At 35.9% G+C, this 60,115-nt stretch overlaps 6 protein-coding genes and 1 non-coding gene across 10 annotated transcripts in view; 4 read left to right on the top strand and 3 right to left on the bottom strand.

Annotated features, from left to right (window-relative positions):
• LOC132032192 (ARF guanine-nucleotide exchange factor GNL1-like) overlaps window positions 1-1,236 on the top strand; it is a 13,721-nt gene extending 12,485 nt beyond the window's left edge. Inside the window, exon 3 of the mRNA XM_059421961.1 lies at window positions 1-1,236. Within this exon, the coding sequence (XP_059277944.1) occupies window positions 1-750 (750 nt within the window). The 3' untranslated portion in view covers window positions 751-1,236.
• An 834-nt stretch (window positions 1,237-2,070) lies between these two features.
• TRNAA-UGC (transfer RNA alanine (anticodon UGC)) lies at window positions 2,071-2,143 on the top strand. Its single transcript has one exon. It is a non-coding gene; the product is annotated as a tRNA-Ala (tRNA).
• Window positions 2,144-2,187: 44 nt separating this feature from the next.
• Window positions 2,188-5,436, bottom strand: LOC132037292 (uncharacterized). Of its 4 annotated transcripts, none has more exons than XM_059427786.1 (5): window positions 5,051-5,436; window positions 4,660-4,746; window positions 3,094-3,243; window positions 2,812-3,009; window positions 2,188-2,539 (listed from the first exon to the last, which is right to left on the bottom strand). In XM_059427786.1, exons 1-5 carry the CDS (start codon window positions 5,258-5,260, stop codon window positions 2,438-2,440), a joined length of 747 nt encoding a protein of 248 aa, XP_059283769.1. In that variant the 5' UTR covers window positions 5,261-5,436; the 3' UTR covers window positions 2,188-2,437. The 4 variants fall into 4 exon arrangements, with proteins under 4 accessions (XP_059283769.1, XP_059283777.1, XP_059283785.1 ...); XM_059427794.1 differs by having other exon boundaries at window positions 5,057-5,435; XM_059427802.1 differs by lacking the exon at window positions 4,660-4,746 and having other exon boundaries at window positions 5,051-5,435.
• Window positions 5,437-12,165: 6,729 nt separating this feature from the next.
• Window positions 12,166-13,518, top strand: LOC132037282 (uncharacterized protein At5g39570-like). The gene is made up of 2 exons (XM_059427779.1): window positions 12,166-12,980; window positions 13,140-13,518. Exons 1-2 carry the CDS (start codon window positions 12,291-12,293, stop codon window positions 13,224-13,226), a joined length of 777 nt encoding a protein of 258 aa, XP_059283762.1. The 5' UTR covers window positions 12,166-12,290; the 3' UTR covers window positions 13,227-13,518.
• A 5,805-nt stretch (window positions 13,519-19,323) lies between these two features.
• On the top strand, window positions 19,324-23,388 carry LOC132037273 (microtubule-destabilizing protein 60-like). The gene is made up of 9 exons (XM_059427772.1): window positions 19,324-19,921; window positions 20,000-20,380; window positions 20,556-20,607; window positions 20,694-20,786; window positions 21,210-21,329; window positions 21,631-21,729; window positions 22,624-22,683; window positions 22,781-22,875; window positions 22,993-23,388. Exons 1-9 carry the CDS (start codon window positions 19,506-19,508, stop codon window positions 23,120-23,122), a joined length of 1,446 nt encoding a protein of 481 aa, XP_059283755.1. The 5' UTR covers window positions 19,324-19,505; the 3' UTR covers window positions 23,123-23,388.
• Window positions 23,389-36,680: 13,292 nt separating this feature from the next.
• Window positions 36,681-38,846, bottom strand: LOC132048042 (UDP-glycosyltransferase 83A1-like). The gene is made up of 2 exons (XM_059438990.1): window positions 38,338-38,846; window positions 36,681-37,899 (listed from the first exon to the last, which is right to left on the bottom strand). Exons 1-2 carry the CDS (start codon window positions 38,816-38,818, stop codon window positions 36,950-36,952), a joined length of 1,431 nt encoding a protein of 476 aa, XP_059294973.1. The 5' UTR covers window positions 38,819-38,846; the 3' UTR covers window positions 36,681-36,949.
• A 1,668-nt stretch (window positions 38,847-40,514) lies between these two features.
• Window positions 40,515-58,872, bottom strand: LOC132037321 (uncharacterized). Its single transcript, XM_059427816.1, has 15 exons — window positions 58,693-58,872; window positions 57,556-57,707; window positions 57,414-57,474; window positions 55,800-57,312; window positions 55,669-55,700; window positions 53,137-53,269; window positions 52,572-52,669; window positions 52,150-52,194; window positions 51,522-51,627; window positions 50,614-50,740; window positions 49,839-49,954; window positions 49,442-49,518; window positions 47,636-47,770; window positions 46,963-47,031; window positions 40,515-40,989 (listed from the first exon to the last, which is right to left on the bottom strand). Exons 2-15 carry the CDS (start codon window positions 57,699-57,701, stop codon window positions 40,717-40,719), a joined length of 2,931 nt encoding a protein of 976 aa, XP_059283799.1. The 5' UTR covers window positions 57,702-57,707; window positions 58,693-58,872; the 3' UTR covers window positions 40,515-40,716.
• Between the last annotated feature and the right edge of the window lie 1,243 nt (window positions 58,873-60,115).

The following is a 60,115-nucleotide window of genomic DNA, read 5'->3' as shown; positions in this document are numbered from 1 at the left end:
ATGGCTGGATCACTTGTTTCTCTCATTAGATGGTCTCACAAGGCAAAGGAAGCACTTGGGCAGGAGGCTGCTATAAAAATGACCCAGGATATAACAGAAATGTGGCTCAGGCTGGTACAGGGACTCCGAAAATTTTGTTTGGACCGGAGAGAAGAGGTAAGGGATCATGCCATCTTGATGCTGCAGAGGTGCTTGACTGGAGTTGATGGGATCTATTTTCCTGAAGATTTGTGGTTGCAATGTTTTGATCAGGTGATATTTACATTGCTGGATGAATTACTCAATGTTGCCCAGCCGAGCTCGGTGAAGGGTTATAGGAGCACTGAAGGAGCAATAGTTTTGGTACTGAAGCTCATGTTCAAAGTGTTTTTACAGTCTTTGCATCATCTCTCCCAGTCGACATCCTTCTGCAAACTGTGGTTAGGGGTATTGAGTCTAACAGAGAGATGCATGAAGGTGAAATTCAAAGGGAAACGGAGTGAGAAGATCCCTGAACTCATTTCCGAGATCCTAAAGAACACTCTACTTGTCATGAAAACAAGTGGAATTCTGGGGCCAAGTAATCCTGTAGGAGGGGACAGTTTCTGGAAGTTAACATGGGTGCATGTCCACAATATATGCCCATCCCTTCAGTCAGAAGTGTTCCCCACAAATGAATTAGAGCAGTTGGAAAACCAGCATATCCAAGCAGGTTGTAGTCCTCTTTCAGAGGGAAATGTTATTGTCTCACCTGGTAATAGCACAGCTTGAAGAGAAAGTTCCCATCAGGGAGGCCTTTGTACAGTTAAAGCGACATATTTTTTGTCGACACCATCATTAGCGTAAGCAGATGGTGAATTTTGCAGCTGAGAACCAGTTAAGCTTAACTGATTTATTGAAGTGCCTTTGCATGCTGCAGGAGCAAATCTGAAATCAGCTTCTTCGCGGTTTGCTTTGGTTTACAGGTTGTGATATCTTCATCTGAAATATTTATAGTGTTTTTTTAATTTATTTTTTCACTCTATAAAAGGCATATGCAGCTCTGTTGGCTGTCGAGAGAAGATTAAGAAAGGGGGTTTCTTTGATGAAATTTTGTGACGCCATCGCGGTTGCTGTACTTAAGTCTGGTAGTTATTTACCATTTTGACTGTACAATACTAGCATGCTAGTGCAAAATAGTGATTGATAGTATGAAATGTTACGATAACGGTTTATACATAGTTTTCTTGAAATAGCATGTTTCGATTGACTGAAAAAGTTTCATCTCAAATGTTGAATAGTTTACTCAATTTTATCAGTGTTTTAGCTGTTTTATGCTATAAGGTGCTGTTGGAGAATGGATGGTAAATTCATATGCTTGAAATATAAAATATATGCGAAGTAGAATAAAATATTTGATCATTTGGCCAAGAATGGAGCAAGGTTATCTTCCATCAGATTATAAAATTGTAGTAAATGTCAACCGGTGGTGTATTTTTGGAGAATCCGACATGGGCACCCATCGAAAGTGAAGAGTCCGCGCAACTTAGGTATCATCATAATCTTTCTTGAACTGTTGACTCTTTAATTTACAGAAATGAGGTGCACTCATTCTTACTTGGAATTTTTTAGACTGTTTCGTCTATCTTCGACTGAAAAGAAAAATCAACATAAGGATCATATATTATCAATGATAACATTAGCAGATCGAAGTGTTTTAAATGAGTATTTTGAGTACTAAAGATTAATAATATAACTAAATGTTAGTCGGAGCAAGTAATATGAAGTTAAAAATTAAGATAATCGTAAGAAAAATTACTTCCATCCATATATCAATGAAGTCACTTCCGCCATTTTGACGGAAAACGTTTTTCTCCCATTTGATGAAAATATTTTCTGATAATTTAGCACTACAAAATGACTTAGGTTATACCCAGCACCGCATTGCTTTGAGTTGCTGATGGAATATTAACTGGGCGCCCTATCTCAATAGGGATGGTCATTATGCACTATACTTAAAATAGATAGAGAGAATTTATAAGGTCCATTATTGAATCGCAAGTTACTGTATCTATAATTTATATAGATTAACCTCCCTTAAACTCAACAAAAGGGGATGTAGCTCAAATGGTAGAGCGCTCGCTTTGCATGCGAGAGGCACGGGGTTCGATCCCCCGCATCTCCATTTTCTTTTATTCCTCTAAAGATATATTTCAACTAGCAAAGACAAGACACAAATCTCAAATTGTAATGTATAAAACTCGCTTGTCACTTGCACATAACTTCGACATTCATCTTCAGAAAGATTCTTTTATTTTTTCAACTCAGAAAGAATTAACTTTCAAAATTTTGGGAATACTTATCCTGTATTGTATGTATCTATGTGCAATTCCCATGAATAAAATTACAGAAGTTCCTCATTCTTAGATACCATTGAATACTAATGTCAATTTGAAAGATTTCTGTTCGATTAAAGTGTTCAGACTGAGTTCTTCTGCGTTTCCCTCTTGAATTCAGCATAGTCAGAGAGTAAGCTACCATTTACTTTACTCTTCATGTTCTGCAGTAGCCCACTTAGCACCTGTTCAAAAAGGCATAAGATTGTTTGTCAAATAGGTTCCTCTGTGCATGCCTAACATTCTTTCAAACTCCAATTTATACCGTCAACAATGGGAGTATGAATATACTTGCCAAAATGTAACTAACTTATATATACTGTTTTACAGGTAACTAACTGCACTTATTATGGACGTTGGACATTTACCTGTATTTTATCTTTTTATGTGATCTTATGTTTACAGTCAGTGCATACAAGTTAAACTCATGAGAAAGAGATCAGGTTTAGTATCTCACCGACTCAGCAACATCTCTACGAACATCTTCGGGAACCAAAGCTAGCAAGGGTGGAAGAACAAAGCTAATGCTCATCTGTAGTTGACCTTTCAGCCTGCTCCGTTGTCCATTCCTATCGGGGTAAAGAGAGCCTTTTACACCAAGTGAGAACTGAGATGGCTTCAGCGCATCATCCAGCCCCTGAAGCTCCCATCTTATCTGCATAACCGCGGCTTCTGCTCCACATCATTCTATTATAAACAAAATAAAATGAATGCGCTAAAAAAATTCTTTGACACTTACTATGTCGAGTTCAAGAACCTTAGAAACATCATGCGAGATCCCAGGTGGGTACTCGACTCCTTTGAATTTACATCTCAATCTCATATCAATAACTGGCCACACTGTTATAAATAGGAACTCTATGGGTAGCATGTGAATTCTCCACTCTTCCTGCATGGAATTACTAGTCAAGCATAACAATATATGCGGAAATGCTGAAACACAACAACAGACTGCAAAGAGAAAACCAGCCATTCATCCACTCTCTTGATATTTTGAAAGAGGAAAAATCTCTTCGTCTTTTTTTTTTTGGAATGGATATCAAAAAAAGACATTTACGCTCGTTCATTTCCACTCCTTTTGTTGTCAAAATTCAAGAGTGCTCGAGGCATTCATCATTGTCCAAATAGATAGCTTCTTAGATATAACTCAATTTTATTCCATGCATCAACTAAACTTTTGTTTAATCAGACTGTAATGTAGCATGAAATTGAAAGCTTTTAGTCAAATGAATTTTAACGCATTGGTAAAAGTTAGCCCAACAAAGGAGTAGGCATGAGCCTTTTTCTAAATGCCAAGGATGGTAAAAAGTTTCACTTGCATATAAACTTAACCACCTCCTGCATGTTGTTGGTAATAAAAATCACAAGAACCGAGGACATGAAATCTGTGCTCGTGCCCTAACTAGGTAGCAAAGAGTTCTAAATGAATTTGTGCAGGGCAAAAACAGAGTTTTAAGTTAACACCTAGATAGCCAACACACTTTGAAGGTCATTACCATCGAAAGTAGTAGTACCTAAATAGTATAGTAAGAGAAATAGAATGTCTACCAAATTTGATTGCCTTAAAGATGCAAGGAAACAGGACTACCTCAACAATTGAATTGCAGAAATCACTACGGAAGTAGAACTAACGTGAGACCTAGCTATTACCCCTATAGTTTTGTTTGTTGAACTACATTGTTAGCTTTATTTTTGCACCAAATATTGTGTTCGTCGACAAGAAATTCGGGTTTATCACTTTAACTACTGAGGTTAGGAAGAATATACAGCAAGGGTCTAAGGCTCATCATCGTAATACCAGCAGACGAGCTAAACAAGGTGACTTTTATTGGACAATGGCCTTATGAAAAGAAACAACAAAGGCCTATCCTTGTGTTGAAGGCCTTAAAACTGAAGAGCAGAAATTCAGACAAGTGATGTGTTGGTGCTCAATTAGCATTGCATAGCCTCAAGCAAGCAAACAAACAAACACAAGTACAAAAGGGATTAAAAATATGAAAGGAGAGTTCCTATTAAGAAAATCGACCTTGGGGCCTAACCCGACCCGGAAAGCTAGTTTATGAGATGTGAGGATTATCTAAGACTACATAAGAAGCCAACAACCGGTTTCCTCATACAACGTTGGGCATTTAACACCCCTAACATTGGGTTTGATCTGTCTGGCTCAGCTACAATATTAAGAAAATGGGTTGTCGGCCTAATTCAATTCCAAAAATTAGCTCATGAATGAGAATTGTCCAAGACCATATAAGGAGACAACAGACTATTCCCGGATACTTAACAGTTCAAGATCCAGGATGAATACCTCATTGAGCTGTTGGCTCCTTCTTTTGTCAGGAAAAATGGCCTTGAAAACTCGAGGCTTGTTCTCCAGATACCGATCAAATGAAACCTGCCAATTCAATTATTCAACTTAAAATTCTGACTCTCTGAACCCAACACATGTATGCAGGATTTTATGTCAATACATTAGATATATATACTTATAACTTCGCTTATGAGAGCTTCTCAAAGCATATAATCGATTCCAAACCGGATCTTTAGAAAAAAAAGAGTTGCAGAAGGTTGACGGACTAAGTAAATATATGTATAACTTTAATACAATTGATTTATAAAACTGACTGAATTTAAGACTGAGGTAAAGTTAATTGATTTACATGTACAGAATGCTAATGGAAGAGAAATTGAAACTGTACTAGTACCCCTGGGATTTCATGGAGAGGAATATCAGTGCTAATTTTGGAAGTATAAGTTGTTGCATTAGTATTTATCATCTGGGACTTGACAATCATTGGCTTTTGCTTTGCCTGCAAGAACAAGAATCCTCCTCCCTTCAATTTGGGCACCAAAAAGTTGTAGTGGCATGTGCAAGAACATGATGTATGAGCTGCTGCAATCTTTCCCATTCTTTAAGGTCTTTTTCTCTTCGATTACTTAATTAAATGCTCTATTTTTTGACAGGGACTCCATTGAAATTGGGCAGAGTGATGGACTGTTGGAAAAGGAAAGAGAAACAAGACAGGGACATAGCCATATCTACATGCGCCTTTTTGGTCCGATGTGGCAAACTGTCAGTGGTACGAAAGTAAGTGCGAAACAATAAGTATTTGTTGGATTATAAATTTATCTCATTGAGGTTAAATTTATAAAATTTAGAGTTATGTTATTAACTAAAAAAGTATGACATTTTTTTTGCCTATCAACTAAACACCAAAAACTATTTATATCTGAAAATATTTGTTAGGACAATTAACTTTCATGTACCAAACACACTTTTGCTAACTTCTAACTTTATTCGGTCATGAAATCGCTTACATATAGCAAGCCAAAGAATGACATATATAAAAGTAGTTTCTGTCCTGGAAAATGGCGCTTTTACTCGAGTTATCGCATTATTCCGGATTTAGTTCCAGTGATATCTGACTAGAGATTTTTGACCTTCAATTAAACAATGCATGCTATTTTGACCCAATGACTAACGAATCTCCTCAAACTAAACAGACTGTTAACAGTTAGTACGTAAGGGCACTTTAGGCATTTAAAAAAATATACTTTTTGCGATATACAATTTCTGGAAAAGAACACCACTTCTCCAAGATTGCCCTTCATATCAAGTGGCAAGGGCGGAGCTAGGTGGTGCTGAGGGGGTTCATCCGAATCTCCTTTGCCGGAAATTATATTATATATGAAAGGTCATATTTGAGTTTTACGTATATATCTTCTATAATAAAACCCCCGGTTATAATTGAGAGGCTTTGTTCAGTGGTTGAGGGATTCAAGTGTTGTCGGCGTCGCAGGCTCGAGTCTCTGTCGCTGCACTCGCCCTAGTATTTTGTCAATTTTTAGAGTTGTACTTCAGCTATACTTCGAAAGATCCAACATGGTCCTTTATATTCGGACTTCCATTCGAAATAGTCCCTATTATTTGAGGTGGAGCACTAATAATCTTTCATCTTTCAAATAATGGAGCATATTTATCCCTAACTAACTTATTCTATCTATAGAAATCTTATTGCTCTGCTAGCTCTAAGGGGTTGATTTTCTCCTCAGCACTTTGTTAATTACGTTTTAAGTTTCAACTTTTTTAAGCTCCTGCAAATAAAGGCTTCATCAACATTTAAACATCATCATTACAAAATAATAAAGGCTTTATCAACTTAAATAATTTGGGAAAATCACCTTTTGCAAATTGATTCTAACTATTAAGTTTGTAGATATACACAAATATACAAGTAATATACATAGGCAATTTCCAGGGTCTGTATATCACTTGTATAATGATGGTATAAACGGAAGTTATGGGAAGTTCATTAACTGGTCATTAGCTGTCATATTAATGCAATGATTAGTTAGTTTGTTAGAGAGTTTGTTGAGGATCACGTGTATGTGTCTAAAGTGGTTATCAATACACCTCATGTAATCATTGTTAAATATAGAAAAATATCTCACTTCATTTTCCTCTTCTCTTCTCCTCATTACTACATGATACGATTTCCATGGTCGACACACACACACACACACACGATATAGAAAATTAACATGGTACACACACACACACACACAATCACACACAGATACACACACACAACAAACAAACACAACACACACATAATCAAAGCACATAAAACAACAAAAATGGCACACACAACACACACACACACACACACACACACACACACACACACACGACACATAATCATCCACACACACACACACGAGTACACACAACACACACACACACACACACACACACACACATCCACACACACAAACTTACATGACTAGACAACACACACACACACACACACACACACACACACACACACACACACACACACACACACACACACACACACACACACACACACACACACACACACACACACACACACACACACACACACACACACACACACACACACACACACACACACACACACACACACACACACACACACACACACACACACACACACACACACACACACACACACACACACACACACACACACACACACACACACACACACACACACACACATACATGCTTTTTGGAGAGCGATCAATGAAACTAGCACTTAGAGGAAAAGGAAAGCTAGGTTTCATAGATGGAAATTGTGCAAAAAGTATGTATAAAGGTGCTCTAGAAGAACAGTGGGAGAAATGTAATGCTATAGTGGTTTCATGGATTGTTATTACTGTTGCAAGTGAGTTATTACATGGGATCATGTATGCCTCAAATGCAAAGAAGATATGGAAGGATTTTGAGGAAAGGTTTGACAGATCAGACCTAACTAGAGCCTATCATCTATGGACAGAAATTGGAAATCTCAAGCAAGGTAATGATTCTGTAGCAACTTATTACTCAAAATTGAAGGATTTATGGTCAGAAATGGATGTCATGATTCTAGCTCTAGGTTGTGAATGTCCTGAGTCAGCTGCTTATGTAACTCATTTAAAGTCTCAAAGATTGTTACAATTTCTAATGGGGTTAAATGAAAGCTATAGTGCAATTAGAAGCAACATCCTAGCTAGGAAACAAGTTGTTACAGTAAATGAGGCTTATGCTGTAGCAACACAAGAAGAGAGTCAAAGAGCCTTAGGTGTGATAGACAAACACAAGGATCCATTGACCTTATTGGCAGATAAGAACTAAAATTATAAAGCTGGATATGGAAATCAAGGTTACAAATCTGGTTATGGAGCACCTTGCTGGCATTGTGGTTATAAAGGACATCCAGAGAATAGGTGTTATAAGTGATAGGATATCCATCAGATTTCAAAAGTAAGAAGAAAGGATATGAACTACGAGGCAACAATGAATTCAAGCTTGCTGCACATTATGCAAAGGAAGCAGAAACTTCAACTAGTGAAAGACAGGCCTTTAGACCTCAGTTTTCTGAAGAACGGTATCAAGATATAGTAGGTAGAATGGAGAGGACACCAACAGAAGGTTGTGCTGCAAATATGGCAGGTATTACTGCTTTATTATTAAATGTAAGTAAGACTTATGAGTGGATAATTGACAGTGGAGCAATAGATCATATTACACCTAGTAAAGACTTGCTAGAAACTCTTAGGAAGTTAGACAGTTTGCATTCTACTGGAGTACAGATGCCAACAGGAAATAAGTGCCAAATTGAAGGAGCATGGAGCAGATCATGACCTAGGAAATGTGCTCTATGTTCTAGACTTTAAGTTCAACTTATTTTCTGTATCCAAACTAACCGGAGAACTATCATGTTTCGTGTCATTTTTTCCTGATTTTTGTGTGTTTCTGGGACTCTTCAATGGCAAGGTAATGGGGATTGGTAAGGAAAAAAATGGGTTGTACATATTAAAGGAAGTAAAGACTCAAATAAATGCAACAAATGCTGAAGTATGTAGTACTGACAATAAAACCGTGACCAGCCTATGGCATCTGAGACTTGGTCATGCTTCAATAAAGACAATGCAACACATTGAAGCTTGCAAAATGTCACCAATAAGAATATTCAGCACCACTGTGAGATTTGTCCTTTAGCTAAACAATGTAGATTAAAGTTTCCTAGCAGTGAATGTAGCACTCAGCACAGATTTGACTTGGTTCATATTGATGTATGGGGTCCATATAGGATTCCTACTTTTGATAAAAAGCACTATTTTGTTACTATAGTAGATGACTATAGTAGGTATACTTGATTGTGTTTGATTCAGTCTAAATGTGCAGTCATTGTGGTGTTGAAGAATTTTCTTGCCTTAATAAAATATCAGTTTAAGTTGTTTGTTAAGGTTGTTAGAACTGATAATGACATAAAAAAAAAATTAACTCTTCTTGTGCTGAATTGTTTAGCAGTAATGGGATTATTCATTAGAGTAGTTGTGCTTACACTCCACAGCAAAATGGAGTAGTAGAAAGGAAGCATAGACACATGTTAGAGATGGCTAGAGCCTTAAGATTCCAAAGTTCTATCCCTATATAGTTTTGGGGAGATTGTGTCAAACAACTGATTATTTGATCAACGGACTGCCCTCAGATGTCCTTAGAGGCAAGTCTCCATATGAAATGTTTCATCATAGAAAACCTAGATTGTATCATCTTAGAGTGTTTGGTTGCCTATGTTATGTTAGCAAACTACCAAAAGGGGACAAATTTGATCCTAGGATTAGAAAAACAGTCTTAGTTGGTTATTTTGAGACTCAAAAGAGATACAGATTAGTTGACTTGGTTGACAAAACACACTTTGTCAGTAGGGATGTCATCTTTAGAGAATGCACCTTCCCTTATAAAGTATCAAAATGTCCTGATCTCATAGATTCAGACATGTTTGATCATGCAAACACTCTTCACAATACTGATAATACAGTTTTGAATCCTACTCTTCTTAGAAATGATGATGCTTCCACTATACTAAATGAAAAGGATCCAAATATTACTCAATTACCACCCCTACAAAAGGCTGACATTCCTCTTGATGCTCTTACTGATCATAGTGACTCTACACTAGAAACCTCTCTTCCTACTCCTCCACAAATGCCATCATCTAGACCAACCAGATCAATCAAAACACTAGTTTGGCACAAAGATTACATCACTACTACCAAGTCTTCAGACAATTGTACTTATCCTTTGTCTGACCACCTCCCATACTCTTACTTATCCACTCATTACCAAGCCTACTTAGGTGTCTTGTCTCATGAAGTAGAGCCCAAATCCAATAAGGAAGCATCTCATGATCATAAATGGATTGCAGCAATGAAGGATGAAATCTTAGCTTTAGAAGGCAACCGTATATGGGAAGTTGTTGATTTACCAGTAGATAAACAAGCTATTGGTTCTAAATGGGTGTATAAGATCAAGTATCTAGCTGATGGTTTAGTAGACAAGTACAAGGCTAGATTGGTTGCCAAAGGATATACTCAGCAAGAAGGATTGGATTATCATGAAATTTTTTCTCCGGTTGCTAAGATGGTCACAGTTAGGACTGTCATTAGCATTACAGCATCAAAGGATTGGCCTCTTTTACAGTTGGATGTCAATAATACATTTCTTCAAGGGGTCTGTATAAAGAAGTGTACATGTCCTTGCCTAAGGATTTCATAGACGGGGAAGAACAAAGTGTGTAGACTATTGAAATCCTTGTATGGGTTGAAACAAACATCTAGGCAATGGAATGTCAAGCTCTCTAATGCCTGCTTAGAACAGGCTTTGCACAAAGTCCACATGATCATTCCATATTCATTAAAAAGTCTCAGAATGACATTATAGTAATACTGGTGTAAGTGGATGATCTCTTGATCACAGGAAGCAACCAAAGGTTGATACAACAAACACTGCACACTAACTTCAAATTCAAAGACTTGGGACAACTTAGATATTTTTTGGGCATTGAAGTGTTGAGATCAAAGATTGGTATCTTACTGAATGAAAGAAAATATACTTTAGAGCTGCTGTCAGCAATGGGTTTAAGTGGCACAAATCCTTCTTGTACACCTATAGAAATGAATTTGAAACTCAGTACAATTGAATACGATGCACTCATTCAAAATGCGGATGATCATAAGAAGGCAGATGATCCACTTCTTGAGGACTTCTTGTGAAAACAAAGCAGCATTGCAGATTGCATCCAATCTCATGTTTCATGAAAGAACCAAAAACATAGATTGCTATTTTGTGAGGGAGAAAATGAAAAGTGGTTTGATCAAGACAGATTATGTGAGCTCAAAACTACAACTTGCAGATTTGTTGACCAACGGCTTGGGCATTGCTCAACATCATTATCTTCTCTCTAAGCTGGGAGTGCTTGATGTTTTTCACCCTCTAGCTTGAGGGGGAGTATTAAGTTAGTAGATATACACTGATATACAAGTAATATACATAGGCAGTTCCCAGGGTCTGTATATCACTTGTATAATAATGGTATACACGGAAGTTATAGGAAGTATTTGCTGTCCTATTATTGCAATGATTAGTTAGTTTGTTAGAGAGTTTGTTGAGGATCATGTGTATGTGTGTAAAGTGGTAATAAATACACCACATGTAATCATTGTTGAATATAGAAAAATATCTCATTTCATTTTCCTCTTCTCTTCTCCTCATTACTGCATGATACGATTTCCATGGCTGAGCTTCTCACATGCTCAGATATAGAAAATTAACACTAACAGTGGCTACTTATACTCTATTCGTAAAATGTAATTTCTGTTCGAATTATATTGAGTATTTAATCTTATTAACTCCTTTTTCAAGCACCTTTACGATTTTCAAAGTAATGTATGATTGAAGGGACACTTATTCGAAAGAAAAAGATAAAAAGTTAAAAATAAAGTAAAACACTGCAAAATGAAGGGAATGAACACAAGAAATTTTAAGAAACGCTCCATGCAGCAGGGAAAAAGTAGAAAAGAATGTTAAATGGGGCATGGCAAGACAAGTTAAGATTTAGTGGGTTAATTGATCATTTTTTTTTCTACTAAACTTATAGTAGGTCTCAGAATTATTAAACATGAGATAGCTATTCTAAATTATTAGCATTATCATGTGGTTATTGTATCTCAAATACCAAATAATGGCCCCTTTTTATCATAATAGATGTAACAGAAGCAGATCTAAAGAAAAGGGATTGTTCTGGATTCAGATGGGTTCCCTACAAGTACCCGTCAGATTTTATAATAACTAAAATAATGATTTGTCGTTGATTATGAAACCATCTAGTTTCACAAAATAATCTAGACCGTGACTTTAAGTGATGTCAGAAGGCACACGTGTGCTGGATTGCAGCTCCTCTTCACAAAATAGGAGTAACAACCTCGTTTCCTGTTTCAACGACTTCTAACCGTCTTTCCCTCCTTATAAAATGTTTCAATTCAACTATTCATTTTCTTGTGAACCTTAATTCCATTTTCTCAGTCAAGAACAAAAGCTAGAGAAAAAACTAAAAATTAATTAACACAATCATGTCTTATGGAGAAAGTGAGTATGGTGGTAGCGGAATTGAATCTGATGAAACCGGTTATGGTAGTCGGTCTGAGTACGGGAAACCTAAAAAGGCACATGGATCTGGATATGGGCGAAAGAACGATGATGACAACGAACCCAAATCTGAATATGGATCCGGGTATAACCGTAAGAGTGAGTACGAGAAGCCTGATTCGGATGATGAATCAGGTTTTGGACGTAAGAATAAGAGTTCGGAATATGGATCCGGGTATGAAAAGAAGAGTGAATACGGGTCAAGTTATGGAAAAAACACGGACAGTACTGATGAGTACGGGTCGGGTGGATATGGCAGCAAAACCACATCCGGGTATGGAAAGGAAAGTTCGGAATACGGGTCTAGTCACGGAAATAATCAATCAGGTGGATATGGGAGCACTAAAACTGCATCAGGGTATGGATCAGGGAACATAAGAAAGAGTGGTGATGATGATGATGACGACGAGAAAAACTCAAAATACGGGTCAAGTTATGGGCGAAAGACTGATTCTGATGAGTATGGATCTAGTGGATATGGGAAAAAGAGCGAAGGGTATGGGAGTTCAACAATTGAGAGGCCTAGTTATGGAAGGTCTGAGGAAGAGGATTACAAGAAGCCTAGCTATGGGAAACGCGACGATGATGACGAAGGCTATGGTCGCAAGAAATATGTAAGTACCTGATTAGATTACTCTTCTTTATTTTTGAATCACATAACAACAACTGTATGCATCTCAATTCTATGTTTTCTTAGTAGCTTATCTTAATTCAGTCGAATGCAACCTAGAGTTTTATTCAGCTTCCGTTGATTTGATCTCATAAATTGGCAGGGTGATGATGACTCAGGCTCAGACTCTGGCTCTGACAAGGAGAAGAAGAAAAATCGTCGCAATAAAAAGTACTCCGATGACGATTAAGCAGAGTGATTTTGTCACCTGCGCCAGATTCATGCCTTATTAGGAGTTATTAGTAAATAAAAGTTGGCATGTGTTCACAGTGTTTTGTTCCATTGCAAACACTGATGATTAAGCAGAGTGCGTTCGTTAGCTGCTCCAGATTCATGCCATATTACTAGTTATTCGTAGATTGTCTACATCACACCCTTGGGGTGCGATCCATCCCCGAACCACTAACACGGGATGCTTTGTGCACTGACCAGGCTGCCCTTCTTTTTAAGTAGTAAATAAAAGTAGGCATGTCTTCATCATACGTGTTTTGTCTGTTCATAGAAGTAAATGTTGGTACTAATAAATTGTATTAGTAGGTATCTGGTTCTGAATAAAATCCCAGACTTTTCAGACGATACAATGCCATAGAAAGTCTGTGTCAATATCTCAACATCATTCAAAAGCATAAGTTGTGACCTACCAAAGTCATTTGGCTGGAAAAACATTTTCATCTTTTACTCTCTTTTCAAAGCTTCAAGAGTTCTACATTGGTTTTTTTTTGTACCATCACATGGAAAATGCGATAAAAACTTATACATCCGATTTGTTTTAAATTAATATATACTTGACAAAAATGGTAAAATAAAATAAAGGTACATTGTAAAGTTAGAAGGTTAACTGCAACTGCAATGGAGACTAATTTAATGGGAAAATTGTAGGAAAAACAGTTAGTGCCGTTATGATACTTCTTTGTTCATCAATTATCTGAAGAAGTTAGACATAGTGACATGTAATTAAATAGTAATGAGTTACGTACTTCTAACTTCATCTTCTGCTGAAGAAGACACATGATAAAGTAACAAAGATAGAATTGCCACATAGGTCCTCTCTTGTGTTCTCCCCTTGCTAGGAAGCAACAGTGGCAAACAATTTCACATGTAGAAGTGAGAGAATACAATAATTAAAATCACTAACTTCTATCTGGCCTTTCTTGGCAAACTTTGATTAAGTGGCAAAATTAGCTTATGAAAATATGATCCGTTTAAACTTGGGCCGGTCAATAATGTTGGCTCATGCCATTTTGATCCGCTTAATTTAGTTTGTTTGAAAATTGGGTTGATACGTAGCCCAAATTGGTCAATGAAAAACCTTGTCAAAATCTTTTAAAAAAAGATACTCCCTCTGTCCCATTTTAGGAGAGAATGTTTGACCGGGCACAAAGTTTAAGAAATAAAGGAAGATTTTTGAAACTTGTGGTATAAAACAAATCATATAAGTATTCTGATGGTCCAGTGGATGGATTAAGCCATTGATCATATCATAGGCCAAGGAGGAAATGAAATCTCCTGCCACTTACAATTTGAATACAAAAACATAACCTTTTCATATCTCTTATGTATTTTTTTTCAAATCTCTTATTGTAAAAACTGAACATCTCTTATCAAAAGGTTAAAAAAGTGTATAAAGGGCTGCAAAACCATTTATCCTCAAGGATTTTTGTTACACCTCGCATTTTGCACATTTGAATATTTCGAGCTAATGGCGGGAAGTTAAGGACGAAGTTATATTTTCCGGTTTCGTTTGAATGTGTAAGTCGCTTATAATATTAGTGGCATGGAATATTAAGGGCAAATTTGGAATTTGGAAATTTTTATGCATGACTTGTGGAAAAAGATTCAAGGTAGACTATGGCCCACATGGGTGTAAAATACATGTGATAAAAAAAAAAAAAGATGACTAAGTAGCATGCAATTCATCTTTTGTGCTTGAAGAAATTTCTAGAAATTTGAAGAAAATTGGAGAAAAAAAAAGAAGAGAAAAAGAAAAAGAAGGGGCCGGCCATGTGATGGCCATGTGCCAAAAAAATATGTATATATATATAAGTGTGTGTGATGACTAAGTAAGACATAAGTCATCTTCTTGCAAGTCTAGAAAATTCAAGAGAGAAGAGAAAAAAAAGAAGGAGGAGAATGGCCAAGAGGGGCTGGTTCTAAAGTTGATCAAGAAAAATCTGTTTTTCCTAGCTTTCATACTAATTAGAAGGTCCTCGTCGACGTGGAGTAGTTGTCGAAACAAGGAAACCATTCGTTCTTGAAAATGGAACCTTAGCCGAGAAAGGGAGTGGAAGAGAAGGTAAGGTCTAATCTTGTCTTTCATATGTCACGCATGGTTTATGTATGTTGTGAAGTGTGGAAATGAATGGAAGTCATGGAATTATGGTGTTGTTGTGTGTGGCCGTGTGTATACTAGATTGTGTAGGAGAGAAGAACTAATTTACTTAGTATGGTTGGATTGTGTTTTATGGATGTTTGGACGTGTTGTTGTATGAAGAAATGGGTGAGAATTTTGAAAATATGTATGTTGTTGATGAACGAATGTGTAGGGGCTGTTTGGTATGTAAGAAATGAAACAATGTTATTTAGTATTTCGATTGTCGTTGTTATGAATTCTATGGCATGAAATGAATGTTTGATGATCCAAATTGAAGGAGTAAGTGTAGCGGACTGATTTGGAACGTTATGTGATTTCAACATAGTTTCTTGTATTAATGGAAATGATAATGTAAACGTATGGAATTGTTGGAGTATGTGAATTCGGAAGAAAGAATTAAGTCGTTATCGTTCTTGTTGAAATTGGAAGGTGTTGGATGAAGTGGTATGTTGATTGAATTGTTTTGAATATTATGTGAGTTGAAATTGAATGTTATAAGTGTTGCTAGAATAATTGTTGGAATTGTTGTTGATAGTTTGGCCGGGTTAAATTCCCGGATTGTTGTTGATTAAAATTGGCCAAGTTGAACTTGGTGGGATGGAGTATTTATAGGGGAAATGCTGCCGAAATTTCGGTAGGCAAGTGTTACCTTAAGATTCAACTTCTAAATGCTCTAATCAAAGTTTGGTAAACATGACCAAATTGTAGATTTTGGCGGGTTTAACGAACTTGGACTTGGAGTACAGGAAGGAGCGGAAAAAGGTATGTAAGACTTGACTTTCCTTCCTTGGCATGTCTTAGACGTAGTAGGCTTGAATATGTGCCTCGGGGACGATTCCTTTCCTAGAAATCCGAGAGATTGAAATTAGCTACTATTCATTCGGTAGAATTGAAGTGAATGTTCGCGAATAGTTGAAAGAAATGTCTAAGCACCTAGAATTTGCGAGAATAAGGATCCGACTACCATAAAAACTCTCGCAAGTAAGTAATGTCATGAAATGTATTATACGTAAATTGTGTACGCCGCCTCATTTGATTCGAGGTGGGTCCACTATCCTTCACGAGTTTCCTTCCATAGTCCCGCTTGGTTTATTTTCGTACTATGATTACGATTTCATAAACATTATTTTAGCTTTCTTATCTCCAAAGAGTACGATGTTCGAGATCCTACGGCATGATTCGCTCTTTCCTGCGATCCATGAATGTTTCCCACGAGTGCTTTACCTTCAAGGTTAAAGTTTCCCGATTTCAAAGTTTTCCTATAACGTGAAAATGGGAATATTTTATAAGACCGAAGAGGGAATGTTTCCACCATGTCTCTTGTCCTCGAAAGTTATAGTGTGATGATAATACACCGCGCACATTGGGCCAGCGATCACATGAGAAGGCGGGCGTTCGAAGTATGAAAAAAAGAATGAAGTGTTTTCTATGAAGCGCATAATGATAATAATATGATTTTGATTTCGAAATTCTAAAACTGCGCGATTTTAGTGCCACGACGAGATTATCGAGTCTATTTTCATAATTCCATCGAATGGTTCATTGTTGTAAGTCTCGCCTCGTGAATTGTTCCTTCGGGATGAGACTATCGATGATGATTACTTGCTGCACAAATCGGAGGTTCCGACCTTATGTCACTCAGATGGGGTTATAGCTTTTCTTTGGGCTCTCGTACGTGCTTTATGATTAATTATATTTTTAGATATGACACGGGTACCTACATGGCGGGCAGCATCGTCACACGTGCGGGTCCCGATGGGCGGCGAGAGCGGTTACATTTGCGGTGGGCGAATTATACCCGGACGCGGGAGGCACAGACGCGAGCTCATTACACCGCTCTATGGACGGCGATTCCTGCACCGATCCTACGTGGTCGGGCGATTCTGTATGTTTTTCGAAGGAAATGTTTTTAAAGAAATGTTTTTCAAAAAAAGAAAGTTAGGCGTGCATGGCATCCGCCTATGAGGCATTCAGACGTACAGGTTACTCTCTTATCTCGTGACATGCTCTATATTGTTACTCTGTTATTATCCATACTTACATTCTTGATTATGTTATCATTTATGCCTTACATACTCGAGACATTGCTAAATCTTGACCCCCTCTCTTCTTCGAAGTTTGCGTTTCATGCGCGCGCAGACACCTTCCGAAGGATAGGCCATGATAGAGGATGTCCCGGCGAATGGGTTGGCAAACTCCATTTGTCTGAGTGTCGACGAGTCGGCGTGCTATGCCATGATGTCTTGTTTGAAGGAAACTGGGAGACTTTACGTGAACGATGCGTGGGTTTCGGGAGATCGGATTGTCTTGTATACAAGTTACGTACGATTCATATCTTATTTGATTTAAAAGCAACAAAGGAATATTTCGACAATCTTATTATGCATACTTGACGTAGAGATTCAAAAAAAAAAATTAGTACGTAGTAAGAGTCGGTGGGTTCGCTCGCTCCGTTGCGGTTCGGTGCCCACCACACCCTAGTGAGATCGGGGTGTGACAATTTTGTGGGGCTAGAAATTATTTTATTAAGGATATTAAAGTGAATCTAAATTTGAATTGTTACTAAATATAGAAAGGTCTCATTATTTTTGGGACTGACTTAAATGGAAAGAATTATGTAAATTGGGACAGAGGAAGTATTTTTTTATTTAATATATACCTTATATAGCCATAATAAGGGGAAAAAAAGCTTTATCAGGTACTTAAAAAATTACAAAAGAACAAACAATGAAATTAAGAATTTAGAATTTCGAGAAGATGAGTGCACTATTATGAAGAAGTGGATCCAAAATATAAATTTGACGGTTCAATTTTTAGGTTCTTACTTTTTACGCTTTTGAAATTTTATATGTAAATATATATCATCTACTGCTACTAGTTTTAATATACACATTTGATTTAATTATATAAAATTCTATGGTGACAAAGGAGAATAGAATTTTTTTTAAAGAATAAACCAAACAAACCAAAATATTTTTGGAAAAATGTACTAAATTAAAACGCAAAAAGTGATAACAGACGTGTCCCTTTCCGTGAATGCATCGTATTCTAGAAAAAATAACAAGATAGGCATGAGATTTGAATTCTTAACCTCAATTAGAGAGGTGCACTAGGATCGTATCGATCATATGATACTTTGAGCAAGCATGCACAATATATGTTTTAAGTATTTTGAAAAAATATAATATTCTTATATCTATACATGATCTAAGAAGAGAAGCATTAGTTCGCGTGAAACGAGGAACCAAAGCCCAATAGTTCTTTCCTACATTGGATGAAAACAAATTACTCCATCCCTCCATTTTTACTTAGTCCGTGCGGTAAAAGAGATAATTTATCATTTTATATTTATTTTGCCTTTATTATTAATTATTGAGTAAGAAACTTCAAGGCCAAACTTTTAAAGTATGTTTGATTGATCTCAATCATTAGATGACTTAATAATAATTAAGGATGATATATTAAAATTGTCATTCTATTTATGGCTCTGGGATGTGCCAAGTCAATACAAGACAAGTAAAAATGAACAGAGGGAGTACTCCCTCCAATCCAAAATAAATGAATTTTTGAGATGTGACGCCCCATTAAGAAAGTTAATTAAAGAGATTGATTAAAGGTTAATTTATCAATATTATCATTTTGCTTCTTCTCAAACTTTTCTTAAAACTATAGATAATCATTCAGATATGAGTAGTATTGAAGAAAATTAATGAATAAGTCTTTAAACATTGAAAAATTCATTCATTTTAGATCATAAAATAAGTGTTGTATTTTCATTTATATGAAAATGAATGAAATATTCATAAAAAATAAAAATAAAATTAAATAAATAAATAAAAATTGATCATGGCTAATTAGCCATAACGACAGCCTCGGATCACTCTCTAATTAAATTTGCAAAAATGATTTAGAAAAACAAATTGAACGCTCCAAAAAAAAAACTAGCCGTTACAAAATGTAGAAGCGTAAAAAGCTCAACTTTCTTCCTTTTCCCTCGTTGATCAATGAATTCAAGAACCAGAAAACCCTAACCAAACAATCAGCAATACACAAAACGCTAACTCTAATCAACTTTCACGTTGCTTTACAGTGACTTTGATGGATTCAAACTGCAAATCCACTAGGCTAATTACGCCTAAAAAATGCTCCAAGAATTTCGAAAATTCAAACCCCAATGTGGAACACAGTCCAGTTTTATCAAAATCTTCTAAATCACCATCAATGGCAAAATCAGCAACGAAAACACAGAAATCAGTTTCCAGAAATACTAACACAAATCAATTGGCTTCACCTTTGCCCAAAAACAAGATTCGTCAGAGGAAGTTTGTAATCGCGAAGAAGAAGAAGTCGAATACAGATAATGTGAACCCTTCAATGGTTTGTAAGTGTAATAATAAGGCTGGTGCTGAGAAAAAGAAGTGTCTTTGTGTTGCTTATGAGACTCTCAGGGCTTCTCAAGAAGAATTCTTTAAGAATCGTGGTGGAAATGAACAGGGAGAGTATGAAATTGATAAGTTGGATGAAACAAATGGAGATGAAAATGGCAATGGGGAGCAAAAGAGCAATGAATTGTTGATTCAAAACATTCACAGTGATTTAGTTGAATTGGGTGATTTTTCGGGTGAATTGAGTGGCGGAACTATAAAGAGGAGGAGGGAGAGGGCGTTGGAAGAAGCAAGACAAAGTGTACCTGAAGCTGGTGCTGGAAAAGTGAAGCATTTAGTTAAGGCTTTTGAGAAGCTTCTTTCAATACCCAAAACAAATGAGTGTGAAGCGAAAGTGGAAAAAGACGAAAAAGAAGTAGAAGATTTTAGCAAGGGACATAAATGGGCATTGCCTGGTTTACAGCCTCCCAATATTCCTGAGACACAGGTATCTTCTTCTTCGTTTTGTCCATCTGATTTTTTCCTCACCTCCGAGAGTTTAGGCTTGGATTCGCGTCGTGCCTCCTCATTCGATAGCAGCCATGGATGGTTAGTATTCAAACTTCATTTATTCTGTTATTTTTAATATTATAAGGATTCATCATCATAAATTGACTGTTGGTTGTCAACCAACTATCATTCATATAGCAGATTCCTATTTAGGATAGAGATGTAATTTTTGTTTTTGAGTGCTGAAAATATACTATCTTTTTGCTATTGCAAGCTTCAGTATTTCAAGCAGGACTTCAGGTGGTGGTCGAAGGAGCAGACGCAATGTAAGAATCTTCTTATTATCATCCACCACAGATAGATGTAGAAGAATTCTGTTGATCTCTAAGCTCTTATTTTCTTAATTCTGCAGAGTGCTGGATCATCAAGAACATTTGCTCAAAGAAACTGGAAGAGAAGGCAGCTCAAAGCGACCTCCCAAAAGCCCTTCAAACTTAGAACTGAGGTTTGTGAATTGTGTGTTTGGTTGCTCTAACCTTGTCTAATTGGTTGCTTCTTGGGCAAATATGACCAAATTTTCAGTTGCATGTATCTAGTTGACATGCACTGGCTGCTGCCACAAACTGGACACTGAAAGATGGGGACTGAATTTAGTTGGCTACAAGAAAATCAGAATATTGGTCTAAATTCCCTTTGTTGATATTCGTAATGGTCATTGGTCCCTATCGCTAGTAGGGTGGTATTTGATCCAACAGTTAATTGTCTCCTTTCATTGTTGAACTGCATATATATATATATATATATATATATATATATATATATATATATATATATATATCTGCTTTCTCAGTCTAGGATGTCATGTGGAATCCAATTAATCATTTATCAATTTACTTAAGGAGTTGCTCAGAATTGGCTATTGCTGCAGGAAAGGGGAAAATGTAAGGAGGAAGAATTTTTAAAGAAAATGCAACAAATGGCTGAGGAAGAGGAGAAACAGCGGATACCGATTGCACAAGGCCTTCCATGGACAACAGACGAGCCAGAGGTAGCATAAGATTTTCACCATAGTCATTTCTAACCATTAAGGACTTTATATGTGAATGCATTGATCTACAAAATTATCTTGTTTAACTATGCCTGTAACTTAAAAGGGAATGCTTCGTGTTGATCCCGTATTTTGGAAACTGAATTTTTTTGAACCAAAATCAAACAGAATTTAAAGTAAATGTTATAGGAAGTTCTATGTTATTATTACCTCTCTCAAAATGCAAAACTCTTTTGTACTTGGGTTATACTTCAGCCTGTTACGACAAGAAAACTGAATTACTCTGATTTCAACTGTTCAGTGTTTGGCAAAGCCCCCAGTAAAAGAGATAACAAGGCCAGTTGATCTGGTACTGCACAGTGACATTAGGGCTGCTGAACGTGCTGAGTTTGACCATCAGGTAGACTATGCTTATTCTTTAATAGAATTTGGTTATTCATCTGCCTAAATTAATTTTTTAGTGAACGGGTAGCTTTATTTTCATGCAAATGATGCTAGGATATCTTGATTCTTTTTGCTGAGAATATTTTACATGAAGCATGTAAAAATATGTCTGTGTAAAGAGATTCTCAAAGGAAGTGCACCGATAAGAGGGGGGACCCAAGCAAACTTCTTCGGGTGAAAGAGGGCTAGTTTAGATTCTTGTTCAACGTTATATTCGATTAGGAAAGCATATGAGAAATGCTTTCAATATGTAAAGAAATAACCTAAGAGACCGCATGCATAAGAGGACAGGACCTGTAAACTATGTTGTTCGGACTCTTCACTTTCGGTGCCGCACCCGTGTCGACACAACATGGGTGTGGGTTTGGGTGTGGGATCCGTACCCGATCTGGTCAACCAATTTTGGGTACTTTGACCAAAATTGAGGGAGAAATTCCGGACAAATTCAATGATTTATGTAATCAAAACAAAAAGCTATGGTGAAATTGAAGAAAATGGAATAACTTGTATATAGAAATTTCTATGTCGATCCTTTTCCTTTTATCTCCTTCCGAGATTCTCCTCTTAGATCAATATTTTCTCCTCGAAGCTTTCCACATAATATCTCAAAATTTAGGTTTTATAACTCTATTTTTAGGATTTTGAATTATTTTTTGCGAATCCCCGCACCCGTATCCGTACCAGGATCCGTACCCTCGTATCTTAAAATTTAGATCGTGACGAATCCGACCTCTAGATCCGTACCCGTATCCGACACCCGCACCCGAGTCCGAGCAACATAGCCTGTAAATGGCTGTCATTTGTGGAGGCACGGTAACTTATGTTCCTGGTTTCTCCATCCTTGGATCAGGTGGCAGAAAAAATGAGCCTTATTGAACAATACAAGACGGAAAGAGAGAGACTGCAGAAGGTAAGCCAAGCATATTTTCTGGGATGAAATACGTATATGTAGTTTTTCTGGCTCATTCTTTATCTTTTTTTTTTTACTATACTATTACTTTCTGTAGATGGCTGAGGAAGAAGAAATTAGGAGGCTGAGAAAGGAACTCGTTCCAAAAGCTCAACCAATGCCCTACTTTGACAGGCCTTTCATTCCTAGAAGGTACCAAGTTTCCAGTTTTACTTTATTTATCTTGCTAATTTTTGCTTCTTCTAATAGGAATATACTAGCTTTAATTAAGAATTGCTTCTAAATAGGAAATTTGGTGGTCTGCATTAGGTCAACAAAAGATCCTACCATTCCAAGAGAGCCAAAGTTCCATATACCGCAACATAAGAAGATAAAGTGCTGCGTGTCTTGGAATGATATGGACATACACAACAACAGCGAATGGGGGATGCAGCAATGACAAAGAATGAGGCAGTCCTGCATTTGGGCCTGCATCATCACCTGTTCATATTCTTTTATTCAATGGTATATATATGAAGCAATAGTTTTTCATAATCGTATCAATTTTTGGGAAAGGGAAAAGAAAACAGTTAGTTTGGCACAATGGTATGCTATCTGAATCAACAACTCTCTATTTGCACAACCCAGAGTACTTCTGTGATTATGCTTATGAATGAGAACATTTTGATCCTCTCCAATTGAAATGAATGTTGAACTTACTATTCCTGTAAGCTTGTCATTTAATCGCCTACCTTTTTTTTACATGTAACTAGACATCAACTATATATGCAGCAACTATGATCAGCGTTGATCACAACTATTAAGGCAATGAGCTTGTTAGTTTCTTAGAGATGATACTAGATTACCATGTTGCAGACTGCAGTGAAAAACATGGACACAAATAACTCCTGGGCAAGAAGAGTGGCAAAAGGTTCTTGGCGCTGTTCATATCAGATAAAGAAACAAATTCTTGATTCTAATCTTGCTTCTCTTTTATTTGGCTGCTTCAGCTTCCCTAATTTTTGTTGGAAATTTGTGCTTCTCATCCCTGAAATATTGACAAATTTAGACTATGATTTTTATCTGGATCGTATTTTTAAAATATTCACTTGTGATGCTTTTGCTTGTGAATCTCGCCAGTTTAACGAACTATCAACTGTTAAACTATTTAATTACTTATGTTTAATTTGTACTGTAGAGTGTAATATATTTTCTTTGTAAACAGACCAAAAATACACATCTTGATTAATTTAATTTTAAATATATTTAGTGAAATATCACAGGGAGAATTCACCAACAAATGATTGATCAAAAGTGCAGTTGCCCTTTTCAATGTCAAATAATACACATGAAAAATTATTATCTCAGACTCTTTGACAGCATAAATGCGTCCAATAATGCAGTAAGAGTGATTTGTTACCTCAAAACTCCTTTTTTTCCCCTAGTAAGTACAATATCAAGATGTACTGTAGAATTATAAGGAGTCCAATGATATAGGTCTTAGGTTCAGATTCATTATGATTTGTGATCTTTAGGACGTGCATGAAGAATTTGAATAATGGCAGTCGCAATTTCAGGGGTTCTTGCCAATTGCAGTAATAAATTTTACCTGTCAGTTAGCTTATTAAGGAATACAAATATTCCAGGATGTTCGGTTGTTTGCCTTGTGGCATGTAATTTCATAATCAAATAATTAAAGACAGATGCCACTTATTTTCTTTCTAACAACTTGATTAATTAGGTCCAAATTTGTTTGCTTGTGATTTTTAAACAAGATGTTATATGGGATTGATTGCTTCCAATTTTAAATTTAAGGGAATTTTACATAAATGACTAACATTTAGGGGTTTTAAATTGGGCAAAACTACATTTTAGCTAATTACAGTAGATTGTATTCAAAAATCGGATTGTATTCAAAATTCGATTGAGTCAGATTTCGCTGTTTCAAGTCAGATATATTCAACTAAGTTGTATTCAAATCAAATGAATTCAACTCAACTGTATTCACTTTATTATATTTAAAATTGGTTGTATACAAAAAAATATTCTTCAAAATACAAGAAATAAAATACACCCAAACACAAATTTGCACTAAAATTTAACGGATACACTCAAATACTGAATACAAGAAATAAAATTCACTGTATTCATTTGTATACACTTCAATTTCATTGTATTCATTTGTATACAGAAAAGATCTTATTCGAAATACAGGCGAAAAATACAAAGAAACATGGTATTTTACACTAGAAAAAAACGAATACACTTAAATCTGAGTTACAAAAAATAAAATACAGTTCGAATTCACTATATTCATTCCGCTCAGATCTGGACAATAAAGTGTATTAAAAAATACAAAATACACTAAATCCGGCCAGATCTGACTGTTTCCGTCTAGATCTGACACCGACGCCACCAGATCTACGAAAACACCACCGTCACCGCCGGTCACCAACAGCATCAACACCGCCACACCAAACAGCAACACACCACACCGCCAGTCACCAGCAGCAACAACACCGCCACATTTTTGCTCAGATCTGAATCGTACAGTAAGCTAAAATAAAAGAGAAAATAAGAAAGGAAGAAACAAAACAAATTAAGATTTAAACCATTCAACTCTCGTGTAGATCTCCAAGATTTGTTTTTGGTGGCACATTTTCAACCAGAGGTGTTTGTGCTTCCTGATTGAGAAAATAATGGTATTTGATCTCAATCTATTCAATTTGGGAAGAGAAGATTTAGATGAGAGACAAAAGTGATAGGAAATATAGGAGAGAGAGAGACCAGATGTGAGAGAATGATTGAATTGGGGATACATTCTTCTTTTGTTGTATTTTACCTTATAGTTAATAATTGTCATTAACATATAAATATTAGCTATGGGAAGTAATTAAGTCAAACTATAACTACTAAATATAATTAACTACTAGTGTTTGTCAAGCAATGTAGATTTCCCTAAATTTAAAATGTACCATAAAAAAGTTTAACCTCAAATACACAATCAACAATTACTATTATTACGCTTCAGTTTCAAACATGTTGGCGTTGGTTATATGAATTCTTGCTATTTAGCTCTCTTCTCAATCTAATATTATAAAAACTAATTTCCCTAGTACTAGACTAAAGGACTCCAAAGTCTTAACAAACATGCATCTTTTCAAGAGCAGGTAAATCTAGAGTAATTGCTCAAAGTATCAGAATAAGTAAAAGCAAGAAACATGCTCTGATTTAACATCTTTTAAACGCACAAGAAAAAGGGATGGAAAAGGCAATATGTATGTCCTTGATGTTAATAGCAATGCATGCGAGTTGCAAACTCAACAGGAAAAGAAAAGAAAAGTCCAAAACGGCAAAGTGAGGAAATGGAAAAAGAAGAAATGCTGCTGGCATACCATTGTTGCATGCCAAACAAAACAAGTGGGTCATACCTGGTTGAACCAAAAAAAGCTCATTTAACCATGTTCCCTAGGGCCCCTGGTCCCAACAGTTCCGAATGTGTCATCCGACACTATTTTGTCAGACTTCATTAAATGTAAAAGGGGACAGTTTGATACTTCGAAGTATTTGCGTTTCATGCCCGGATCGGAAATGGGACGCACTTCAGGCAGAGGCGGATTTAAGATTTGAAAGTAGTGGGTGTTATAATTTTCTTTAATGTACATTTTGTTAAGAACGTGTATTAAGTCGGTTCCATTTCTTTTTAGTTTATTCAGGTCAATTTAATAGGTTTTTTTTATATTTGCAAATATGAAATTAAATCTCAAAAATCAAGAAATGAACATAATTAGCATCTTAAACAAGGAATCACACCCATTAACAACAGAAGTAAAATCAATATTTTTACCAAGAGACTTGCATCTCTTATGTATATTAAAAAATGAATTTGCACAGGTAAAATAACATCTTCAATAAGGGAATTACACCAATCAAAATAAGAAAAAAATAGAAAATCTCTTCAATAGGTATATACACCTCATAAGTAAATGTAGAATTAGATAAACTATAAGTTCTCAAAAATAAATCATAAATTTCATGTTTTTTCTAAGCAGTGTTTACGAAATTTCCGTCACAATTTAAGTAGTAAAGTGATTTAAATTGAATTTAACAATTATATAATAACATAAAGTTTTATAATACACTCCCTCCGTCCATTTTTATTTGTCCATTATACTAAAAATATATGTCCATTTTTACTTGTAATCTATATAGTTTGAAAAACCAAGACATAATTTACCATTTTATACCTATTTTTCTCTTATTATTAAGTACTCCAATTCATTTCACATTTTATTTATTAACTTATTAAGAGTGTCCCAAGTCAAATATAGACAAGTAAATATGGACGGAGAGAGTAATAAACAAAATAAATTATTTAAAAAAAATGAATTTTGATCTCAATTCAAAATTCTCATTGAGACCCAAGTTTTTCGATGTAAATGCTCACAGATTTGAGATTAAGAGAAATGTTTAATTTAAGGGATTTTGAAGTTTCTATTTGTGTGTTCTCACTAAAGATCACAGATAAAATAATAGAAAAGAGGAAAGGCAATATAAATAATAAAATGATAAATAGAAAATTGGGAGAGCCGAAAAGGGAATGACTGTTATAAAGGAAGTAAAAAACACAAAGAAAAATGGGAGTTGGAAAATGTTCAAGATAGATTCAAACTTGTGTCTTTTTTTTTTTTTTTTTGGTCAAAAGATTAAGATTTTCTCATTCAACCAAAAACTTGTCTGGGTCGTGTCGCTTTGTCCCAATTTACGGCGGGGTGGCGAGGATCAATATTTAACCTAATTTAAACAAATTACAACATAAGTATATAAAAAAATCTAGGGGTTGCCATGCCACCCCCACCCTAAAGGGTAGATCCGCCCCTGACTTCAAGAGGATGTGATGTAGGCTAGCATATCTAACACAAATATAAATGGCTATTCCACGGCTCGAGCTCATTACCACTAAATCTGACAAAGACAACTTTATCATTACTCCAAAGCTCCCCTCCGTGACTTCACTAAAATGTACATGCCAGTAAATAATGTTTACATAAAAGAATAATGATTATAGTATATACATGTACTAATAAGTAGCCAGCATTTGAAAGTAATAAGAATCAAATGTCTCGGGTTCGAGCTTTGGATATGTAAAAATCTGTTAATCGAGTGTTTCCCCCTTAAATGGACGCGAATCTTGATTAGTCGAGACCTCAATATAAGTATCGCATACTGGATGGAAAATAAAAAATAAAAAGGACGGGAAAGTCAATTTGAAATAAGGAAAGTTTAAGAAATTATTTCCTACATTACCAGACAAAAATTCATATGCGAATTGTGAAACTATTGCCTAAATTATTGTGCAGGCTATGGCCCGGGAGAGGGAGAGGGTTGTGCTCTTTTACAGACCAAAAAACAAAAGGAATAAAGCACACACTCAAACTGTGAGGCACATGCTGCTATTGATGGTTCCTAAAACATGCTTCTGTTCTGCTGATGGATCAGTTGCTACTTGTTGATACATTAATTTGTACATATACAGCTTATTCAAAACTACACATGAGTTATCTTCGTCAAAAAAAAAACTAAAATGGTCGGCAGTTTTTAATTTAATCTGAATGATTAATTTAGAAGTCATGGTTATTCTTCATTGGGAGACACAAAAAGAAAATTTTTCTTGTACTTATATTGAGATAAAATGTTTAATAGAAAATTAAAACTTTGAAATAAGGTTTTGAACTTTGTCATCACTTTACTAGACGTTATACATCAAGCAGATTCAAGTGTGATCTTTTAGCATTTTCCTTAAAAAGAATTCTTTGGTGAAATTTCTACCTCGCCACAGGTTTCGTTAATAAAAATCCTTAAAGTTTCTAAAAGGTAAACGAATTACCCGGTTGAAAACGAAAGTTTATTTGAGTGCGTTATACAGTGGCTTCAATTCCTTCACTTCTTTCAAACATCTTCTTATCCTTAATTAACATTAGTGGCTCACCATTCTATGAGGAGTCTTTCTGTGCTGATTAACACTACTAGAAAAAAAGGTTTTTCCCACAAACATTTAGTGAAAAATTTGTGCACCGAATAATCTCACTGGAAAAATGCATAGTGGGAAACAGGTTCTTATTGAAGCGATGAGAAACTTCATAATTTTTCATGTGAAAATTCCACTATTTATGTTTTTTCCACCGATATTCAGTGGGAAATAACCACTAAAATTTTTTTAATAGGAAAATAGTGATTTTTTAGTAGTGGAAGAAAGTGTCTAACTTTGCATCTATTAAAACTTGCATAAATAGAAAAGAACACCTGGTTATCATGAGACTGAATTACAATATTACCAAATTATTTAATCACAAGTGACACAACGTGCAAAAGTCACACGTGGCTTACAAGCCGTATATACATAGCAAAGGAAATCAATCACATGAAGACATGTGACTAAATTAAGTCTATCCATTTAGGACAATGTGATTTTCCAATATGCTATTATCGATTAGTGGGTTTGATAATCATATTTAACTCATAGTTGTAGTAGTATGAATTAATAATTGGGATTAGTATGATCTGACAAGTGGAAGTAGCAAGGAAACAGCAAATTAGATGAGAAAAGAAAGAAGGGTTGTGGACAGATGATCAGATAGCATGCAGGGAATGTGCAGAACATGCTGTTCCATTCATGTTGCTTCACTGTCCATACTTTGACACATGCCATCCTTCTCCGATTTGGTGATTAGGCATCACATTCTTATTCATATTATTAGTAGCTGACTCAAAATTTCTAAATTATGAATGTTCATATGCTTTTAATTTAAAGAATTGAATTGCTACTAGTCACAGAATACATATTTGATCAATGTATCTATATGTTAATATTAATTACTTATATTAAAATACATCGTTTGGGCCAAAATAATAAGTGCTCAAGCAGCTATTGGTATGTAATATACCTAAGTAGGTTCGCCCAAGGCTCGTACAAATTGGTGGCACTCTCGTTGCTCTCCGATATGATACTTTACTCTTAACGGTAAATACTTACTCGTACTGGTTCAGATATAATTCTATCACAGACTCATTTAACTCTAACTCTAAAAATTACCTCATGAGAAAAAAGGGTAGCAGAGCGCTTATAACGACTGTTCACTGTTCAGGCCTTTCTTTTCTGTCCAATTTAATCGAACACCACAATATATTAAATATTGTCGGATTCAGTAATAAAATCAAGAATTTTGACAAGCGGATTCAGAAAGATTTCAACTTACGATATAAATCAATATTTCTTCGTCATTATAATGGAAACTTTCCTTATGTTAAGGAATTTCAAAAGTTTATATGTATAAAATTATTAGTTTACTTATACAGTTGAGTTTTTTAATAAGGGGATATTCAATTGAACCCCTTTCTCTATCCGTTTTACGTAGCAAGACGTGTAGGTGGATCGACTCATCAAGTTCCCATTGAAATAGGATCGACACAAGGAAAAGCACTTGTCATTCGTTGGTTATTAGCGGCATCTACGAAACAGTCCGGGTCGAAATATGGCTTTCAAATTAAGTTCTGAATTAGTGGATGCTACCAAAGGGAGTTGTAGCCAGGGCGGATCTATGTGTTGTCGAGGGTGTTCACCCGAACACCCTCGGCAAAAAATTACAGTGTATATATAGGGTAAATTTTCTGTGTTTATGTGCATATATTAACTTTTGAACATTCTCGGTAAAAAATTATAGTGTATATTTAGCTTCTTCTTTTTTCCGAACACCTTGAATGAAAATCCTGGATCCGCTACTGGTTGTAGCTCTGCAACTAATTGGATCAACTACTCTTTTGAATTAACAAGTAGTCCATATATTTAGCATATGTTATATTTTCTGAAATTTTATAAACTATACGTATTAAAAGAGTAGATAGAGACACACTTTGCCACCACAGTGGAAAAGCCATGTTGGCGTTGTGCTTTCACCCGTCCATTGTGCATGTGTTTATCCCATGTGCTTTTTGCCCTTTGGCCACCGGCGTGTATAATGCATATCTCTTTTATTTTCTTACACAGTTTTTAGGCTTTGCTGGCCCCATACTCACATTCACATGCACCATTTTAGGAGTCCATGAACCCCCTCTTTCACTCCTTTTTTCCTTTCCATTGTACTGACTTTATTGCCCTTCTTATCTTCCTATTTTAGGCGACACTAATTTTCTCTCTTCTAACATTCTAATTATAGTGTGTGTTTTAATCACATTTTCTGATGGTCAAGTTCAATGTTTCTATGTACTTGTCTAATCTTTTATTGAGATTGTGTTTCTACCCTTGTCGTTATTAGTTATAGTGGATTAATGTACGAACAATATTCACGATTATAACATTTCATTTTTTTTCCATGATAAAGATCTTTAGAGCATGCATGTTGAATTGACTTTCTTTTTAATTATATGTCATGTATGACGTCTAAGAAGAAAAATCATTTGTATAAAGAGAGCATGATTGGAGTTCTTAATATTCACACCACACGTCAATTTAGCCTTTTCCCCCTTGTTCACTATTCAAAAATCATATACATTCTCTGCCAAAAAGATTTTGAAAAAAAAAAAAAAAAAAGTGTGTTCTACAATAGAATATAAACAGAAAACGAAACTGTGATGTATAAAATTACAATGTAAGCATAATATATATAAAAATGTGAGGAAGTAAAAGAGTAGAATTTGTTTGGATATTTGACGAGGGTAATTTAGGAAACAAAAGTTGAAGGTAATGTTCATTAACCTGGGGCATAGAAGATAAAAAACAGCTTTACTGTTCCCCCGGAGAATTTCGTGCTCCAAAATTGGTGTCGTTTTGTGACCAAATTATACCACTTTCCATTGTTATATTTTTATGGGTGGCAAAAAAACTACTCCTTTAGTTCACTTTTAATTGTCCAGTATTTCAAAAATAGATTTTCAATTTTACTTATCGCTTTTAACATATCAAGAGAAGACAATTTATTTTTTCCTGTTTTACTCACAATATTAATTACTCACTTCAAATCATTTTTCAAATCCAATAAAAATATGCACCAATTAATATGGGTACATTGGTAAATTTTACACTTTATTTATTATTTCTTAAATAGCGTGAAAAGTCCAAAGTGGACAAGTAAAAGTGAACGGAGGGAGTACAATTGAGGAAATAATCAAAGTGGGAAAAGAAGGAAATAATCAAACATAATCCTTAATAAATTAAATTAAAATTGGCTGAAATTTCCAATGTGTTTACTTTTAGATTTCTTCAGCGCAAAATACAGATCTCTTAGGATTTAACATAAGCTAAAAAAAATTAACGTGCCACAAAAGTTATTGATCGTGTACAGGTAGATTGAAGAGCTTACCAAATATAGCTTATATCGATGAGTGTTATAATTTTTTTAAAGCTATAAGTAAAACTTAACTTTTCTACAAATTATTAGTGTCATTTAGTATAAGTTATTATTTGTATTTATTCTCTGAAATGACCTAAAAATATTTAAAATATGTACGATTTTTGTATATAATTCAAGATCATTTATCTTTTTTTTTTTATGTTACTAATTTTATTTATCATGCTCTGTTATCATTTACGTCCCAGAAAGTTACTTTCCTTATTAATTTGTCACAAAAAGATTGTCATGTTTCTATATTTAGAAATAATTTAACTTTATGAGATGATTTGGAGTCACACAAATATCTAAGACTTATTTTAGATCACAAATTTCAAAAGTCTTTATTTATTTCTTAAATTCCGTGTCAAATCAAACTAATACAATCTTTGGGACGGCTAATCTCTAAAACATACTCCCTCCGTCCCATAATAAGTGTCACTTAGCCAAAACCACGCATATTAAGAAATCAATAATGCAATGTGAAGTTTACCAAATTACCCCTATATAATAAAAACAAAAATAGTTCTCCTCTTGATTAGAGCATGCACAAGTAGTGAACATTTTGACATTGGGAATCCAACAATACCAAGTTCTTATGTGGCTTTTCCAATCATCATTTAGATGTTACTTTAACTTGTCTTTTTGTCTAAGGGTAAAATTGGAAAAAACTAGCCAATTTATGTCTTGGTTTCCTAATGTGACACTTATTATGGGACAATTTTTTTTACTTAAAGTGACACTTAGTAGGCGTTTGGCCATCAATTTTGAAACCATGGTTTCAAACCAGCATTTGGCCATCAAAATTTAGTCGTGGTTTGAAACCATGGCTTTTTTAAATACAAAATTTAACTCATAAGTTAATATTTTGTAAAAAAAAAAAAAAAAAACTCATAAATTGATAAATATTTTTAACAATTACCCTCATCAATCATTTACCAATCTCATTAACTTCCACCAACTTTTATTTATGTCTACCAGTCTTTAATTTATGTGGGTAGATTATATTAAATACTAGTTACATTACTATTCATGTTAAATTTTTGATTTTATTGAAGTAAAGTTTGATTAATTGATGTTGCATTTTTTAGAAAAGCCTTCTAGTAGTGTACTAATTTTGTTATAAACTATGATCTGCTCATTTGGTAAGATTGTATAAGAATTGAGAATGTTTTGATAGTCTTCACAATTTGTGAATTTTTATGTCTAGAAGAGAAAATACAACTTAAAATATTCAAATTGTATGTCAAACATGATTTGAAACAAAGTTTCAAATCATGGTTTCAAATCATGTCCAAACGGGGCCTTATTGTGAGACGGAGGGAGTATTTAATAAAACACTTGTGGTGGCAGTATTGTAGTTCCTACACAAACAAGTGGCAAATGCTCAAATCTTTCCATTCATTTTGGCCCTCCAAACTCTTCATCTCTATCGTTATATAAGTACCTACTTAACACCAATTCCGTTCAACAGAAAACTCCATTCTTGATTCTTCCGTCTAACCCCTCAACTCCAAATGGGTTCAAGGCCACAAAATTCCATGAGAAGAGCAAGAAGAAAATCCACCAATCAGAAACGTCCAAAATTAGCTGATCAGGTAATTAGCAGTACCGGTGATAATAATTACAGTTCAATTTCGGAAAAATTGGAAGCTTTGAAGCAACTTCTCCCAGTCAACATTAATGGTGATATAAAAGCTGATCAGTTGTTTGAAGAAACTGCTGATTATATTGTTCTTCTCAGAACCCAAGTCTTCGTTTTACAAAAGCTGCTAGATTTTTATGATGATGGCTCTAATACTAATGGTCAGTCCCAAGATATTAATCATATTAATGTTGTATAGTACGTATTATAATTAAAGAAAGAGGCAGCCCGGGCCGAACTACGAGGTCTATTGTACCAAGTTTACCTGATATTTCTGCGAGAGGCTGTTTTCATGGCTCGAATCCGTGACTTTCTGATCACGTGGCAGTACCGTTACGCTAAGTTCCCTTCATAGTATGTATTATAATTACCAGTTCCTCATTCGTTGCTCCTTTTTTTTTCTTTTTTTTTTTTATTATTAGTTTTCAATTAATGAATGGGTAGGTAGGTTATTCAAGCCTTCAAGGTCACGTTAGTCACAGTAGGCGTTTGGACATGCAATTTGAAATCATGGTTTGAAATTATGAGATGAAATTAGCGTTTGGACATGTGATTCTATCTCATAGTTTCAAAAACCATGGAATGAAATCCCAAATCATCCAAAAAAATTATAATTTGGGGTTTCAAACCATGATTTCAAACCATGTCCAAACGGCACCATAGTATCTAAAGAATTTTAGATTCTTTTTGCAAGCAGAACTATATTGGTTCACTTTGAGATTTTTCTTTTTCGTATCTTTTTTGTTCTGTTTAGCGCTGCTGAGCGTATATTTCTGTAATGTCCCTACTGGGAAAGGATGATAATGAATACCCAAGATTTTCATTCTAGGTAAACAGATGAATTATTATGCTTAAAAAATTCCTTTCGTTGTTTCTTTTCATGCCTGGACAGTTTATTTTCCCATTTTACTGTGGAAACTGCATTAAAACCCAAAAAAAAAAAAATGTACCAGCTAGTTTTATAGTATGTGCTGACTTGTCTTCTGGTGTATTCCTAAGCTACTTTTTCAATATTCATGTGCTAGGCCTACCGATCTATCTTATTTTTATGATTATTAATCACATTTTTTTATGAATGGTTATATGGTGTAACGATTACGCAAATTCCAAACTGCAAACTACGAAACAAATGTTGGGTATCTGAGCAAGATTTTTGTGACATCGTTTCAAAGCTGTCACTAGTGGACTAGATTATTACATATGGTATAAAGCCACTTGGCATGCAATGTTAAACAATGGTGGGCATTTGCATTCATTTGGTTTGGGCAAATTTTACATCTTTGAGATGCTGGTGAATTGACAAAAGAAAAGAGACGTTGGTGAGACAAATTAACGTCATCGAGAGTGCTGCGTTCTTAAGGAGGTTGTAGGTAACACCCTAGGGATAAACCAGGTAAAGATTGTGGATATAAACAAATAGATACTAATGACGTGCTTTAAAAGTCGTGCAGGTGTAGGCCCAAAACGAATGGTGTCACTTGTGGCTTGAAATATTATTGCAACAGTAATTTTCAAAGCAACTTGATTATGTATAAATCGTTTAAACACCTAGTTAGTTTACCATAAAATCTGTACTTTCACAATTTGCTTGTTGTTTGAGGTGATGACTGAGTGCAGAGGGGGCCTGGCAATTGTTAAATTAAGAATTCTAGTAATGGGGTTAAAAAGAACAACAACAACATACCTAGTATAATCCCACCAGGTGGGGTTTAGGAAGGGTAGAGTGTACGCAGACCTTCCCCTACCTTGTGACGGGTAAAGGCTTTTTCTGATAGACCCCCAGCTCAAGGATAGATGAAAAAACATCAGTAATAATACACCGTACTAATAAGCAGTAATAACAGCAAGATAATAAAATAACAGAGTAAAGAAACAATCAAATAGTACTAGGGATCTAATAATAAGCAGACGTAACAAAAATACTACTACTCCTAGTACGGAAAAGAAATCCGTATCGCCTCCGAGCAATAGCCCCGAAAATGTTACACGGGAACATATCTCTATCTGCCATTTAAAGCAATTTTTGAGTAGTTTAACTGTTATTCTATAGAAGCTTATATTTAAAGGAGATTTAACAACTTATGCAGACACTGGATATGTTGTTATTTATACACCAAGAAAATTATTTCTAGTATGCAATTATGCACAGTAAAATTTATTTACTAAAGGAATTCAATTAAATCTGACATCATATACCTCGTTACTGGGAGCAGGGTGAGTAGAGTTGGTGAATGTTATATGTGACAATCAGAGTTTACAAGTGCAGGGGTGGGGGTGTGATTCTGAGTGATTTCACATGAGATATCAGACTGGAACAGACAGGCCTTGCCTTTCATGTTATTGTGTCACAATTCCACATGCTTTGTTATGGACGGCTGTGACAACTAGTACTACCACTACTAATTGTCACATGTGCACTATGTCCCTGTAACATGAATGAAGATAAACATAAATGACTTTTCGATTTCCCTACTCTATTTTCTCTAGCAAATAAAATATTAGTAGATCATAAGGTGTTATTTAGCGAACACAATTGAACTCTTTAATATTTGCACTGTGATGAATCTCTGCTTGATTTAATTTCAACATGTTCATTTCATCTACAGTGAGTCCATTGACTGAACCACATGAAAAGTGGGATACACTGTTGGGTCTGAAACATATCACACGTCAACGTTCAAAGATGATATGAAAAAGTATTAGGTTCAATTCTTGAAAGTGATCGGTGTTATTCAGGCAATTAATTGGACAACAATAAAGTTAACTTGTTAAGTAAATGGAGACAGAGAACTATTAGTTCTTTCATCTAACATTTGTTGCTGGGTTTCTTTCTTTGTCTGTCTTAACATAATGTCAGGCCCCAAATTAAATAGTTACACAATAAGTGAAACAGAAAGCAGAAGGATCATCTTTCCCACTATTTGACCCTATACGAGTTCACATTTTAGCTTGGGGTATTTTTATCCAAATTTTGTTTCTGCCTTAAAAATGGTTATCTCTGAAGCACATTTCAAACGATGGCTACGTATTAACAAGCAGTCCAAAAACTGAACGTCAAGACTAACTTTTACCAAATTGGGAACTGACATCGTTGGTTCTGACACCGTCTTGGACAAAGGAGTTTACAAAAGTAGAATACACTTGGTGACAAAATGATAAAACCACACAACAACATAAAAAGGCATGAATTTAAGTCCTCGAATAAAAGGCTCCATGCTTGTACTATAGAAAGCATAAACATAGAATCTTTCTTCAATAACTATGATGATTTAATCCATTGAATGACCCTTATGAAATTCTGGTGAGACCTACCACCTTCTTTGACTGATCCCATAGTCATTTCCTTGAGTTGCAAAGCTCTTTTCCTGAATGCATCATTTCCTAGCAACTGCTCCACCTTATCCTTAATTTCTCCACAACTAATGATCCCATTACCTTCTTTCTTTAGTCCTAATCCAACCTTCCATATATCACAAATATAACTCTGGTTCATATACTGGTCAGCAAAATAAGGCCAACACAATATAGGAACTCCATTGCTTATTGCTTCTATTGTGGAATTCCAACCACAATGGCTAACAAAACAACCTATACTAGGATGACTTAAAACCTTTTGCTGTGGTGCCCAACTCACAATTTTCCCTTTTTGCCTCCCTGTTCTGTCCACATAATTTTTCAAGAAAATATCAGTTTTAGCATCTAGAGCATCACTTCTCACAACCCACAAGAAAGGTTTGTTTGCTACTTCAAGCCCCAATGCTAATTCTTGAAATTGAGCTTCATTGAATATTGTGAAGCTCCCAAAGGCAACATACACAACTGAGCCTAATGGTTGTTGATCAAGCCAGTTTAAGCAAGTTGAGTCCTCAGGCCAGAACGATCCAGCCAATGAATGAGGAGATTCTTTAGAAGAAATACGAGATTGTACTACTGGAGGGGACGTCCTCGGTTCGAGACAATTGCTTGCCAAAAGAGGACCTACAGGCACAATATTAGGTGCTAAGTTGAAGGCTCCTGGTTCAAGTTCATATGTTGAGTTGCAAATCAGCCAATCTGCTGATTTCACAGCTTTGTTGTTGTGAACCATCATGTTAAAAATGATTTTCTGCATTGTCAAATTCCCCATGCGTGTCCAAACTAAATTTGATGTATTCATAATAGGCATAGTTGGTTCAAACTGAAAAGTATGATCCTTTATTGTTGGAGTCCCTGCATTATAGGTTAAAATTTTCATTTGTGGATAAAGAGTTTAAGTTTTATGCACTGATGATATGAGTAAATCTCTATGATAAGTATTATTGTCAATCTGGTAAAAATAGTAACCCCATACAGGTTATGTGGCCCCTTCCTAAAGTATCCTGAAAGGGCAAAGGAACGCAAAGCAACAGGCTTTCATGTGATTGCTTTTCACCAACCAAAAGCCACCAGTACGGCACTAGCAATCTAGTCTAGACGTACTGAACGGGCTCTCGATGGAAAAAGTAATCACATGAAAGTCGGTTGTTTTGCCTTGCATCGCCCTTCTAAGAAGCTTCAGGAAGGCATGGTATAACATATCACATGATAATTGATAATGTAAAAATTCTTTATAGTCGGTGATATGACTTAATCCGAACATAGAAACATAAATTAGTAGAAAGTATTCACCATCATTGTCAATTATGCCATCATCAATCAACTGTGGAATGTTAAAACCAAGAACCAAATTAGCAGCTGCAGCAGTTAAGAAGGCCGCTCTCTTAATTCCCAATTTGGCTGCAAGTTCCATAGCCCATCCAAGGCTCTGATCAGCAATAACACAAGTAATTTTTTCATCCTTAGATGCATTATTTTCTTGTATTAGCTTCTCAATTTTCCCAGGCATGATTTTAAAGATTGCTTCAGATAATTTACCAGGCGCATTCTTATCCTCCCCAGATTCTGATTCATCTAAAATGGAAATCAGATGAATCTGATCATGCAAAGTATTTTTTCCTGCTAAAGAATTTAGAATACACTTGTGAGTGGACTCAATGTTGGCAAAAGTGATTTTGAAGCCATATTTGGCTAAGGATTGAGCTAGCTTCATCAAGGGAATAACATGGCCTTGTACTGGATATGGTATCATCAGTATGTGCAGTTTGCCCATTCTTGTTTTCTTAATCTTTTATGTTCAAATGATAACTTGGAGGTATATGTTTTGGTGGAGAGAGTTGTAAATTTATATGGTCATAGAATTGTGGGAAAAGGTCTAAATTAGCCCTTAACCGTTGCGAAATTGTTCAAATTTGTCCTTCGTTAATAGTTGGGGTCAAATATACTCCTGTTCTTACAAGATTGATCAAATTAATGGAGGTCAAATTTGACCTCAACTATTAAGCATTACCGAAGGGCATATTTTGACCATTTTGCAAAATTCAGGATTATACTTGGACCTCTTCCCTAGAATTATTGTGAGTTCAGGTTATAAGTACCTACGTGTAAAGAATTTTTAAGCTATCAGGTCAGATATGTAGTAAATTAAAAGTAAATATTTAGTAATTACATATTAATTGATAACCTAATGAAATGGTACTTAACATATTATCATAAGCTAACCCCCACTGATAGGGAAATTCTTTACGATTTACAGTGTCATTTCATATCACTTAAATGCAATAATTATCCAATAGCTTTGGTGTTTTGTGCGACATTGAAGTTGAGGAATCTTGTAACATTTCTGTTACACCAAACGACAATTTTTTTTCCTACTATTTAATACTAGTCAAGTTCGTCCTATTTCGGTCTAATTTTGATACTGTGGTTGAAGTCCAAGCAGAGTAAAGACAGCTTTAGAATTCATAAACTAAGAGATCGGATCCAAAAAAAAATGTCCCTGCTGACATATGGAAAACGAAGTTGTGTACGAGAATTAATAAACTTATTATTCCACCTCTAGGTAGGCTCGAATAGATGGACGTCAGCACTTGATTCTCCTCTTTTAACACTTTTTTGTAATTTGGTCCCCAACCCACTATGTTTAAAGATAGACTAAAAACGACATTTGTTTTGTCATAACATCAAAGGGATAATAAATGGAATTGAGATATGAATAGAATGCAATGAAATAGAGTCACTTTGAGGTTTCCTCTAAAATGAGGCAGGTAAGAAAGTCAATATGAAGAAGTTTTGAGAGTTACGAAGGAAATTTCGAGCTCATATTCGTGATGATTTAGATCAGTACTCAAGGTATGCAAATTCAAGACCAAGAAATGGGATTTTAGAAATTTATGGATGGAGAGATGGTTAATCAAGCATTTTTTAGGAATTATGGTGGATTCCATTCACGTCAAATTACTCTTGGGAGACCATTTCTACTAGGAGGTTGCTGCATAAGATACATACTCTTTAGGGAAAGCATTTTTTAATTTACTTTTTCATTAAGGGGACCATCGTTTGGTTCGCATAGTAGATATAATATATGAGTTGTTTAAGCAATTTATTATACAATGAAATATAAATTGTTACTTACGCGAGTATAAGCAATGTGAACTCTAATGAGGATAATCTGCATCGTCTTTTTCACACGACCAACCAAACATTGTAATCCTAGCATAATTTATGCAAAAAATTTATGCTGGAATTATATTTGTTAACAGGTAAACCAAGCTACCCTAAGTGAATATAGACTCCTTAGAGAAGCCAATGTTGTGGCTGATATTTGTCTAAATATGGTTGTAATAGCATTGATCCTACGTTTTGTTTTTCCGCCTTCCTTTGTATATGACTTATGTTAATGACCTTTAAATCAGAGTTAGTATGTAAAACATGTCTTCTGCAGCCAAAAGAAAAAGTAAGACTCCTCAGAGTAATACAACCAATAAAATCAGAAATGACCTTTGTCAAACGACAAGCCCGCCCCAGCATCAGCTTTTTTTTTTATTCTCATCTCCTGATGCAGGAATTCCAAATCTCTGATATGAGGTATGATGTATTATAATTACAACATAACAGCAATAAAATGGACAGAATTCCAATAAGAATATGCAAGTCTTGTATTCTGTAGTATTATTGCCTCAGCCATACTTGATATTCTGGTCCTTTATCAACAAATTTCTGCCAGGTCCCGTCCAAATGAACTTCCTTGGAAGGATTCCAGTCCAAATGACCAAGTTTCATCACAAGGGTATCTCCAATCTGTGCAACGTAACCATCATTATTTGCATGATATATCTTTAAGGGGCTCCGGCAATGGATTCCAGCTCGTCTCCGCGCCTCAATTAACTCATTTATGACATCCCGAATTCCAAAATCATAGAAATGATCATAAAATATTACAGGCTGCAAAAAAATGCATATAAGAATTAGGATCTCTTTTAGCTTTAACTCAATATTGACGGTACATATAACCACCCATATTGGAATTATATATCGACATGCTTTCATCTTGTGAACGTGCATGCATACATCCATGCATAAAGAAACAAAAATTGGCGGGGAGGTAAGAGCCAGTAAGACTAGGTTATAGCAAGAGAGCATTAGTTAGATAGCTCTTAGTGTATGTGTGTGTGTGTGTTGTGTGTATACACGGATACATGTGTGGTGTGGCTGTGTGATGTATAACAACAGACTACAGATTGCTAGTGGCAATCTCTTATGATGTTAGTGTTGAGTAGGTCCCTCAGACATGTGGGGCCCACCAGAGTTGACTAGTAAATACGCGTGGTACTGTTCACACGTAAAAAACGCGGTTTACTGTTTGCAACTGTCCACGCGGTTTACTGTTCACGCGGTGATACTGTTCACGCGGTGTACGCACGGGGTTACTGTTCACGCGTTTTTACGAAGCTTATAAATAGAGTTCTAAGCTTCATTTGGAAAGGACACCAAAAATCTCGCATACAATACATCCGAGTGAGAGCAAAGTGAGGTATTCCATAGATCGTAAGAAAATAGTCTCGTGAAGAAAAATAGAGTGTGAGTGATATTGTACTAAGGTAGGAAAAATCAAAAGAGTGTTTTTCTTTTGTGGGTGTAGTGGTCTTAGGAGTATTTATACTCGTTACTACACAGTGTAAAATTCCTTACTATAGTGATATTAGTCGCTCCTCTGGCGTGATTTTTCCCTTATTCAAGGGTTTCCACGTAAAACCTTGGGGTCATTATAGCTGCATTTTATTCTTGCTAATTTAACCATAAATTAGTGTTCCGCGTTTATCACTAATACCGTGAATATTATTTTTGCGGGGCTATTTTATTCCCAACAAGTGGTATCAGAGCCAAAGTTCCGTCCGAGTATGCTCGTGGTTGCGAAAGACGTCCGAACTTCCACATCAGAAAAGAATTACTTTGGTCTTCGAATAAAATAGTATTTGTATTTGTGATAAACGATGGAAGCCAACACTAGTAGAATGGTTACTTTGAGTGGCGTAAATTATGCCATTTGGAAGGGCAAAATGGAAGATTTGCTCTATGTCAAGAATTTTCATGAACCTGTCTTTGCAAATAAAAAGCCTGATAATAAATCGATGAAGAGTGGAATTTGTTGCATCGGCGTGTTTGCGCTTTATTAGACAAAACAAGGGTTGACGATAATGTGTTGAACCATATTTCTGGGGAGACACATGCTCGGACCCTATGGGAGCATCTTGAAAGTTTGTATGCTCGGAAAACTGGTAACAACAAGATGTTTTTGATAAAGCAAATGCTGGGTTTAAAATACCACGATGGTTCCGCAATGACAGATCATCTGAATATTTTTCAGGGGATCATGAACCAGTTGTCCGCTATGGGCATTAATTTTGATGAAGAAATTCAAGGCTTGTTTTTACTGTTCCCTACCGCATTCTTGGGAAATTATTAGAACTTCATTATCAAATTCGCTCCGATGGTGTGATCTCTATGGATCTTGCCAAGAGCAGTCTTTTAAATGAAGAGATGAGAAGAAAATCTCAAGGTTCCTCCTCAGATGTCTTGGTGGACCGACACTAGGGGAGAGGCAAGAATCGTGGTTCTCAAAAATAGAGAGAGCATCATAGAAGCAAATCCAGAAGCAGACTTAAAGATATTGAGTGCTATCATTGCGGGAAAAAAGGGCACACAAAGAAGTTCTGCCAGATTTTGAAAAAGGAGAATAGAGATAAGGAGGAAAAGAAAGAAGATGGCAATCGTGTTGCCGCTGTCACTACAGAAGATCTTGTTACTATCCTTGATGCGGATCTGATAAATATTGCTTGTGATGAGTCAAGCTGGGTTGTGGACAGTGGTGCCGCATCTCATGTGACATCACGGAAGGAATTTTTCTCATCCTATACTCCGGTGACTTTGGAACTTTGAGCGGGTAATGAGATCGTATCTGTGGTGGCCGGTGTTGGAACGATTTGTTTGAAAACTAGTATTGGAACTAAACTAGTTTTAAACAATGTAAAGCATGCACCTGATGTTCGTTTGCACTTGATCTCTGTCGGTATTTTGGATGATGAGGGATATGTCAGTACCAATGGTGCTGGAAAGTGGAAGCTCACTAAGGGTTCCATGATTGTGGCTCGGGGCGAAAAGCGTTGTGGTCTATACTGGACTACGGCCTCTCACCGTGTTGATATAGTGAATGCACCGAGATCAATAGCTCTTCAACATTATGGCATAAGAGGCTTAGCCACATTAGTGAGAAAGGACTAAATGTTCTAGCCAAAAAGAAATTATTGTCAAATTTCGAAAGTGCTAAATTAGAAAAGTGTGAGCACTGCTTGGCTGGAAAACAAAATAGAGTTTTTTCAAGTCTCATCCTCCTTCAAGAAAGACAAGAGTTGCTTGAGTTGGTGCATTCGATTTATGTGGTCCAATGAAGACAAGGACTTTGGGTGGTGCACTTTACTTCGCTACCTTTATTGATGATTGCTCAAGGAAACTTTGGGTCTACGTCTTAAAGACTAAAGACCAAGTGTTGGTGTCTTTCGCGCTTTCGTGCCTCAAATGAAAGAGAAAGCTGGAAAGAAGCTGAAGTGTATTCGTACCGATAACGGTGGTGAATATTGTGGACCGTTTGACGAATACTGCAAGCAACAGGGTATCAGACACCAGAAGACTCCTCCTAAGACTCCTCAGCTTAATGGTTTAGCAGAGAGGATGAACAGGACCTTGATGGAAAGAGTCAGATGTTTGCTTTCTGAAGCAAAGTTGCCGAATTCCTTTTGGGGTGAGGCTTTATTGACCGCCGCACATGTTATTAATCTATCCCCTGCGGTTGCTTTGCAAAGTGATGTTCCAAACGAGTTTGGTATGGCTTTTCAACCACTTGAAAGTGTTTGGTTGCAAAGCTTTTGTACATGTGCCTAAAGATGAGAGGTCAAAATTAACTGCCAAGACAAGGCGAAGGCATCTTCATCTAATAGCCTTGATGAGTTTGGTTACGAGCTATATATCCAATTGATAATAAGCTCATAAAAGTCGTGATGTTATCTTCATGGAGGATCAAACCATTGAAGATATTAACAAACGAGAAGATAAAATCTTCAAGTTCAAGGTTTAGTTAATCTTGATCAAGTCCTCATACAAATGTTGATGACGTTGGTGGGCTCGATGACGATGGTGATGCCCAGAATCATGTCCCGCATCGGCATGTTGATGATGATAATGATGTGCTATTGATGAGGTAGATGCTCCTTACTACGTGATGAAGTCGTGGATGACTCGGATATTCCACTTAGAAGGTCTACTAGACAGATGTTCCTTCTTCCGTTATTCACCTAATGAGTATGTATTACTCGGCGATGGGGAGAACTCCGAATGTTAGGAGGAGGCCATGGAAGATGAGCACAAGGATCAATGGATTGAAGCCATGCAAGATGAGATGAAATCTCTGCATGAGAACCATACTTATGAGTTGGTGAAATTGCCTAAGGGCATGAGAGCTTTGAAGAACAAGTGGGTGTTCAAAGTTAAAGCCGAAGAACACAGCTTGAAGCCCAAATACAAAGCTAGATTGGTTGTTAAGGGATTTGGTCAAAGGAAAGGTATTGACTTTGACGAAATATTTTCTCTGTTAAAGGAAAATGTCCTCCATTCGGACAGCTCTTGGTTTGATCGCTAGTCTTGATTTGGAGATTGAGCGGATGGATGTGAAGACTGCTTTTCTTCATGGTGATTTAGAAGAGGAGATTTATATGGAACAACCTCGAGGGCTTCAAGGAAAAAGGTAAAGAAAATTTTGTATGCAAACTTAAGAAGAGTCTATATGGATTAAGCAAGCTCCCGCACGGGTACAAGAAGTTTGAGTCTGTTATGGGGGAGCAAGGCTACAAGAAGACTTCTTCAGATCACTGTGTGTTTGTACAAAGATTTTCTCATGATGACTTTATCATCCTTCTGCTATATGTGGATGATATGTTGATTGTAGGCAAGAATGCTTCCAGATCGACGAGTTGAAGAAACGATTGAGTAAGTCTTTTGCAATGAAAGACTTGGGTCATGCTAAACAGATTTTGGGCATGAGAATTACTCGTTCAAGAGATGAAAGAAAGCTTTATTTGTCACAAGAAAGGTACATAGAACGTGTACTAGAGCGCTTCAATATGAAGAATGCTAAGTGGGTTAGCACACCTCTCCCTGGTCATCTGAAACTGAGCAAAGAGATGTGTCCTACAACAACGGAGGAAAAAGAGAGAATGGCCAAGATTCCTTATTCTCTCGCCGTCGGAAGTTTGATGTATGCAATGGTATGCACTCGACCGGATATTGCTCATGCGATCGGTGTTGTTAGCAGATTTCGAAAATCCAGGGAAAAAGCATTGGGAAGTTTAAGTGGATACTCGGTATCTAAGAGGAAGCTCGGATGAATGCTTGTGTTTTGGAGGATCAAATCCAATTTTGAAGGGCTATACGGATTCGATATGGCAGGTGACCTTGATAACGAGAAAATCCACTACTGGATATTTGTTTACTTTTTCAGGGGGAGCTATATCATGGCAGTCAAAGTTGCAGAAGTGTGTCGCACTGTCTACAACGGAAGCGGAGTATATTGCGGCTACTGAAGCTGGCAAAGAAATGATATGGCTCAAGAGATTCCTTCAAGAACTTGGATTGCAGCAAATGGAGTATATTGTCTATTGCGACAGTCAGAGTGCAATAGACTTGAGCAAGAACTCGATGTACCGTGCGAGAACAAAACACGTTGATGTCGATATCACGGATTCGTGATGCTACGGAGACAAAAAGATTCCGATTGAAAGAAAATCCACACAGATGGAAATGCGGTGATATGATGACAAAGGCGGTCTCAAGGCAAAAGCTTGAAGTTTGTTCCAAGCTATCAATGAGCTTCGGTGATTCACGAGAACATTCTTCCCCGTATCGTCGGGAAGGGAGAATTGTTGAGTAGGTCCCTCGCACATGGGGGCCCACCAGGTTGAATAGTAAATACGCGTGGTATCGTTTCACACGTATAAAACGCGGTTTCCGTTTGTTTCGGCCCACGCGGTTTGCGCTTCACGCGGTGCCATATCGCTCACGCGGGTTACTTGTTCACGCGTTTTAAAAGCTTATAAATAGAGTTCTAAGCTTCATTTGGAAAGGACACCAAAAATCTCGACAATACATCGAGTGAGAGCAAAGTGAGGTATTCCATAGATCGTAAGAAAATAGTCTCGAAGAAAAATAGAGTGTGAGTGATATTGTAGTAAGGTGGGAAAAATCAAAAGAGTGTTTTTCTTTTGTGGGTGTAATGGTCTTAAAGAGTATTTATACTGCGTTACTACACTGTAAAAATTCCTTACTATAGTGATATCAGCTGCTCCTCTGCATGCGTGGTTTTTCCCTTATTCGGGAAGGGTTTCCACGTAAAACCTTGGTGTCATTATAGCGCATTTTATTCTTGCTAATTTAACCATAAATTAGTGTTCCGCGTTTATCACTAATACCGTGAATATTATTTTTGCGGGGCTATTTTATTCCCAACAGTTAGGCGACATGAGTCCATCTTCAATTTAACAAGGTAGTACGTAGTGGTAAATCCTTCCAGTATGTTTAATTACATGACACTTCTCATTTTCTCATAAAAATCTACAGTCCACGGTTCCGCTAGCTCACTAGTGTACTCAGTTTAGATCTCACGAGACCTTTTCTAGTTTAAATGCTACTAATTGAATGACAAGGGTAAAAGATAATTGAAGGTTATCTGGTAAAAGGAAAAAACAATAGAGCTTTAGCTGCTCAGTTTACTTTGGAGAACGATTTTTTCTCTTCTCCTACTTCTGAACGATTTTTTATCTTCTCCTACTTCTAGGATCTACCACAAAAATAAGAGAAAACAAAGATTACCGTTCCAGGGTGGGTTAAAATGTATGCATATCCTTGAGTAAGCTTATCCCGTGGAAATGGCCAATGGCCCTGAAAGAAAGGAATATTTTTTGTTATTACATGAAAACATATTTGTGCCAGAATCACAATAATTAGATCATCCAACTTGCAGCATTCAGTGAGCCAAATGCATGAAAGCAAATTACTTTTCAGTTCACAAAGCAGATAAAAATACTATAAATAGTGCATACAAACAACTACCACTCCTCAATACCAAGAAAGTTGAAGTCGGCTATATGAATCATCATTGTTCATGTTGCTCAATGTAAGCTCATCTCTACATAGTGCATGGCAACTAAATTTCAAGTCATTCAGAAAAAAAATTATAGCTCAGAACTATGAATTTTGCTAAAGACATTTGTTAAGCTTTATAAAATTTGGAGGGCATATTAGAGGGATCTACTTAATCTTTTGGCCAAATGTAAGGATGTTTTGAGCCAAAAACTCTGAACGAAGGTTTCTTATCGAAAAAAAAAAAAGTGAAGGTGTAATATAGGTGAATGTCAACATATTTAACCTCCATGGCAGTGCATTTAAATTGGAGCATGTGTCTCACTGAACGAGTGAGAGCACAAGCAGACATGTACATCTGTGTGTTACGTGTGTGTTTGCTAGAGCAAGAAAGAGAGAGGACCTGTGTGGATCCAGTATCATGATTCTCCAAGAATGTGACAGCACGTGAGGGCCACCATCCCATCACTCCTGTTGGTTTGCCTTGAGGATCAATTAACCTCCAATATTGGTTATGTAAAGCAGAATGCAATATACCCTGCCAGAAAAATATCATTCACCAACAAGCTGAAAAGCTATCATTAAAACCTTCCTACACTAACATGAAGAAGCAATATAATTTAAATCTGGAGAATGAAAATATTAACCCATAGATACCTTAGCATGAATTATTAAAGGTTGCTTTATTCACGAGTAGATTACGTGGGACAACAGATTACATGGACTATAATTTCCCAGAACTAGTAAGGGGACCCAGAGAAGGTCAACGTCTCTATAATCCCATGAATTTCTGGTAATGCTCTATAAACTCATGATTGATTCATACGAATGTCAAGGTGGGAGTAGAGACTTGATTCATTTTAGAAAGTACCCTTCGTTTCAATGTGTCAGGTAATTCATGTGGCAAAAATAATTTACACACGTGCAATCAATAATGGGAATGAAACTATAAAAGTAAATCAAATTAGGCGGAAATTTATGCATCATATCATTCAGGTGTTTATTCAAAAATAATTTGAATACATACAATAAACATTTAGGAACTAAAAACAAAATACCATTTGCTACACGTCAAATTTTGAATTTGCTCAACAGACAAACAAATTGGAGATGAAAGTTTTAGTCAGAAATGACAGAGTGGCTAGACGTGGGATAAGGAAAAATGGAGAAAATACCTCTTATCAGGGGAAAAAGGAGGGCAAACATGGAATTAACTCAGATGCCTTTAAAGTAGGGGGTTGATAATTTATCTTTAGAAGGTCACTCATGGTTTGAAAAGGTAAAAGAGAAAGTACTGGTTTGACAGTAAGGCTACAACCAGCTATAGGGATATAGACTTAGATGGTCACTCAGCCCAATTATCTGGAAGGCACCAACTACCCTCTTCCTCTTATCAACAGACATATGGCACCTTAGATTCTATCACCTAACCACTTCATGGTCACACAAATATACGGATAAGAGTTAGTCACAGGTTTTCCGGACAATCTTAAAATGTCAACATGCCCACAAGCCAACCACATGATAGATCTCCTTATCCACTATATTGTCTCATATGTGTTAAGACCCAATTGAAGTGGTAGATTTTCTCGCAGTTTACAGGATTTGAATGTATCCAAAAGAATCATTGTTTCTAAGACACATAAAAGCAGCAAATATGTGATTCTTGACACGGAAAAACAGTCAATGAACTGAAGGGTTGTTTCTCCTCAACTTCAATCTTGGTAAATACTTCAATTTATACATTCAACTGCATTGGCCTTGAAAATATTGTGTAATATTGAATAAGTTTTTTTTTTTTTGATGACATGGGAACCCGCAGCCGCTACCCTTTGGGTGAGCACAGGGTAAACCCAGCTCCATAGAATAAGTTTTGTCCAACCAGTGAAAGAAGGCTTGCACTCCCTTAGTGCTTTTGTGAATAAAATGTTACCAGTCTCAAAAAAAAGTTTTGTCCAACCAGTGGGACAAGGGTATGAAAGTACACAAAAAAACTGCTAGCAATCAAGCATACTCCTACATATACATAACCATTTTGATACTCATCCAAACCCACGTACCATATTAATTACTCTACTTGATTCAAAAAACAGAGGCACAAGAAAAGAAAAAAAGGACGGTCATGTATGTCATTTCCAAATGATTGAGATGCTTAATCATATGAGGGGATAGGGAAACCTACAAATAAAAGATGCTCTAACAGAAGTACCTTTGTTGTGACATCAAATGCTGAAGAGCTCCCGCCAGTAGCATTGATCCAGTTAACTATGCGTTGGCGATGGGCATCTGGATGCATCAGAACAACACAAATCTACTTTTATAGAGGACTGGTGGATGTTCCACATAAAATATTTAAAGTTGCATGTCCTCAATGTTCAAGGACATTGACACCTAAATAGTACAAACACTGAACAGAGTAGAGAAATGATAATGGCTAGCACACACATTTGGCAATTTGCTCGAACAAATATCAAAAGTACACAGTTAAAAGAATTTGCATAAAATGGAAAAATCAGTTGTCTATGTCATAACCCAAAATTTTTTTCTTTGACAATCCAAGCTGACCAATTAGTCAAATCTATGGCTACATATAACAAGAATCTCACCTTGGTTGTAACTCAAGTTTCCACCTTCATAAGCGAGACTATCCCAATACTCGCCAATAGAAAATGCAGGATTTGATGCTTCTATATATTCTTTTATATATCCCCCTGAGAAGCCCCTGCGGACAAGAAAGAGCCCGTATTACTACAAATGACAAAAGGTATCATACCGAGCAGAAAGATTCCAAGGATTGGATAGATCAGCCAGTTTTAAGAAAATATCCCAGAGTACCTACTGAAATTGAAGTTAAATGCTCCAGGAATTCATTAATAACAGTGCCATGTCAGTTTCCCTCCTAAGATCTCATTCAAAATGGCCCTTACATTTTCATTCTGGGCCACAGCATACTAGCTAAAGGATAATGGATTAAAATGGAGATCAAATTGGAGATGAAAAATAGCTCCACAAGAGGTCTGATGTCTGATATATGATCACCATTTTCAAGAATTCTGTGGAATTGAATATGTGACTACAAGTTTCCACCTTATCTTCATTTAGTTTCCACCGTCAGGGGAGACAGAAAGAACAAACGGAGATACAAAAAAAATTTGCAGCTAACAAACTTCAGAAAGGAAAAGCTAGTATGAATAAAGAACAAGCAGGTAATGTGGTAGAAACACATATTGCAACAAGACACTTCTGTTTTTCCTTTTCTGATTCTCTAATTTTATACCAGTATGATGTAAGTGTTTACAGACACCTAAACTTGTATTTTGAAATGGGAAATAGAAGTAATAAGTTCAATAGTATTAAAACCAACAAGCATTACAGCTTCACCTCACAAAGTCAAGGCGCCACCCATCAAAACCAACATCATTTCGGAGCCAATTTAGCCACTTTTTGATATCTTCTCGTACAAATTCCTGGGAATGATCGATGTTTGGTGCAGCATGAAAAATATCACCTACACTTCAAACACAAACAAAGAGGGGTAACCAGAAAAATCCTGTAAGAAGGAAACACTTATAGTCTCTTCTCATAAATCTATGAAGCTCATAAAATCTGATATACAGGTGAAGAACATCAATTTTAGAGAGTATCCAGGAATCAAAAAAGTTATGCACCAAAACTGGACTAAACTCTAGATAATTCCTCGCCTTCACCATTCTACACAGTCATAAGCATACTCTACTGTCTTGCAAAAACTTATACTAATCTGAGCAGAAGCTATACACATTGGTGTTCTCAGAAAAGAAAATACAATAAAAGATGTGACAATACAAGAATATTTTGGCCAGTCCTTTAACATAATAAAGTACATGGTGAAAGGCACAAATAAGAAGTGTATATGAGCAAAGGTGTAAACAATTGAAAAGAACAACAACAAGCATTTATAATGTTTAGCCAAAAAGGAGTCCATTAGCTGAAATAGCTTTGGTAGTTGCTTTAATCAAAGATTGGACAAAGATATGTGACACTGAAATAGCGTGTTTTTCAATTGCATGGACAACTAAAGAAATATCGAAGGCTGAAATAGGAAGCTTATGGTGCAAAGATGAAAACAATTTAAAAGAGCATCAATGACAGTATTTATCTCCATAAACTTTAAAATATCTAAGATTGCACACACTAAGTTGTAGTAGCTCTCTAATATCTTAATGTTCTTATAAAACTTTTCTCATCTGGCAATAAAGCATGTGATATTTACAAAAAGATCCCATATGTTTCATGGAGAGAATTCATACCACTTGAAGGATTTCCGCGGCCTTGAAAATTTGGGTCATCACACACAATTGCTTCAGGTCCCCATGCAAGCTTGCCTCCAAAAATGTTCCAAACACCATTTGGACTCTACAATCATCCAATCAGGTGAGAGTATCTATCAAGACTTGCAGCATTAGTTTGAGTCAAAAGGATCATTACACCCGTTAGTTCATCTTTGACTTACTCCAAAGCGGTACTTATAAATTTTTTTATACAAAATGTACAATCTCAAGGAGCAGAGGAATTACACACCCACAAAATATTGGGTAGAGACCAGAGATGGCAATGTTAGTTTAGAAGAATATGTTCTTTCATACAGACATACAGAGAGGACACAGGCAATTATGGAACAAAGACCTTCGTAACAGATAAAGCAAACTATATACACTGAAGAACTTGGACCAACTTCAAAATGCCATGTCAAATGATATTTAAATCACTGTCAGCAAGCAAAATGGAATGGTGTTCGAAGCATGACTTCCAAACAACTCATACTTGCTTCTAGCCCTGAAAGGTTTCCTTCATGAACATTTTATTTCCAAACAAAACAAAGCTAACATAATCACAGATTTATAAAGAAACAAGAACAGCAATTTAGAAAATGATTACCTGTTTGTGAGCACATCGATGGTTCAAAACAACATCTCCCAAGGCCTGTAAACACAAGCAGAACAGCTATATGATAAACCACATTGTTCTGCACCTATCAGCAGCTTAATAACCTCTACATAATTCAGAAATCACTAATTTGGTGTAATAGATTACATAATATGCACTAGCAGCAGAAATATAGGAAATTCCATTTTGATGCACTAGCAGCAGACATATATTACTCATTAACGGAAGCTAAAACATAACTGCAAGAAAATGACATGCATTTTCAAGCTGTTGATGATTTTCATTTCATGCAAAAAGAATACATGAGAAAAACCATGCAATGCTAAATTAAAGGATCACGGTAACTGTCTGAATACAAAATATTAAACTAAAAGTGCCAGGAATAACAAGTCAATCACTAATTAGATACAGACCAAAAGATCTTGGTTATGCATCTCTTCTATGCAGCTTCTAAGCTCTTCCAAGGAACCATAAGCAGAATTCAAGTTGTAAAGATCAGAAGGCATGTAACCTGCAACAATCCTCTGTTATTTACAACAGAACAAGAGAAGCCCTGAATTGTTTATTTTATTTTCCAACGAACTAATAATATTATTAACAAAAAGGGCATAAACTAGCCCGTATATATACCAAAAAATAGAAAATCCTACAAGAATACATGATTTTCTATGAAAGCCACCCAATCATCTATACAAAAAATAACCTCATGGGTGCACCAAAAAGAAGAAGCCCTGAATTTTATTTAACCAAATAATTTTATATAAGGTAGTTAATTCAGTTTGTTAAGAAGCATTTCTTCGCCTCGTTTATAACATTCAATATATATGGAGATTGTTCAATTATTAAAAACTCTTCCAAAACAAATAACAAGATGAACTAAGAAAAATCATCTCGAAAATGATAAAATTGTGAAACATATGTTGTTATTAGCAGTTCCCATTTGTCTTCTAAAGCTAAACTGATCAAAGAGGTCAAAACCTTGAGGGGCAACTGATTCTGTTGGTGGTGGAAGCCAAACCGCTGTGATACCGCAGCGGGACAAATCAGCAGCTTTACTAGCAAGCTCAAGATACCACTGTCTTCTCCAGCTTTCCCAATTGAAACCTTGGAACTTCAAAATCAAATAGAGCATTATAGCTACTAAGGATTGAAAAAAAGAGACTGGCATGTAAAAAGAAATAGAGGCAACAGTAATAATAGTGATGTAATGCCAATGAAGAAACAGGTATCCTGAGTGAGCCCCTGGAAGAGGATGAAAATTTCAGATAAACATTGGCTGCAACAAGAACTTCATAGAAGGTTTTTTTTTTTTTTTTTTTTTGACTCATAGAAGTTTTGAAAGCCTTGAAGTGAATTTCTAGCCATTAGATGATGATGAAAATGGTGGTGGTGCTAGTGCTGGTGGTCGTGATAATGATGATGACGATGACAGTAATAACAATAATAATGATGATAAAAGTAATAATAATAATAATAACAACAACAACCACAACAACAAACAATAATAATAATAATAACAACAACAACATTGACGATAATTAACGGTTAAAACACAAAGTATATAACTTCCTCCTCCCAAATTGAACATCTTCTTTTGACTTTGTTTATTGAGGAAAACGATAAAAAAGTTATTTTTTTACTCTTGGGGAAACATGTGGTGCACAATACTGTTTCCTTGTTCACCTAGAATAGAATAAAATAGGGAAAAGGTCTTTTTGCAAAGAATAGAATAGAGAAAAGGCTTTTTTTTGCAAAGAATACATGTGGTTCCATATAACTTTTCGAGTTAAAATATTCTTAAAAGGATTTTCTTTTAAGATAATGGACACTAGTCTGGGACAAAGTAAAAAAGGATAGGTGGACATCCTAGTTAGGACTGATGAAGTAAGAAATATGGTTAAACTATAAAGTTCACTGCAGAATTTTGATTTTTCACCTTTAAATATGTATTCTTGTCCACTGACTCAGTAGTAGGTAGTATCTGAGAGTCCAGTTAAAGTCAAGCATTGATTGCAGGAATAGAACATCGGGAGCCAAAAAGGAGGATATACTTAGATGAAGGGTAGCTTTATACCTATGTAATCATCTGTATTATATTCTACATTTCTGTAGAAAATAAACTAGTGAAATAATATGCGCCGCTGAAGTGGAAATTCCCTGCTCAATGAAGAAATCCAGTGCACAAGCCTCTCACATAGCAGGGTCTTAGGAGGTCAGGCTGTCCCAGGTGTAGACTTTTGTGGCCCATGATTCTACTATTTCTTCTACTCAGTCCAGGTTAGGATGAAATCTAAACTTTCAGTAAGAATACTTCATAGCATGTAACAACTCTATTAACTTGTCAATATGACATATCATATCCACATTGACAACACCTTTCTCACAATAGTTTAAATTGGAAAATTTTAGAAGCAAGGCCTTTTTCTGTGTTCTGTTTATAAAACAGCTATTGCAGGGTAGAAACAATATTTAAATGAAAAAATCTATGTAAATCAAACTAATGTGTCAGCTAGTTCTCAAAGAAGGAAATTAATTACTTCAGTTTGCTTGGCATTTGAAAAGATGAAGTTATATCAATGAGCAGTTATATTTTTTTTAAATCTATCAAATAGAGTTAGAGAGAGGGAAAAGATACAATATTCATCCGAGTCACAACAGAAACTTAAATTTAGCAGTCAAATCAATTATAAGTTGATGCAAGCCAAAACTAAGTCAAAACAAATCAACATGAATCAGGATGTCTTTGGCCCTGAAAATGCTTTGGAAAAAGAGAGCCCCATCTGAAATAGCATGTTTTAGGTGGACTGGTTCTCATGCTACATGCTTGACTCGGAATAATTTGCAGAAGAGAGGCTTTACTTTATGTAACTGGTGTTTTCTGCGTGAAGGATCAGCTGAATCCATGCACCACTTGTTGTGGCATTGTAGCAGCCAACATGGAAGATCTGGACTTTATTTTTAAACATATTTGATGTACATTGGGTGATGCCATAGAACTTCAAAAATCTACTTAATATATGGCAGGCACAGAATTTGGAGAAAAGGTTGGAGAAGATATGGAAATTGATCACTTTATGCATCATTTGGACAGTATGGCGAGAGAGAAACAGAAGATGTTTCAAGGGAAAGAAGGGGCCGATTTCTTATGTAAGATAAAAGTGTTTACAGAGTCTTGGCATAGGGGATGTACAAACACCCCGGACAAAAATCCTGTATATTTAGGGTAAATTTTATATGTTTATGTACATTTATTAACTTTTGAACACCCGCATATTGAGTTTATTTAGGTTCAATTATTTTTTCGAACACCCTGGTGACTTGTTTGAGTCTGTATTCAGCGCAATTGAGTTTCGGGACTTGTTTGAGTCTGCTATTGTATAATATTTGTATAAAGTCCAGCTTCTTTTTGTACTTCTGCATTACCCCTTTGGTAATGCTATTATTAAATGAATTACTTTTATCTTATACGGAAAAAAAAAAACTAATCAAAATGAAAGCTGGTATACTGACCACAATCTCTCGTCCAGTACCCGTCCCTGATTCTGCATGCAACAAGTCAAATTATACATGATTAAGCATTTCGCTTGAAAACACTGCTTCGCAAGTGAAATAAAATAAGATTATCTGACATGAATAGCTACCTAATTTTGTTTCTTCCGGAGTTCTCTGCCATTTAACTGTCTTCCGTTGAAGAGCACGTTCCAAAGCCTTCCGCTTCTTTTCAATAACTTCTTTCTCAATCACATGCTCAACTAGCGCATCTCCTTCCTTTAGCTTTTCTTGGGCGATAGACCATACTTCATCGGGTTTCGGTAAGTCCAAAGTTTTAAATCCTGATGTCACGACTTCAGGTACATGAGTTTTCCTAGGTGGAAACCTGGGACGGATAGAGCGTATCCTCCTTGCCATCCACTCAGGTGTTGGCCTGCGAGGACCATCAGTTAAAAGTCTCCATTTCTGTGAATCACCATCCATAAGAAAATCTATTCTTCCACCATTAACACAATAAATAGCTTCCTCATCCCCTTCTTCTGAAGAACTTTTCCTTTGTAACAAATCCTCAGCCATTTCTGCTCTTTGCCTCCACGTTTTCGAAGCAGCTTCAGCTGCTCTCAAAGATCTCTGCAGTGCTTCACATCTTCGCATATATGCCTCATCTTGTGAACGTGCTGTTTCTTTTGCTGCTTCAATGGCAGCCTTCATCCTCTCTAGCTCAAGCTTAAATGCCTTTGAAGCTGCCTTCTTTTTCTCCGTAGCATCTTTTCTCATTTTCTCTAATGATGATTTTATTTCCTCCTCCTGTTGGAATGCTGCTTTTCTGCTTGATTCCTGAAACTCAAGCAATAACTTCTCAACATCATTTGCACGGAGTTCGTATGCTTTTGCTTCTTTTCGTGCTTGCTTTAGCTCTAATTTTAATCTGTCAATCTCATTTCTGTAAACCAGTAATTGAGACTCCAAGTCATTCACAGTGTTGCTTAACTTGATAATCTGGGACTCGAGTGGTATGATCTCATCAACCCGATCCATATTATCTAGAAATGCAGCCATGGCATTTGTTGTATGGTCTCCGGCTGATTCAGCTACAGCTAAAGCCTTTTCTATGGCATCTTTAGACTGTTGTAGAACAGAGGTTATGGCCCCTTCAGAGGCAGTCCTTATTTGCTCTTCAATTTGAAAAGCTGCCTCTGCTGCAGAAGTTTCAGCAGCTGAAACTCGTAATTGTGCATCTTCGAGTATGTGACAAGTTGCCTGCTGAAAAGCAATCTCAGCAAGCTTCTCAACTTGAACTGCAAGTTCAACAGCATCTTGTTTTGCCAGGACCAACTTAGATTCCAACTTAAACTTCTGCTCCAAAGACTCTTCTAGCTTCCTGTTAAATAGGTCTTTGGCAGCCTCAAGTTCTGATATGGCCAAATCCTTATCATGCATTACGGTGGACAAATACTCCTTCTGTTTTGCCTCAGAGTGAGCTAACTTTTCAAGCAATTGATCTCTTTCCTTTTCAATGGTTTCGTTTCTGGCTTGAGCATCAGAGAGAGCTTTCCTACTTGACAACAGTTCATTATCATCAATGCCTACTACTTTGCTACTCCCTAATGAATTACCATCCCCATCATCAAGGAAGTCTGTGAGAGCTTCGGTTGAGTCATCCTGAAGTAAAAAAGAAAGTTTCAATTGTAGTGGTCGCTAGCACCCTAAATCAGTTAAATAACAAATAAAAAGATACTCGTAGAAGGCATAGAAATGCAAACCATGCTCGAGAAAACAACATGTCTTGGTTTGCAGAGGCAGGCATCCGCGAACAGAACTTTTCTGAAATAATAAAACTTGCCACTTTTAACCTTCCTTGCATCAAAAAAGTTTTAAACTTTATACACTAGAATAATATCAAACCTTTTCCCACCAGATCGCCTTCTATAGATCATGGAATGTGACTTAACAGCAAAAAATTGAATAGGGTCATGGTGTCTGCGTGAAGAAATGATGGGGTGGTATCTATCATTCCCAAATAATGCATCTGGTAATGTGCTTGTGCCCATATCTTCCTGTCATTTGTCAAGAGATCATTAATTTTTAAAGGTCCAAATTCCACAAACATGGCATCAATCTATCAATCCACTACAACTCAGTCCCAAACTTGTTGGGCATGAAAGTTTTATGAGGTAAGACCAATGTGATAATTTATTGTGGAACTGCATTTATTCGCTTTTGGTTTATTTAGTTACTTGGTTTTAATATATAATAAATTAAGGACTAAACTCCAACTGGTCAAAACTAAGATTGGTAATTTCTGATATTAACTAAAGGTAACTTCTAAATGTGATGGACCCTGAGAGTATAAACTGACATTGTAGAAACTAGTCCTCTCTCTAACCGAAGAAAGAACTTATGTTTCCAACAACTTCAAGCAAGAGGGTGGTGCATAAAGAATACTATTTCTCAAGTTTCGTAGACAAGAAATTTTCGTACTCAACCAATTTCAAGTAATGATCCCTGGGAATAATCAGGGATCAAGTTACACTTTCTAGCTAAAATAATTTTCTTCAAAGATCCTAAATTCAATTATGACATTTATGTTTAGACTGCTGATTTATTAAGTAGGAGTAAGGTCTGCGTACATCCTACCCTCCCCTAACCCCACTTGTGGGATTACACTGGTTATGTAGTTGTTGTCATTGTTGTATGCTAGACAGTTGACTATATAAAATACATGTATGTTAAATTTCTTTCATTCATTTGCACACACTCTTGCTCTTTTCGGGCCCATTTCGTCCCAAAATTCTAAAAACATACTACTTCAAAGAAAAAATTAAACCAGTTGAAGAGCATAACCATAATTTAAGAGTCCTGAAGAAGAATGGGAACATAAAATGGGGTAGAAGAACATGCAGTAATAGCTAAAAGGAATAACACAGTAACAATATGTCAGTACTAACAGGTAATCAAATTTAGAGCTTCATAATTTGATATGAACTCAAAGAGAAATGCTGGTAAAAAAAATCAAATTGATAGGAAAGCATTTTATTAAACCTGATTGGAGATATTTGATACTCAAAATCTGTTAACATAAGAGCCTCATTTAATATTGGAGGAGAACTGAATGTACGGCAATATGGGGGAACAGAGAAGTGGGGGAAATTAAAAAGGTAATGTACTTTTCACTTTTGAGTAGTATGGAGAAAGAAAGGCCACTGATTGTTTAATGAGTGTAAGTTGACTACATTCATGGAAAGACGCAACTGCCCTTTAGCAAACCTCAAATACTTGGGCTGTTTAATTAAAACCGGTCTTCTTTCTGTAAGAAAAAAGGACTCTTAGGGGATTGTAAGTGTTTTAAAAGGAGTTTTTCGGGCGAATTCCGTGCTATACAGGGGGTTGTAAAACTTGTAAGGGCAATTCGCAGGATTGCCCTTCGCCGGAGGTGGCCTTTAATTTTTACCCCTCAGAATGGTGGTCAGGCAGAATTTTACAACTTCTGCCTCACGAAAATTCTGCCTTTCGAAATTTATTTATTTTTTTACTGAGCTGGAGTTTGAACCCACAACCTCAGGGTGTTAGGCGAGGGGCAATATTTAAAGACCACCAATTTGAAGGGCAAAAATTAAAGACCACCCCAAATGAAGGGCAATCCCCGCAAAAAAAAGAACTTGTAATATACACCCTCCTGATAAAAAAGAGTGTCCATTTAGTCATTTGTACACCTCTTAAGAAAATACTAACTCCTAGAAAAAAATAAGTAATTTGATTAAACTGTCCCTAATTAAATAGGTATTGGCATTTGATCATATAGCACTTATTAGGGTTAAATCTGAAAAAATAAGGTTAATTCTTTCTTGATTTGATAAGTGAACGCTCTTTTTTGCTCAAGAAAAATAGGCTAAGTGGACACACTTTTTTATCCGAAGGGAGTATGGATTATTGCATTGAGATGGATAATATAAGGACTATTATGATGAGAATACATAATATAAGAATTATTATAAGGTATATAAATCATTATGAAAAATATTTTTTGGAGATTTCCTCCCATAAGGTATTTTCGTCTTTAGATACTCTTATCCACATATTGCTAATACATGTATTACTTATCTCACCTTGTAATTCATATAAAAAAAAATATACAAATTTTCATATAAATTATACCCGTATTGATTATACAACGTTTGATTTTCAGTATTAAATTCACATAACTTGTACAAATTTTAATACTGAAAATCAATCATGGTATAAAATAATTCCGATTTATATTCAAAAATATTTTGGCCTATAGCTCAAAACAAATGACCCCTTCTGTATTTTAGGATAAAAGGGTTAATGAGCACCCGGAGAAAATCATTTACATCCTAAATGTTGCTTTAAAAATTAAGCTCCACTCTTAAAACTTTGAGCAATAGACATTTTTGTCATTTACCACTCCAAAAGATGCGTTATTAAATTATAAATACTTCACCAG

Source organism: Lycium ferocissimum, chromosome 2 (genome assembly GCF_029784015.1).
Source record: "Lycium ferocissimum isolate CSIRO_LF1 chromosome 2, AGI_CSIRO_Lferr_CH_V1, whole genome shotgun sequence".
Lineage (NCBI taxonomy): Eukaryota > Viridiplantae > Streptophyta > Magnoliopsida > Solanales > Solanaceae > Lycium > Lycium ferocissimum.
This window is presented reverse-complemented; position numbering and strand designations above follow the sequence as displayed.

What these genes read in the sequence shown, in the direction of transcription:
- LOC132037292 (XM_059427786.1), bottom strand. Translation starts at nt 5,260, where the DNA reads ATGGGAAAGATTGCAGCAGCTCATACATCATGTTCTTGCACATGCCAC. An exon ending in ATGAAATCCCAGGGGTACTA is followed by an intron (nt 4,747 to 5,050) that starts GTACAGTTTCAA and finishes TTGAATTGGCAG; the next exon opens with GTTTCATTTGATCGGTATCT. An exon ending in AGGTTCTTGAACTCGACATA is followed by an intron (nt 3,010 to 3,093) that starts GTAAGTGTCAAA and finishes GCGGTTATGCAG; the next exon opens with ATAAGATGGGAGCTTCAGGG.
- LOC132037282 (XM_059427779.1), top strand. Translation starts at nt 12,291, where the DNA reads ATGTCTTATGGAGAAAGTGAGTATGGTGGTAGCGGAATTGAATCTGAT. An exon ending in GCTATGGTCGCAAGAAATAT is followed by an intron (nt 12,981 to 13,139) that starts GTAAGTACCTGA and finishes ATAAATTGGCAG; the next exon opens with GGTGATGATGACTCAGGCTC.
- LOC132037273 (XM_059427772.1), top strand. Translation starts at nt 19,506, where the DNA reads ATGGATTCAAACTGCAAATCCACTAGGCTAATTACGCCTAAAAAATGC. An exon ending in CCTTCAAACTTAGAACTGAG is followed by an intron (nt 20,787 to 21,209) that starts GTTTGTGAATTG and finishes CTATTGCTGCAG; the next exon opens with GAAAGGGGAAAATGTAAGGA. An exon ending in AAAGAGAGAGACTGCAGAAG is followed by an intron (nt 22,684 to 22,780) that starts GTAAGCCAAGCA and finishes TACTTTCTGTAG; the next exon opens with ATGGCTGAGGAAGAAGAAAT.
- LOC132048042 (XM_059438990.1), bottom strand. Translation starts at nt 38,818, where the DNA reads ATGGGCAAACTGCACATACTGATGATACCATATCCAGTACAAGGCCAT. An exon ending in TGGCATAATTGACAATGATG is followed by an intron (nt 37,900 to 38,337) that starts GTGAATACTTTC and finishes CCTATAATGCAG; the next exon opens with GGACTCCAACAATAAAGGAT.
- LOC132037321 (XM_059427816.1), bottom strand. Translation starts at nt 57,701, where the DNA reads ATGGGCACAAGCACATTACCAGATGCATTATTTGGGAATGATAGATAC. An exon ending in GTACTGGACGAGAGATTGTG is followed by an intron (nt 53,270 to 55,668) that starts GTCAGTATACCA and finishes TTGATTTTGAAG; the next exon opens with TTCCAAGGTTTCAATTGGGA. An exon ending in AAACTTGAGTTACAACCAAG is followed by an intron (nt 49,519 to 49,838) that starts GTGAGATTCTTG and finishes TGATGCATCCAG; the next exon opens with ATGCCCATCGCCAACGCATA.